The sequence below is a fragment of the Ictalurus furcatus genome, chromosome 5 (assembly GCF_023375685.1).
Source record: "Ictalurus furcatus strain D&B chromosome 5, Billie_1.0, whole genome shotgun sequence".
Classification (NCBI taxonomy): Eukaryota; Metazoa; Chordata; class Actinopteri; order Siluriformes; family Ictaluridae; genus Ictalurus; species Ictalurus furcatus.
Window position 1 is genome coordinate 23,831,171 of NC_071259.1, and position 72,089 is coordinate 23,903,259.

The following is a 72,089-nucleotide window of genomic DNA, read 5'->3' on the forward strand; positions in this document are numbered from 1 at the left end:
AATGGTGATATCCTGACCAAACAAAATATGATCGAAAATTAATACTTTATATACATTTTATATAGGCTTCTGGGTATTTGGTGAGGCCCACTGATTCCCTGGGGCCCTAAACATCCTCTTACCTTGCATATTCATTAAGTTCGGCCATGCCCACATAAATATATGGAATGGAGGAAATGGAGAACTCCATTCTTCTCCATTATTCTCTGGTTACAAAGATCTGGGCAAGATTAATTTCAACCAATCAGGAGCCACACCTGATTCCACCTGTTTAATCAGTTTATCTTAGGTCTTAGTAGACTTGACTTCTGTTTGGTTGGAATGAAAACCTGCACCCATACTGGCCCTTTGTGGATACGATTGGACACCCCTTCTATAAATGTTAGTACTAGTATATAGTACTCTGACTCTCACTCACATCCTAAACCCATTTAATTCCACTCTGCCTTTTGGTTTGCTGCGCATCTGAATTTTATATTCAGTGCATTTTATATAATCTATTAATGTGCCGACTCTAACCACTCAAAGGCATTGACCACCAATCCTGTCTCGAAATAACTTCTTCTTTCAGTTTTTAGTTCTAATCCAATGGAGCCGATCTGGCTAATCAAGTAGACTGATTATCTGGAGCAGATGTGTCGGATCAGGACTAGAATTCAATTCTGTAGGAAGGTAGATCTTCCGGAAAAGGATTGGTGATCACTGATCTAAGGATTCTTCGCAAGCTCAAAGCACTCACTGACAAGTCTAATAATAATAGTATTATCCATGTTTCCTGTATCATCCATCCATCCATTTTTTGTACCTCTCATCATACACAGGGTTGCAGGGAGCCTGAAGCCAGGATAGTGGGATTATAAATCAATATACTTCCACAATTGTATACTATCAAGTCAAACAGTACTAAGAGTGTTGAATGGATGTTCAGAATGAATAATATAGACTTTATGATTACAGCGACAGTTCAAATCAGGGGATAAAACAGAGAGTTGTGTTAATGCTTTGGGTAGAGTGTTTTCTCTATAATTGATATTCTTTTTTTTATTGTTATTGTTGCTGTATTTAAAAGATGAAAAAGATTATTTTAAGCTTAATCCACATTCTGTAAATGCAGACAGACAACACTAAACAAATGTCAATCACACTTGATTCAATTTTGAACACATACACTTGGGTTCCTTTGAAATAGCTTTATTTATTTTAGATAATACTGACACATGTACTCAATAGCAGTTACCAGGCTGGTTAAAAACATCAATATTAAAACTGTTAGAGGAATCTTTTTTTTTCTTTAATTTCTTCTGGATCTAAGAATCTGATACTTGTAATCTTTTACACTTTTACAGAATTATACCATAACATCTACTGTTTCATTTGTCTTTTGCGTCAAAAATTGTACTTATTATTTCTTTATTATAAAAGGAACAAAATAATCTACAGATGGTCAGTAAGTCCAGAACTGCAGCTCTAGTTTCTGAAGTTAAGATGCTGAGACAGAAACAAGGTTTTTGGGAAGGGAAAACAAAAATGTCACTTTTCATTTCAGGGTCAAAATGTGAGGTTACAGGAAGCATCGACAGACAGAAGAAAGAAAACCATAACACAACAGAACGTCTAAGCAGCTGGAGAAAGAAGAAACTGGACAAATAAAACAGTTCCGACGTTAGCAGTGTGTTGTCTCTGCGATTAGCGTTCTACCATAAGATATAATCCAGAAGCATGGCGAAATTCCAGCGAGCAGACAGTCTTTTATCCCTTTATTTGTGCTGACGAGATTTCCAGCAAATGCTCAGGACAACGGGTTACAAGTATGGAGGATGGAGGAGAGCTGAGTAGTGTGATGGTCTTCATTGGTATGAATGGAGTGGAACACGAGACCTTGTTGCTTCGGTTCCCGTATTATTTTAGCATCGGTGAAGTTGTATCTGCAAGTCCTTCCATTTCCAATTCATCTACTTCCAATTCCTCTGGCTGGAGCATGGCACTACCGAGTTACCTGGAAAAGGAAATACATGGTTCACAGATGTAGGAGTTTAACTCATTTAAGTCATGCCTGAGCTTCCACTCTATTCAAGTACATAAAGCACAATCCACCAACACATGCATTTAGAGCCGCGGTCACATGGTCTCAAAATGTCCTTTTGTCACATAGATTTAGGGGGTTGACAAATCCTAAATTCATTATCTAGCCTACTGATCAGAACTTGTTTGGTATGTCAGATTGTTTAATGAATGGTAGTGGTGTCTTACCAGCAACATAAGCCCATAGTGCAAAAAAAGGTTCAAAAGCAAAACAAAGCAGAATATTTGACTCAAACCGTGATGTTGGTATTTTTCAGCAACACAGAGATGACCAGTTTTGGTTTAAGAAGAGTTACACTGTCCATTCTACACTTAAACCAGCTAGGAGAAAATGGGGGGAAATGGCGTTTAGGAATCTCTTAACTGAAAGAAAAACCATATCCATCCATCCATCTTCCGTACCGCTTATCCCACACAGGGTCACGGTGGAGCCTGTACAGGGTGCTAACCCATTGTAGGGCACAATCACACACACATTCACACACTACAGACAATATGGAAATGCCAGTTGGCTTACAACGTATGTCTTTGGACTTGGGGAGGAAACCAGATTACCTGGAGGAAAACCCTGATGTACAGTATTGCACATGCAAGCTTCTTGCACACAGGGTGGATGCAGGATTCAAGCCCCCAACCCTGGATGTGTGAGGCAAACATGCTAACCACTAAGCCACCTAGCCCCCCAGAAAAAAGACATTCATTCATTCATTCATTCATTCACTCACCCTCAGTAAGTATTTTATACTAGTTAGGGTCATGGTGGATCTAGAGCCTTGCCCGGGAACACTGTGGAAGTGGTGGAAATACACCCTGGATGAGACGAGTCACACACATTCATTCTCACCTAGGAGCACTTTAGAATAGTCAGTCAATAGGTGTTTGGAAATAGGAGGAAACAAAAAAAAAAATCTGGAGGAAACCCATATGATCATGGGAAATATGCAAAACTCAAATCAGTAACCTGAGCTCAGGATCAAACTGTGGACCCTGGAGTTATGAGACTGCAACACTAACTGCTGCACCACCATACCACCCGTAAGCTACATTTGACAGCTAATAATTAGCAGCTAACTGTGAAACTAAGTTGACAGGGTTTTTAAGATAATTACATAATGACAGTTTTATTAGCTTGAAAAATGCCTAATGCCAACAAAAACCTACACTGAGAACTCAAGCAGCACATTATTGAATATCAGTGACCAAAAGAATTAATGCCAGCAGATTAAAAGTAAGCAGGAAGCTCAAGGCTGCTAGTGGACCCCCCCTCCCCCTCCCCTTTATCTAAACACTTATGATCCCTGTGGTAGCAGCACTTGTGCTCGGGTCTGCTTGTGCCCGCCCCTCTGTCATGGTAGCATCTGATGCAGTTGGCACTCAGCAGATTCATTCACTTAGAATATGGCATTTTGCCCAGGCTGCTGGCATGAGAAAAGGTGGCAGACATAAGAGGAGGGTGTAATGGCATGATGCCCAGTGCTCACACTAGCAGGGTGCTGGGTGTGAGGTTGTGATATTTGAGTACATTGTTAATGAGAAGGCATGGTGCGTTTCCACTCCACTGTGTAATCAATGCCTCAAACACACACACACACACACACACACACACACACACACACACACACATACATATATATATATATATATATAAAATATTTATTATTATTATTATTTTTAACTAATGCCAAATACACAGGATTATGTTTTAGTTTATGAGTTTTCATGTTTACTATTTACCTCTTGACTTAAAAAACTTTAAAGCACAGTGTCTCTGAGTTTCTGATGCCATGAAATTGTCATAGACATGCCAATTATTACAGAATGATGTTGAACTACAGACCCCGTGTTTTAACTTCACTAACTATACAGTAACTAAGATAATGTAATTAAGAAAATATTTTGGCATGTTATGTTAGATTTGGAGAATTTTGGCTACTGGTAAATAAATCACTGAGTATGTGACAAAGCAAACTGATATTCAGATACTGAAAAAATACGGACTAGTTGACTTATCCGGTGTTATAGATGAGCAAAGCCTAGATCATTTCACATATTTGGATGGATTTGACTAAATAAATATCTGAGATTATGTAAATTAATACTGACATCCCTCTTGCATCTGCAACAAACAATAGTTTTTCTATATACATAGTTTAAAAGGTTACTAGCAGTAACAAATCACTCAACTAACTAGTGCTGTGCAAAATTTGGGTGTTATGGTAGTACTATATTTACTACTGTTAAAAAATTTCTGAAAATCTGAAAATGCAAATCAATATTTAGATGTTGAAATCCCACGTGTCTACCTCTGACAAAAGTGACTTTAATGAAGGGTCAGTGGAGTGAGGATCCATTTGCAGCTTTACTATATGAAACAATATAAACAGACATAACGGCACAGGTCAATCACAGGCAAACCTTGGGACCAAGGGTGCTGAGGTATGGGTGGCGGGTGTAGTAACCCGGCCGGGAGTTGTTTACATGATTTATTGATGTTACAGATGGGACAGTTCTGCACATATGAGATAGTGCCTGCCTGCATGGTGGGCCATGAGTGGGACATAAGTGCTGTTAGGAGGGTTAGGGTGGGTCATGAGATTGAGCGTGGGTTATTTCTGTCATGATGTCCCATTATATAGGCACAACGATTATTGTGGGAGATATGATGGGTTCCTCGGTCTGAGCTTGTTGGGAATGTTCGTGTTGGCAGAAGAGACCATTGGAATTGGTGTTCTTTGACCAAGGGTGGTAAGTGACAGTGAAGTGAAAGTGGGTGCAGAACAGAGCCCACCTAGCCTGCCTGGCTCTTTTTGCGGTGCAAAGATACTCTAGGTTTTGGTGGTCCGTGAGCACTAAGAATGGGTGTTTAGCTCCCTCCAGCAAGTGGCGCCACTCCTCAAATATGGCTTTCATAGCTAGTAATTCTCTATTCCCGATGTCATAGTTCTGTTCAGTGGCGCAGGGTTTGTGGGAGAAGTAGGTGCAGGGGAAGAGCTTGAGAGGAGTGCCATGACGCTGGGAGAGTATGGCTCTGATGCCCGTATTGGAAGTGTCCACTTCAACAACAAATGGCTTGTCTGGGTCAGGATGGTGGAGGATGGGTGCAGTGGTAAAGCAAGCTTTGAAGTCCTTGAAGGCTTGGATGGCTGTCGGGGAACAGACGAGCCGAGAGCCACCTTTCTTCAGCATGGACGTCAGAGGTGCAGCTACGGTACTGAAACCTCTGATAAAAATGTCTGTAGAAGTTGGCAAATCCTAGGAAACGTTACAGCTCCTTTAACGTAGTGGGTTGTGGCCACTGTAGTGAACCCCTATGGGCGTCCATCTAGTGCTGCCACTGCCAAAAGAGAGTTACAGGATTTTAGAGGTATGTCGTGGGCCATGGCGAATCCCTCATCAATAAAGTTACCCGTGGCCCCAGAGTCAAGCATGGCTGTGGTATTTATCGGTTTCCCAGAGAATTTTAATATAACAGGTAAGTTCAGACACGAGGCAGAGCGGAGTAATGAACTGCATGCACTCACCATGGCGGTTCATTGTTGAGGGCAAACCAGGCAGGAGTATCTTAGATGTCCTGCTTGACCACAATACAGGCAGAGGTGTTGTCTGATGTGACTATTTCTTTCAGCAGAAAGATGAGTGTATCCGAATTGCATGGATTCTTGTTCACTCATGTGGATGCAACTGTGCTGGATACTTCCACGTTGAGGGGTTTTCAGACTCGAAGGAGGTTCTCAATGCCAATGGCTAGTTCAATTAACTGGTTTAGGGTTTTCCCTTCATCACAGCAGGCCAGTTCTGAGCTCCAAGTGCAACCCTTAAGCAAAGTTATTGAACTTATGCTATCTCCTCTCTCTTATATAATCATGGCCTGTTTAAACTTGGTGACAGAATTTCAATGTCATGTTAGCATATTATCTTCAATCACAAGATTGTTTATTCTCACAAATGAGGGTATACAATATATGGCCAAAACTTTGTAGATACCTGGCCATGAAACCAATATGTGGTTCTTCCCCAAACTGTTGCCACAAAGTTGGGAAAACACAATTGCATAAGGTGTCTTTGTATGTAGTCCTTTCACTGGAACTAAGGGGTTCAAACATGTTCCAGAATGACAATGCCCCTGTGCACAAAGCAAGGTCCTTGAAGACATGGTTTGACAAGATTGGAGCAGAAGAACTTGAGTGGCCTGCACATAGCCTTGACCTCAACCCCAATGATCACTTTTGGGATCAACTGGAAGGCAGACCTGCCTGGCCTCGTAATGCTTTTGCTACAGAATGGACAAGTCCGCATAGCCATGCTCCAGAATCTAGTGGAAAGCCTAGTGGAGGTTATTATAACAGCAAAGCATGGACTAAATCTTGAATCACATACAGTATGAGTGTTATGGTGAGGTGTTCACAAACCTTTCACCATATACTCTACTAGGAGAAGAAGATTTCTGCAAATGGGGAAGTACCCAAAGTCCACCCCATCTCCAAACAGTATTACATTTCAAATAAAGCTTAAATGTTCCTCTTGATCACATCCATCTGTTCCTTCAGCCATCTCAGTCTCCTTCTGTTTCAGTAGTGCTGCTGCCTCTCTAAAAACATCTACATGTTGAGGACATTAGACAAGCTATGCTGATATGATTGTCAAACTACTGAAAAGATAAGCAAAGAATATTAATAGCTGTTAATAGTTGTTTCTTTCTCTTATTCACATTTTGAGTTGAGTTTCTAAGCAATTTTATTGTTATATAGCCTATAGCTATGTAGACAAATTTCTATGTAGCTGGATATCTTCTTATTTTACTCTGTATATGAAGAAATTTAAATGTGTCCTAATGTTTATCTTAAAAGAGATCAGGCCAGAAGGTTAAAGGTCAGAAGGGTAAATTGGATGTTATACTGCCTGTGTCTCATTCTCTTCCATCCATCAGCTTCAGGAACAGAGAGACAGAGAGACAGATAGTGAGAGAGAGTTGTATTGTGTGGACATCAGCTAATCTTTGTCTCTCAGGATTTATTTGATTTGAGCCACTGCATTACTCCTATCTCTGGCCTCACCTTTGAATGTATTCTCTACAAGAGCACTGAAATATCTCTCCTGTTCTCATTCTTTCTCTCTCTGCCCTTGGCCCTTTCCTTCTCCTTCTCCGTGCTGTCTGTTATAATGAACAGCCTGTCTGTATTGGGCCCATAAGAGCCTGCTCAATATTATTGATCAATATGATTGATTGAGCATACAGTCCAGCTTTCATCATGCTCTGTGTTCTGTGACATACAAAATACAATTCATCATTAAAAGCAACGGTTTGCTCATCTGTAGTGCTAATCAGATTTCAGAAATGACATCAAGGATAGTGACATGCCGATACTATTTGGATGTGTTTCAGTCCATCAAAACAACAGTGTAATGTAAAGGAATTTGATTAGGTTTGTTGATTGATTTATCTACAGCAATCTAGGTCTCATGCATTTTCTGTAATTTGGTGCTGAACATTTCCTTAGATAGCAAGCTGTTTGCTAATAACCTACTCAAGACTATGGAGCTGGCTTCAGCAGTTATTACTCAGGTGTACAAAGTCATCAAAACTCATTAGTCCATGTCACACCTGCTATGCTTTAAAGAACTACAATATATGCTAAGTAAGTAAGTCAAGATATATACTGTACACTTTTTTTTGTTCTTCTGAAAATGCTTAATTCTTGATAATGAAATGTTCTAAGCTGGTTTGGACAAACCTAATCCACAATATAAACTCACCATCCACTTTATTAGGAACACCTGTACCCCTGCATATTTGCTACAGCAGCAGATGATCACATTGGGTTCCGGTTCTGTCAGCCAAGAACAGAAATCTGAGGCTATCATGGGCACAGACTCACCCAAACTGGAGAGTTCAAGACTGGAAATAGACCAGATGATTTTTTTCCCCCTAATCTTCAACTGTCCAGTTTGGGTGAGTCTATGCCCATGATAGCCTCAGATTCCTGTTCTTGGCTGACATAACTGGAACCCAATGTGGTCTCCTGCTGCTGTAGCCCACCCACCTCTAGGTTTGATATGACATGCTGAGATGCTTTTCTACTCACCACGGTTATAAAGAGTGCTTACTTGAGTTGTTATAGACTTCCTGTCAGTTCAAACTAGTCTGGTCATTCTCCTCTGATCTCTCTCATCAACAAGGTGTTTCAGCGTGCAGACCCTCCACATGATGTTTTTTTTTGGTTTTTGCACCATTTTCTGCAAACTCTGGAGACTGTTGTCTGTGAAAATCCCAGGAGATCAGCAGTTTCTTAAGTACTCAAACCAGCCCATCTTGTGGCAACAACCATGCCATGGTGAAAGTCATAGAGCTATTTTTTTTTCTTCATTCTGATGTTCGATATGAACATTAAGTGAAGCTCTTGACCTGTATCAGCATAATTTTATGCATTGTGCTGCTGCCACATGACTGACTGATTGGATAACTGCATAAATGGGCAGGTGTACAGGTGTTCCTAATAAAATGGACATTGACTGTATTCCATATTCCATATAGTAATTGAACGTTCATAGAACAATTTAGTTCCTGTCATAACTTCGATAGAAATAGCTATAAACCTCACCAGCCTCTATGTTTTCTACTCTAACAGGTAAATAATACAAAATAATGTAGCTTGTAGCTTGTTACCAAGAAAGAAGAACTATTGGGTTTCGCCATTCTGTTATAGAAAATTAATCAATACCTCCTGATGAATCAGAATCAAGCATTCGACAGCGCTGTGGTATAAAATCCACTAACCAATCGTGTAGCTTGTAACATTTGACGGACAGATCACCCAACCACAGCAGAGTACCGTGGGTCAGAAGCTGTCTGGATGGGTTTTGAGGTTTATGTGCTAGTATGCAGTGGTTCTGCCTGTCTGATCTGATGTCCAGCTCATGACTACTTTGGCAAACCGGGCTTGTTGTGTTTTTGTTTTCGCACTTGTTTTCTCCTGTCGCCTTTTCTTTTGCATGGTGTCCTCTTTGATTCTAGCCTGCACTGTATTTAATGTCACATCCAACACTCTTCAAATCCTGCCACAGCTGATTCCTCTAGTCTGCCCTGAGCACACGGAGGAGGAGAGGATGCAGGTCACAAAGCAGGAGGTATAGGAATAGGAAATGGGAATAGGAAATATCCTTTTCCCACATTGCCTATGCTTCCAATAGAGGAAGTTACAGATCCATGATAGGATCAGGATAATCAGCAAGTATGGGGATAAAAAAAATGAGATAAGAAGGCAGGGAGACCTCTAAAATAACAAACTGATTGAAATGTAAGAAATTGAGCTAAAGAAAATCATGCAGTCACTAGAAGATTGAAGAGGATAAGACTTGGTGCACTTGCTACTTCGCTGTAAAGGAAAATCTTGCTTAATCCATTTAGAAATCAATCAGATTTAACCCCCAGGTGCCTGAGGATGAGAAATTATAAATTTCCTTTGAAGAGTTGAGTGTTGTTGAAAAATTCATGTGTTATTATAGCCTGAATGATAGTTCACACTCAAAGTAGTCTGTATATTTACAGCCATGTGAAAAAATAAGTACACCACATGATTTTTTTTTTATTACATATTTACAATTTGCCAATTTGTCCAGGACTGTCTGTCCCAGCAAATTTAGCCCAAGAGCAGACCATCTGATGCAAAAAGAAGTCTCCAAGAACCCCAGAATTTAATCACAGAATCTGCTTGTAAGTCTTGCAACTGTTGGTGTCGAAGTGTATGCTTCTACAATCAGAAAAAGATTGTACAAATTTGACCTGCATGGGAGGCATACCAGTCTTTGGGAGACTACAGTTTGTCAGTGAACATACAGGCACAGACCAGGCCTTTTGGAATAATGTGCTCTGGACAAACGAATCAAAGATAGAGTTGTTTGGCCACAGTAACAGTTTGGCACACACCCAAGACAGCTTTTCAGGAATAGCACCTCATACTAACTGTGAAGCACAGTGGTGGAAATGTTATGGTTTGGGGTTGTTCACTGCCTGGACTGGACAGCTTGCATTCATTGATTCAACTATGAATTATGCATTATATCAAAGAGTGCTTGGAAATAATGTGAGGCCATCTGTCTGAAAGTTGAAGTTGAACCAAAAGTGGAACTTTCAACAGGCTAATAATCCTAAGCACACTAGCAAATCCACCAAGGAATGGCACAAAAAGAAGAAATGGAGGGTTATTCAATGGCCTAGACAAAGCTGGATTTGAATCCCATTGAAATGTTGTGGAGAGATTTGAAATGGGCAGTACATCGTGCAACTGAAAGAATATTGCATGGAAGAGTGGTCAAAAATTCCAGCAAGCCTGGTGGACAATTATGCATAAAACGCCTACAAGAAGTTATTTCTGCTAAAGGGGGGCAATACTAGCTTGTGAGGCTAGTAAGAGTGTACCTACTTTTTCCACAGAAGAATATCACATGTTGATTAAATGATTGAAAAAGCTAATGTCCTTGTGGTTTGGTTTAAGTATATCAACTTAATTAAAAAGTGCTGTTTCAAAGATGATCAAATGTTTTCTTGTTCAAATATTTCAAACAAGCCAACAATTTCCATGGGGCGCACTTATTTGCTCACATGACTGTATACTCTATATTTGTGTAAGCGTTTAAAGTGCATCCAGAAAGTATTCACAGCGCTTCACTTTTCCACATTTTACATTTTCCACATGTTACAGCCTTATTCCAAAATGGATTAAATTCATTATTTTCCTCAAAATTCTACAAACAATACCCCATAATGACAACGTGAAAGAAGTTTGTTTGAAAATGTTAATAAATTTGCAAAGATTTCAAACAAACTTCTTTCACGTTGTCATTATGGGTTATTGTTTGTAGAATTTTGAGGAAAATAATGAATTTAATCCATTTTGGAATAAGACTGTTACATAACAAAATGTGGGAAAAAGTGAAGCGCTGTGAATACTTTCCGGAGGCACTGTATGTATGCAGGGGTCCTTGTTTCAATCAGTCTTTATATGACCAATTTTGCGATAATACAGCATGATGTTTATTGTTATTGTACATATTAATGTCTGTTTTGTTGCAAATGAATAATTGGTTTGTATCTACAGTATGTTTAATATTTCGTACACTGTAATTTCTTTGGTAATACTCAAACGGGAAGCTGCTATGCCTTTAAACAGAGAGAGAACTGAAAATTCAGTGTGTGTGTTACTGTTTAACATAGAGTACGGTTTGCCTCTGTAAGAGAAGAATTACTATAATTATGCACTATCTAATGAACCGGCAGCACAAATTGATGGCCAGTGCTGTAGGTGGACACACTTCTAAAGCACACATGCTCCAGATTAAAGCTTAGTGTGTTTGCACATGAAGTGTGTTTTGGGAAATGTAGTTTGCTGACTGAGTTGACCTGACAGGGTGGATGCATTCCTTAATTAGAATTGAAACATACGATGCTGACATAAGTGTGATTTGACATACAGTATGTAGAATTAATTCATATTATTGTTTCTGTTACTAATAATTAAAATAATATTCATGTACTGTAATAAGTATTTTTATACCACAGCAGGGTCGAGTGCTTGAATCTGATTGGTCAGAAGGTGCATATTATTTTCATATAACTGCACAGATAGTTCTGGCTGTAACATGAATGATAAGGAAATATTCATGCACTGTTTATCGCAACTACAACCTAGGTGAAAACAGAAAGTAACTTGTCTGTTGGATGTTCAACAATATTAAATTGAACTATAAAATATTCAACTGTTAAAATGCATGACGTTTCATACATTAATAAAATAAACATTTTAACCATTGCCATTGGCATAATTGTAATCACTGTGGTACTGTATAAGCAGAATAACACACTCCAGACCGCGCTGTTATGTGAAAAATCGGGGGGTAGTGGCTATCCGCTTGCGCGTCAGTGATGCAGTCACTTCCCTCGGGCATGCATTACTTCCTTGTAACACCACCGTCTGTTGTGTGTTATTCCTTGCATATCTTTAATGTTGAAACCAACACATTTTGGAATGTAATGATAGCACAAATTGATGGGCAATGCTGTAGGCGGACAAACTTCTCAAGCACACATGCTAAAGATTAAAGCTTAGTGTCTTTGCACATGAAGTGTGTACTTGAATTTGTATGTTTGTGTGTGTGTCTCTGTGTGTGTGTGTGAATGTGTGTGAGCGTGCACCCACTAACCTTTGTCGTTTTAACCTTGTTGCCAGTACTGCAGCTCCAGCCTGTGAGATCTGGTAGAACTTTACACTCCTCTCCATCCAGACATGGCTGCATCTGACACCACCACTTCTGGGCTACTATAGATGCTACATGCATGCAAATAAGATAAAGAAATGAATTCACATTACAAACAATAATAATAATAATAATAATAATAATAATAATAATAATAATATACATCCATTTTTGTACCACTTATCCTACCCAGGAGCTTATCCCAGGGGACTCAAGGGACAAGGTGGGGGACACCCCTGATAGGGTGCAAACTCATCGCACACATGGTCACACACACTCAGATGCCCATTCATACACCACGGACAATTTAGAGATGCCAATCAACCTACAACACATGTATTTAGACTGTGGGAGGAGCCCAGAGTACCTGGAGGAAAGCCCCAAAGCACATCGAGAGCATGCAAACTGCACACACACACAGCGGAAGCGGGAATCGAGGCCCCAACCCTGGAGGTGTGAGGCAAATGTGCTAACTACTAAGCCACATCCTAATAATAATAATAATAATAATAATAATAATAATAGTTATTGGTGTTGCTGTTATTATTTTTGTGATTAATAAAACTATCCATATATTATGTTACTCATACAGAATGAGCTGAATAACCATTCAGAAATAAGTGCATATAAACCTTAGCAAGAAAGCATCAGCTTTGGTAGAAAGTAGTGCTGAGAAAGCAGAGCGGGGAGATAGCTGAAGTGAGAGATGGAAAGAGGGAGGAGAAGAAGCAGGATGGGGAGAGGGGTTTATTTGACATTTCCTCTCAGGCAGGGTGCAGAGAGAGCACACAGACAATGCTTTTATGGTAAAGAAAACAAGATCAAAATCGATTGCGCCGTCAAGTGCCCAGTGTTGACACAGTATTAAATGAATCAGCCAGACAGAGATAGAGAGAGGCAAGTGCAAGAAATCGGTCAAAGAAAGAAAGTGGTCTTAGTCTTTGTAAAATGAGTGCAGCATTAGACACTGCCGACAGAGCATTAAATTAATCACACAGCGGAAGGGAGAGGACAGGAGAGGGGGGGGGGAGCATCACTAATATTATTTCCACATTGGTTTCAGAAAACAAATATAGAAGGTGCTTTTTTTCCCGTCTTCAGTGTTGCAGAATGCCCTGCGGCTCGCAAGAGGCATTTCTAATATCAACACTTCCTTCACAACAGCACCTATTCATGAGGGCGAACAGGGTGTTTGCTACACTTTCTTGCAAACGTTTTGTATAACACATTTATAGGCTGACCTTTTTCAAAAGGTCAGGATGACAGAGCGAGGAAAAGCGAGAGGGAGAGAGATGGAGGGAGATGGAGACAGAGAGGAAGTGATCTTACCATCGACACAGGATGGAGCGGCTCTGGTCGTCCCAGCGACCTGCCCGGGTAGGCAGGAGCATTTGACAGTCTGAGATCTCTCTTCAATCTTGTTCTTATTACAGCAGCGATGGGCCGCAATTACTTCACATGTCCCAGCCTTCACATGCACTGTGGCAGTATTGAACACACACACACACACACACACAGAGCATAAATACAAATTTAGCCATAATGAATATACTTACAGATATAGCATATAGATTAGATTTACACTCACTGACCACTTTAATAGGAACACCTTGTAAACCTACAATTATCCAATGCTGGATTGGATTTGGATCGTATTAGATATGTTTTGTCAATTACATAATATTTCAGCAAGTATTAGTAATGATACTTTGTTTATGGCTGTAGTAATATTAGACATTTATCAAGAACCCCAGTGAAAAACATAATAAAACAGTAACTTTTAGAAAGACAAAATATAATAATAGACTTTGACAGAAGTACAAATATTTCAAAATCTACAGACACATATTAAGCTGTTGCAGCAAAGATAAAGAGAACCATGTGACTGAGTTGGCATTTTGAGATGAGTGGAATTGTAACCTAGCCTCAGGACCTTCAGGACCCATGCAAACACAGTTCGCAACACTCTACCTGGTGTAAAGAGTCAAAAAAAAAAACATCATCTAATAAGAAAGAGAGAGTTACAGCAGTTGTGATGGGAAGGAAAATGAGCATGCAAATCCAAGTGATGACAAATGTGACAAATGTGAGTCAGACATTTAGCCCCAATCACCAAAAGACAAAAAAAAAATTGACAGAACCCAAGGCAGGGAAAGAAAGTTATAGTCATGTCTGAACCTCTTTTAGAAAAAAGAAAAAAAACAAAACAAAAAAACCCCAAAAATATTGGATTACTCATCGGAAGGTCGTGACTTCAAACCTCAGCACTGCCAAGTGGCCACTGCTTGGCCCCTGAACAAGGCACAGCTGTATAAATGATATAAATGTAGGTCACTCTATATAAGGGCGTCTGCCAAATGTCATAAAGGTAAAAAATGTACATGTACAAACCTTACAAAGCGTAGAAAGTGCTGACAGGTTAAGACACATACATCACCTACATTCACAACATGTATCTGTCAATCTGAGGAGTCAGGACTGCTTTGATCTGGAAACTACAAGGGTGGTGGTGTTGATTGTGAGGCAAAATGTGCAATGCCAAGGAAAGCTATCCAGCTAGAGGCAACAGTGGCAGACTCAAAAGGGAACCCTTCCTCTTTTGTGATGAAATGATGTTCACTATGAGTATAATGTCAATAGAGTCCTGGGATAAGTAGGATAAGCTCATGACCGTCTTGACCGTCGGTACAAATCTTAGGTACAAATCAGCAGTATCCAGGTGACATTATCCAATTATCCACAGAAGCATGGGTGAGTCTTGGGCAAGAACTGTTTGGGGGAAATCTGGGGTTATCCACAGCAGCAGAGCTCCAAGTATCAGCATGAGTATGTATGCTATCATTACATTCCAAAATGTGTTGGTTTCAACATTAAAGATACATATGCAAGGAATAATACACAACAGACTGTGCTGTTACAAGAAAGTAATGCATGCCCGAGGGAAGTGATGCAGCATGACGCACAAGCGGAGAGCCTCTACCCCCCGATTTTTCACATAACAGCGCAGTCTGGAGTGTGTTATTCTGCTTATACAGTACCACAGTGATTACAATGATGCCAATGGCAATGGTTAAAATGTTTATTTTATTAATGTCTGAAGCATCATGCATTTTAACAGTTTAATATTTTATAGTTCGATTTAATATTGTTGAACATCCAACAGACAAGTTACTTTCTGTTTTCACCTATGTTGTAGTTGCGATAAACAATCATTCCCTCACCAAGGAACCACCACTCTCTCTTTTCTCTATCTCTCTCACTTGATTGGATCTCTCTCTCTCTCTCTCAAAAAAAAAACCCAGCTTGCAGCTTGCCATTTTACTGGAAAAACATAAAGCGTAAACTCCTCTATCCTGAATAGAATTTCCTATGCTGATAAACTTCACAAAGTACCATAACTGTTACAAAGCACTTACAACCGAGACGTTAAATAAATGTCTCCTAACAAAAAAACATCAACAATTATACATTTTACTTTGATTAACATGTTTTTTTTAAATGTCTAGCATCTGTCATACAAGTCACTATGTAATAACTGTTAATATAGAAACAATAACGTATAGTTAAGCCTGTATATTGATCGCTGGCCTAAGCCTGTTTCTGACTTTGATCTTGTCTGTCATTTTGGATTTGTCTGCCTCTCTCTCATTAAAAGATGCTTCTCAGCCTCCTCATAATGATAAATTCCATATCAATTAATGAACGTAGAAAAAAACCTGAAGTAGGGGGAAATTCGGTAATTATTTTATGACATAGTCAAGATCTAAGTATGCTAAACCCTTAGCGTGGTGACAGGAAAATAAATACAGGAATTAACTTATCTAATAACCTAAACCTGGGTGCATGGTGGCTTAGTGGTTAGCACGTTCACCTCACACCTCTGGAGTTGGGGGTTTGATTCCTACCATGACCCTGTGTGTGCGGAGTTTGCATGTTCTCTCCATGCTGCAGTGGTTTCCTCCCCAGTCCAAAGACATGCATGGTAGGCTGATTGGCATGTCCCAAGTGTCCATAGTGTGTGAATGTGTGTGCATGGAAGGAGCCTCCCCTGTTTCTCCCATTATTTCTCCAAAGTTTGCATACTTTTTGTACGTACTACAATTTCTAATAAAACTTGTGCACTACATAAAATGTCAGATTGCAAGTGAGCTGAATAGCATCACAGACTCAAAGCAGCTGTGGTGACTTCCTGTTCGTTCACTATTGTGAATTATCTTGTGTGAATTAAATTCTACTGGTGTAAAAGTGAGCACGGAGTGCAGGCTGAGACCCTAACACATCTAAGAGAGCATTATAAATGGCGAGAGATAGAGTTAAATAACAGTCTGAGAATTCTCGGCCATGCACGTATTCGTCGTGCCTAGATAATGCAGCCATGGTAATACAAAGCTGAGTGAGATTTCATTGGATTTTGTTGGAGGGGAATCATGTGAGGAATCTACAAGGACATTTCCTGCAAACACGAGCAATTGCTTTGTAACACTAATTAACTACAAGATTACTCTGTCATTAAATTTGTATTTTAAATTATTAATTCCATTTCATTGAATTGGATCTCTTAACTGTCATAACTAAGAAAAGAGAACTCTTAATTTAATTTTGCTCTTTGTTCATAAACAGTCTGATTAAAAATTAGTCAGTCAGTTCCTTTGGAAAAGTTTACTTTACCATGAACTCTGTTCTGGATCTTGTATTTATGAGTTGTTAGATCACTGATCATGCAAATGCATGATTGACCATATAAATGTAATCAGAATAGAGGTATCTTGCACAGTTTTACAGTGCAGATCATGAAGTCTGTGTCTTGGGTCATTATAAATGTTACATAATGTTGTTATATTACTAATGTGAAATTACTCTCCTCTAAAATGGGCCTGAACATTGCACTTCTATAGACCATATTAGTGAGCTGTCTAGAGAAATTGAGATTCAAGCTAACATATTAACAAATCAGCAAAATTTTTGCCTTTATAAATTCAGAATAAAGCAGCATTATACTCTACAATAATATGAATAATTTTAGTTACTGGTCCTGAGTGCTGTTCATGTATTGATTACAAGGAACATCTGAAACATGTTTGTGCCTAACATCTCACAATTCTAACAAAGCAGCACTTGGTTTTTTTTCCATTTGGCTTTTTACACTAGCTTTTATTGCTTTCATAGATTTTCAATTTTGCACTTCGTTTTCCACCTACATGCCATTAGCTTGTTAAGAGGCAATCCAGAGTTCTCGTCTGATGCATTAAAAAACAGTTTGATTCAGATCAATAAAACACTAGTAAGGCCTTCATCCTAAAATTCTCTATCCTATATTTCCCAAGAGTCAGAGAGCATCATACCACTCTTTAACGAGAGCAAAATAATGACAGAGCACAGCACAGAGAGGATGGAGAGTGCTGTATACACTCAGCACCAGACACTCAGAGAGAACAGCAGAACCATGAAAAGAACAGCACAAAATACAGCGCTATGAGTGAACCTGAATATCCTGAATATGACAGACTATATGTCAATATACTGTATAAGGCACTACGGGACAAGACATCTTCCTTCTCTCATGGTATCCAAAAAGCATGGTTCTCCAACAGACGTTTTCACATCGATAATCAATTTTCATTATTGTGCTGAATTACTTAGTCAAATTCCTGTGTATGTTATAACTGAAAAAAAAAATAGCTTCTGACTGTTATAGATCCCTTTGCCACCAGAATTACTGGCACTTTTTAAAAGAAATGGCAAAATTGTGGTCCAAGATCTCTCTAGAAGTATCTCCATCCTTGGACATTATAAGAAGCAGCTCAGAACTGTTATTCTTTCCTGACAAAGCTAAATTCTTATCATTGTAAAATCAGTGATTTGTAATCAGTGCAAAAAAATACCACTCATTGCATGGCATGCCAATAATTTCAGATTTGAATGTATCATCTCATGTCAGTTGCATGTCAATTACACAATGAGAGCATCATGCACCAAACAATATTACCATCAAATCTTTGTTATCATTTTAAGTAGAACTGTCAAATCAACATCAAATAGCGAAGATGTGAAAACTGGTTTGATTGTATTTTAGAGTAGACACACAAAAATATATTAAACTGTATAGTAAGGATAAGTAGCCAGGATACATAGGTCATTAGGAAAAGTTTAAGAAACTGAACATTGTGTCTCAAAATATTGATTGTCTTTAGAAATCCCAAGTGTATAACAGTAGTCCTCCTGTATAACATGTGTATCATGTGTGGAATGTTAGATAACAAGTTAGGAAATTATTATTGCCCTGGAGTTACAGAAAGTGACAAAGGGAAAGGAAAAAATTAAAAAGAAATCACCTCTGAGAGTCTGAAAGCTTCAGAGACTAACAGGGTTAAATACCTTACCCAATCTTTCACAAAGTTCCCTCTAGAATGATAGGGGAAAAAAGATTCACCTTGTGAACAAGACCATTCATCACTGTCTCGCATCCTGCTCTGCTGCCCTCTGGTTCAGGTTCAGCAGCAGGGTTGTCTCAGTGTTTTTCACTGTGTGTGTGTGTGTGTGTGTGTGTGTGTGATTGCAAAGCTGTAAACCTTTAGGATCAGGGAGTGTTGATTTCTCCACGCAATAAATGTCATTTATTACAGCAAGAAATCCCACAAAGCCTGAAACCCACTAACATGGTTAACTACAGGGACCCAAATCAACCCTAAATGCCAAATGCAAATATATCTGTTTCTGTGAGAAACAGGTTTATTTTTGCTGCAGATGAAAAGGAGGTGCAGTCTGATGCTTCTGACGGACGTTTCGGAACGAACCCGCTTGCAGGCCACAAGGGACTCGGTTAATTGCTCTGAGTGCAAATTAAAAATTTATTAGCGAGTCCTTGCGATGCAGTAATAATGACATCTCACTTACTGCTCAGACTTTAGCAATGTGTCATTGCGACTGCTCAGCCAAGCCAGGAGAACTGTTGTGACCTTGAAACATCTGAGTCATGGTTGACTTTTCTGCATGGTCACCGATAAATAATAATAAATTCCAATCCTACAAGTACGCAACTTTCAATGACTTTTTAACTAGTCACTGTTCAACTCTAATGCTCTGTGCTTTAATCAATGACCTGTTTACTGTATATGTTAAGGTCACTTCAGTTTTATATGTATACACTAGCACTATTAACATTAATATACACTGTGACTAAGCAGCGTTACAGAAAATCCCTCAAGAGCAAGCCAAAGGCATGAGACAAGAGGAGGAAATCTTGAGACTCAAAAGGGAACCCATTCACTTTTGATGTGTTATTTGATGTGTTATTGGCTTAGTGGTTAGCACTGCTGCCTCGCACTTGGGGGTTTGAATCTTGCCTCTGACCTGTGTGCGCAGAGTTTGCGTGTTCTCCCCTTGATTCGGGCAGGAATACATCCGAAATGGGATACCGGTCCATTGCAAGGCACCAAACCGCAGACATTTACACACTTATTCACACCTAGGGGCAGTTTAGAGTTGCCAATCCACCTACTGGCATGCCTCAGACATGGGAAGAACATGGAAAACTCCATGCAGACAGTAATCCGAGCTCAGGATCGAACCGGGGACCCTGGAGCTGTAAGGCAACACCATGCCGCCCAGATTAGTATATCTAATCCTTTGATTTTTACTAATCCTATTACTGTTAACATTTGCACTATCAGAGAAAGAGTGCATAATTAGTGTAATTAGAAAGCTTACACAATGTTCCCAGTTAGATCTATGGAAATGTACACTGTGTGAACCTTGTTGGTAATGCTCCTACAAGTAAAATGTTGCAGCAACATTTTAAAAACAATGTCAGAAAACTTGATATGACGTTCCTACAGCCAAAAAGTTGAGAAAAGTTTATTGACTACAGCTGGCTACAGTCATCAAAAAACAACTAATTTCTCCCTTTCTAAAATAAGTTTTATAACTGGCCTGCTGGATTTTGAGTTTGGACACGTTCACAATGCAATCGATGCACATGATAAAGATCTGTCAGGCAGCCGTCTGTGCAGAAATAGCATTCTGTTGTCAGAAAGATTCACATCTCATCACATCACTACTTGGCGATGTTAAAGGCCTCGCTTGCAAAACCCAAAGTTCTTGTTATGGCGAAGTGATAAAGGCTCTTGTTTTTGACCTTTGAAATGTGTGAAGATTTTTGATGTAGACATTTTCTAGTGCAAAAATCGTGGATTGTAAACAGAGCGGAAACATTCCAGGAACTATTGGCATGAGAATAACTCCTCCAGTGCCTGCAAAACAATATCATCTATTTTTAACGAGAAGCTGCAGTGTGTGGTTTATGGCTATGCACCATCCCCTCTAATGCCAGGTTTTATAGGAGCATTGTGGCTCTCCTCCACCCCTGCCCTCTTCCTCTAAATGAAGCCATTACTGCAGACAATGCTGAGGCATCGCCCCTTAACTATTCATGGAGGGCTACAACCTGATTATAAACCATTCTGCTGCAGCTTACGCTCAATCTAATTTGACAGGCCACAGCTGTCTCACTACAGGAGACCAGGGCCAACTCCCGATGGTGCTTATGAAAAGCTCACTGAATGACAACTGTCCCTCTGAGACGACTAGTCAGAAGCTCACCCACACACTGCCCGCAAGAACTTCTCTCCTCCTACTCCTGCTTTGATACAGCACAGAAATGTCTGAGGAGAAGAGAAATCTTGTCATATCTCTGCAGGAGGAAAATAAAGGCTGGAGATGAATAGCAGCATGCTCTGTAGTTAACCCTAATAAAGAAAGCTTTTCTGAGTGCTCAGTCTGCTATGTACTATACAGCTCGCTTCTAAAAGATCATTTTGAAGGAACTGTTCCTATTTCGATGCTGTCATGCTCCAAATCGCTTCACTCTGCCCATCACACCAGCTCTGTGATGGACCGAGTCTTGAAAAATGACCGTTATGATGGCTGCTGGAGAGTGATTTAGCCAATCAGTGCTAAAAAAGCATTTCGCAATCAGTGGGGTCTCTGCCGTCCCACAGCTCTTACACTGATAGCTGCGTCTGTATGATGTGATGAGTCCTGACATCCAGACCAAATTGCAGCCTTGTTCACCACTAACACACTTCAATTGCCTGCATGCTGTCGATAATTTCAACCGTGACTTATAGGGCTATATCTGCTAGTGGGTTGTAGCATTGCAAACCACATATTGGCATTAAAAGCTGTGACAATTTATTAAACAGTCACAAAAGGCTTTTATGCTTACAATAAGATGGAAATACTGTTTTGTGCTTTGGGAAGCTGCATATGCATTTGTAGGCGTTTCATACTCAAAGCACAAAACACTGATTTGGTGAATAGACAGAAACAGTTTTACAAACAAAAGAAAATTTGAAAAGCGAAAATCAAAAAATATTAAGTCACGAATGAAAGACTTCTATGTGTTATAGGAAAAATAATCCCCAGCAAGCTGGGGTGCTGCCTTTTCCATCAGCATAAGTGTTTTTATTTTTCTTATAGCAAGTTCCTACACAGGGTCATGGGAAGCCTGGAGCCTATCCCAGGGAACTCAGGGCACAACTTGGGGGAAACCCTGGCTGGGGTGACAACCCACCGCAGGACACAATCACACAAACATTCACACACTATGGACAATTTGGAAATGCCAATCATGCTACAGTGCATGTCTTTGGACTGGTGGAGGAAACCGGAGGACTTCGCTGACGTCCACATCTCAGTTGGTCCACAACACTTCTAATCTTTTTGAATTTGTTAATAAGTTTGGCAACAGTGTGGTGTGTGATCTGCTCGCCATGTTTCCTGGTAACGTCCACTGCAACCTTGCAACAGCTTTCTGATCGCGGCATGAGAATGATTTCAATAAGTTCTTCTTTTGTCAAAGGCATTCTAAAAGAAAATCTGAAAAAACATTTTATATATATATATATATATATATATATATATATATATATATATATATATATATAATATAAACTAAGTATGGAAAAATTTGGAAGACATTTTGCTAAATAGCGGTTATTTAGTGTTCATTTCCCCTATGTATGGAGACTTTTGGGACACTCTGTAGTGTTACCTCATATACAGCACAAACTTGTAAAATTGTAAAATTAAGCCTCAGATTATCTGCATAAGAAAAAAGGAGAACAATTTCCAAAAAAACCCCCCAAAAACCCCAACTATATTATATACACACACACGTGCATGCACACACACAAACACACATGCACGCCTGCACAAATACACACACACGCACACACACACACACACACACACACACACACACAAACACACTGTCTCAAGAATACAAATACTTGTTTTTAGCATAAAAAGATGCTTCAAAAGTGTTGCTGAGAGCAAGAATGTGAAAAAGAGATGGAGACAGAGAAAATAACACAAACTCACAGAGACAGCGACCATTTCACTAGCAGAGCTACAGCTTTTATTGATCTGCTCAATGACTTCTATAAATCAGACAAACACATCCATTCTAAATACAATGGCTATTATAGTGAAGGAAAACACATAGAGACATGCATTAGTGGATGTGCACGTGCTACACACACATACACGCACACACACGCACGCACAAGCACACACACACACACACACACACACACACACACACACACACACATTTCCTTTGCTTCAGCAGAGGCCCACCGACCGCAGACAATGGTGAGAACACCTGCAGGGTTTTTTTATTTAAAGGGCTTTAACCTACAGTATATCAGCAGCACCTCATCACCTCGAAGCTGAAAATGCCACGATTGCCAGCAAGACTGCTGAACAAACAAAGGAGCACGAGCTCAAAAGAAAAGTGCAAAGAGAATGAAGTAATGGAGATCCTGCATCATCCAGAGAGGAGCTTTATCAGAATATACTAGTCAGCAAAACTGACTCATCTGCGTCCTATACAGAGAAGAAGTGCACAGCTTTATTTTTATTTATAACACTAGAGAGAGACAGAGTGTGTTGAGGGAGAAGGAGAGAAAGAAACAGACTATGAGAGAGATACAGATACAGTAGTCTCAGAGAGAGAGAAAGACAAAGAGAGAGACTCTGAAAGAGAGAGAGAGACTGTTGACATGTGAAAAACTATTGACACCATTGTTGACAATGGAATTGATTGGCAAGAAAAAAAAAAAAAAATGTATTCCAGTATCAGAAAAGGGAAAAATGTCTTAGTAAATTAAAGAATAAAGAATAAACACAATTTCCAATTCAATATTAAGCTACCATTTTTATGGAAATAAATCTGTGCCAAAAACATTGAATGTAACTTTTCAAGAAACAAACCAAAATATACATTAAGAAAGAAAAAAAAAACACTCTGAAAGTGTAAACAGTGAACTCAGTGGCAAAAATTGAACACGGTCTTCAAATAAACAGTGTTCTTTGTTAACAATTTTCTAAGCTATGTTTTAGATAATCACGGTTTCTGTTAGAGTTTTTGTTTATGCTTTCAAGCTTTGTGTTTACGCTCCTCAAGTTTACGTTCCCCATTCTGTTACAAATCTCATGTGTGGGCGGGGCTTAAGAGAGATTTATTCCCATTGGCTAGTGAGATTTGGATCAACAGCTCGGGTGTCCAGCTGAACAGGAGGAGGATGACGTTGATGATACGAATGACATCGCTCTCTCAGAAGTTTGTGCCAGAATGGTGAACGTAAATTTGCGGAGTGTAAAGGAAAACATTGAAGGCGTAAAATTAAAATTCTTGTAGCGCGTGTTCATAAACCATGATTAGTGAAAACTGTTAACAAAGAACGCTGTTTATTTGAAGACTGTGTAAAATTTTTGCCACTTTCAGCCACAGTTTTTTTCAGTTTCAAGTGTTTTTCTTCTTTCTCATATATTTTTGTTTGTTTCTTGCAAAGTTACGTTCAATACTTTTGGAACAAATTTAATTCCATTCTATTTTTTCTCATCAACCCATAAACACTGGCAGATGGTTTTCCAGCATATTTATATTTTTAAGCGAACAATAAAAAAGACATTCATTCACACAAAGGAATTCCGACTCCTAATAGCCATCTCTCACATGCTCTCTCTCTCTCTCACACTCTCACACACACACACACTTGCACCTCACAGCCTGTATCTGATCACCTCTGTGATAAACACAGACATCATGGTGAGATCTCGTAATGGCAGTAAATTACCATCAGCGTTGTTGGAGCGGTGCTGTAATTTGTAGTATGATTTAGAGCAGCTGCTGTCAGAGATCCTGTATCTGACTCTCCATTGCTGCAAGTGTAAGTGCGAGTGTGAGTGTGTCCAGAGGAAGTCACTCATCACACACACACACACACACACACACACACACACACACACACACACACACACAGTGTCTGGAGTGGTGATACAATACTGCCTTCAGCAGCCTAATCGATTAGTGCGATAATGCTCTAATGAATACTGCATGTGAGAGTAAGAGGTAACAGTGCTAACCACTAAGCCACCGTGCCCACCTACATACATGAGTAATACATGAGTTTACATTCAGTATGTTTACATGGACAACAATAATCTTTATTGATATTGATAATTATTGACCTTATTCTGAATAAGACAATATTGTGATTAAGGTGTTTACATGAGTTGCTTTTAGAATATTCCTTTCATGTTCATGTTTTACATGTTATAGAACATACATCGATTAAACATACATCTGAAACCGAGTACTTACCTATTATATAGTATCTGAAATACATGTATTTCGCCTACTATATAGGAGGTAAGTACGCGGTTTTGGACGCAGCCATGCTCTCTTGTTTGTCGTCAAACAGTTGAGCACTGCCGTGTGTGAACATGTCCTGTCGCAAAATGCGGTGAAAACTCCCACACGACGTTAATAATGTGATTAAGGTGTGTACATGTCTGTAATGCACTTCAATAAATAGGAATACTCCACACAACTTCATTCGATTTGTGTTTACTTCGAGTATGACTTTAGTCAGATTAAGGTAATTAAAAATTGCTGTTTACATGGTAGTTTCTTAATCAGAGTATTGTCTTAATCGGGTTAATATTGGATTATTGTTGTCCATGTAAATGTACTGAATATTTCATCTCCATTTTCTGTATTGACATTGCATCATTCTTTTCATTTGATCATCATGATGGAACATGCTTGTTCTGAAATGTAAATGTATAACACGCAATTAGCTACTGAAGTACTTCTTTCACTTGATACTTTGTCACTTTCACTCACGTATCTGTGTGAATATTTTCATTCATCTAGGTCATTGTCTCTTATAGTAGGGAAGTCATGGCGATGTGTACTCTAATCTTGAAGATATTTTGCCATTGGTAAACCACATAAAACACATAAAAATGGTATTCATTTCCAACTGGCCATGCTGTCATTGTTCCCTTTGTTCAGTTGCATGAATGTGTGGCAATGAATGCATGTGTGTGTGAGTGTATGTGGTTGGGTGAGTGTGGGTGTATATGTGTGTGAGTAGATATGTGCATGAGTGGGTATAGATGTGTGGATGAGTGTGTGTATGTGTGTGTGTGAGTGTTTATGTGGGTGGGTGGGTGGCTGTGGATGTAACAAATGGTTCAGTCCTGCCAGCGTGTGACTGAGTGGAACAGCAAAGTGGATGGAGCTTTCTATCAGCGCTATACATCTGTGTGTGTGTGTGTGTGTGTGTGTGTGTGTGTGTGTGTGTATGTGTGAGACAGATTAATCACAGTCCCTTGAGGAGCCCAGCAACCCTTATACATTAATACTCTCCAAAGTTATTAACTCCCCAGGCAGAACGAAAGAGAGAGAGAGAGGGAGGGGGAGAGAGAGAGAGAGAGAGAAGGGGAGAGCGATATGGATAAAACCTCCTGCTGTCATGACGGTTAAAGGCTCTCTGTCATCATTTGCAGCCATTCCCGTGGCCGCTCATCAGGGAGGGATTGTGGCAAAGGTGTAAAGAGAATCTTGATCACAGCTGAACCGAGCGCCGGGCCGCACCTCATATATCACAAACGCAGCGGTCAAGCATGGAGGAGATATCGCTAACCTCCTGCTAAGTGCTCTCTAAATCTAAATCTTATTTTCTAACTCACAGAAATGTTCAAATAAGCAAGAAATGCCCACTAGGCCTGTCACAGTTTGTAGCTGTGCCAAAAATACCATGATATCTTGCCTGCTATTGATGACATCTACACATTCTCATGCTAGAACAAGGCCAAAGCAATAATAAAGGCCCCAAACCACCCAAGTCACAAAATACCCCTCCCTTTCAGGGTCTGAAAGAAATTGAAGGACAGTTTCTATCCTCAAGCAATCTGTACCCTGCACTACAGTTCGTTTCCCTTCCAATATTTGCACACTGTGAAAACATAACTTGTCCATTATGCAGCTCTTTTGCACAATATCACAACGTGCTAATAGACAACAAACTTGGGGAATATAGTATTTTTATGTATTTCTTCCTTATACAGGAAGAAATATTCTTATATTCTTCCACTTTGCATGTTATTGCAACTCACTGTTCATATGTTGTTTACTGTGTTTGTGTCATCCGAGTTTTAAATATATATATATATATATATATATATATATATATATATATATATATATATACATATATAGTACTATATAGTTTTGTGTTGTACTGTATTACTGCACTTTTTGTAAAGTCTCTGGCATTGTATGTTAGCCCTGTTATGCTTTTTATAGTCCATAACAGGCTGAGCTAGAACAAGAATAAAAATTCCAGTGCACTTGTACACTGGATGTACACATCCAGTACCTCCGTTAACACTTTACAATAACAGTACATGAATAATTATGCACTAATACCTGAATGAATACTTACTTAAATATGAACTAATGATGAGTTAAGGCTTGTACTAATCATGAACTAACGAAGAGCTAACCTTAAATACGATGTGAGTCTTATGAATTCATGCGTGAGTAATGACCACCTTAAGTACATGTATGTTAGTTAATGCACTAATTAACATGTAGGGGTAAACTAAATCAAACATGATGTATAAGAAAGAATATGAATTAAACGTGCATAATTTTAAATTGTTTATATAACTTGCCATATGCAGCTGCGTACATAAATATCATAGGATGGTGTTGGATGGTGATGAGTTAAGGCATGAACTCATCATTAGTTCGTGATTAGTACATGCCTAAACTCATTATTGGCTCATATTTAAGTAAGTAATAATTCAGGTATTAGTGCATGATTACTCATATACTGTTATTGTAAATTGTTACCATACCTTCTTGATGTTTTATCAAGCAGATTTGCATTTTCACTAGTTTGTTACTGATATTTACATGATGCTATACATTACTGTGCAAAATAATGATGGGACAATGTACAGTACATTAAATACATTTTCAGACAAACAGCCATGCAGTACCTTTTCATGCAGGTCAGTATTAAAGTTCCATATTACAAAGAAAATAATTACAGATTTCACATTATTTTTAGTGTTGGCGACCTTTGAGTGAATTTTCTGTTAAATAAATAAATGTTCCCACCATTATTGTTCAGCATTCTTATTGTTCATAAATCACACAAAGGTAAAAACATAGAATAGTTTAATTGTAATAGTGAACTTTAATAACGACCTGTGTAAATAAGTACTGCATGGCTGTTAGACTGAAAATGGAATGAATGTACTGTACATTTTGCCATCATTATTGTTTGCCACCAAATAATTAACAGTAAGTACAGAATGGCAATTTGATTGAAAATAAAAGAGTGGTCTCTGACTTTTGCACAGTTCTGTATATGGAATAAAAAAAAAATGCTTGAAAGTGCCAAGTGGCGAAACACAAGGTTATAAACCTCAGATTCCCTTGAGCACACCCCAGTGAACATTTCCTCTTCAAAACTACATTAAAGCACATCGAGGAGTGAAAAATAAAAATGATGGATGTTGAGATCCATCAGCTGAGATTCAGGAAATGTGCAAAGTTGGTCTAATTATTCAAAATAAGCACATTTTTACGGTGGCTGAGACGTGCAAAACAAAACAGAAATATGAAAACAAAATAACAAATCCAAAAACAAAACAACAAATTATAAACACAGTGACAAATCTGAAAACACATTAACAAGTCAGAGACAACGGAAAAGGTAGGTATATTTTGTAAATGAATTACTTACCGCTGATTGGACGACACATCTGTCAATCAAGATATACAGGAAGTACAGCAGGTTGGGGTGCTGCGCCAGTACTGGAAAGTCGATTCGTGTGTGCATGTATTAATGTGTTTTGTCCGTACTGCAGTTTAAATTAAAAAAAAAAATTAACAAAACTACGGCGTGTCCTGTGATCTGTCCCCTGTGGATTAAGCTCTTTCAGCAGCTGCGTAACATCATCACGTTTTACACGAAACACATGTTTCTGCGGAAGCGCTAACCGCATGAACCAGCCGAATAACTGTCCTGGTCCACACAGCTTTGCTCTTATAGCATTCCTTACATCATTTAATGGGGAATAATTTTTTCCTCTAAACAGACCTGTGTCCTTTAGGTGGGTTTTTAGAGAGCGCAAGCTAATCTTTATGTGATGGTATATTAACAACATATCCAAAAATCACGGCATATGAATGACCTTCCTCAAAGTAACGCTTAATATATTCCATTTTCTCACTTCTTGCCATATAAACTTTTATTTTCTAACATTTAAAGTTTCGCTATGGACAAAAAAAAACATATATGATATATAAAATAAACACAGAAGTCCACTAATGTACAAGAAACAAAGCTGTTTCTTACTTCCTATATATCTTGATTGACAGATGTGTCGTCCAATCAGCGGTAAGTAATACATTCGCAAAATATACCTACCTTTTCTGTTTCATCTGATTAGTTCATGTGTTTTCGGATTTATTAATGTGTTTGCAATTTGTTTTGTTTTCAGAATTGTTATTTGGCTTTCGGAATTGTTATTTTGTTTTCATATTTGTGTTTTGTTTTGCACTTCTCAGCCACCGTAGGCTCATACAAGACCATCTTAGAATGTCTTTCATCTGCAGACCTCTGCAGATCAACCACTTACCATATATTTATTATTTTACAGAAAATTTCAGGGGTGTCCATTTGTTTCATAAGTTGCATTGTTAGCTCACTGGCCTTTTTTTTCTGTAAAATAATAAATATACGGTAAGTGGTTGGTCTGCAGATGAAAGACATTCTAAGATGGCCTTGTATGAGCAACGGCCATATATAGAATTCACAGAAAATGCTTTGAAAACATCTGGAGAAAAGGTCCTCAGAACTGATTTCCTAAATAGAGCAGGAAAACTGCTTACTGATATTTATGATATGGAGCACCCTACACTGTAGAGATCTGTAACCTTCAAACATGTTTAAAATAATTTCAGCCATTACAAAGGTTTAATGCATATTAATTAAAATTTCCTATTTATTATACAGCAGATCACCACCTAAAACTCCGCAATTGCAGACACACACACACACACACACACACACACACACACATATGAACTGGAAATGTAAAAATGTTCACGTCATTCAGGTAGTTGAGAATACTATTATGTTGTAATGTTGTAAACATGGTACAATTTTAATCACAAAATATTTCTGTGGCAGAGAGACATGGTTTTCAATTCCTTAGGAATTCTTGCCCAGTGAACGAACTCTTCCAAGGACATATGCGACGTTCATTTAAATGTATCCTAAATCATTTGTCCGTGCACTATACTGCCTTCTAAATTGGATTTTATCTCGGTAACCAAAAGTGCTTCCTTCATAATGAATGCACAACGACAATATTGTGAAATGACCACCATAACATTATTGTGTATGTTGAATTTAATGGTATATCATGTCGATTATCGGAACAGATTCAGAGAATAATGACATATTTTACAACCCTCCATGTTCAGTCAGAAAGGTAACCTATTATTAGGGCTAAAAAGTTAATAAGCTCTGTGATATATTAACAATAGCTTAACCCCTACAGCAAGGGCAGTCCTCATATTGAAAGGCATCACTCTGTGTGTGTGTGAGAGAGAGAGAGAGAGAGAGAGAGAGAGCACGCTATAAGTCAGTGCTCCTTGAACATATATAAGATGTCCTTCATACTTGCCATAAGCACACAATTGCATACACACTTTCGTCATCTGATTCTATTGTATATTCAGCTTTTTCACTTAAAGCACCTTCTTATTTCATCCTTCGTACATGGGCTATTCATCATCTTGTCTCGAGTAACAAGGAGATGTAGACCTTGCCCAGTCAGCCTTTCAGAGTGGACAAGAAATCAGAAAGGAGAATCTTACAAGAACTTGTAAGACATGGTTATCGACCCAGATTGAAGGGAACTACTGTTACTAACATGAAGTTGATTATTTTCTTATAACAGTAGATCTGGAAGTGTTTAGATCATACGTTCTAACCATTTATAGTTAATGGTCATAACGTGTAAGACACCGGAAATACAATTGCAAGGAACTTTGCGTTTCCATTTGAAATGTACGTTCATATAAATGAAAATGCAAACGGTAACACTCGATTGTATAATGTCTCACAATACAGTATGTATATGTTTTCTTTTCACCTATTTTTAGTCGTACAGTATATGAACCTTAAGCCTTAATGCTGTCTGACTTCAGAGCAGGGCAACAAAACATCTTTCTCTGATACATCTTAGCTTCCCTTGTCCATGTTACCTTGTCAACACATAGCACATGCACATGTAAATTATATAATAATTTTATTAGAATTTTATAATGAGTTTAGTTACAGCTAATAACTCAGGTATATTTGCAGTCCCAACCTCAGTTTTGCAAGCATTCCTGACTTTCTTGATAGGTTATTAATCCAAAAAACCTGACTAAATGCTAGCGACTAGCATCATAACCAGCTTCTGGTATTTTCCCTACTGTAATGACGTAATGTGTACATGACATGCATTATAAACGATATTGTTTATAATTGTCAAAGAACAGTATTGTCATTGTTGTTCTTGTTGTTGATGTCATTAATGTACTATGAATGTACTACAATGTATATACTGTGTACAGTTCCTTTTATGTGAATGAATAAAACTAGAAACTTGAATCAAGCGAGTCCCTGTGCACACTGTTAATATAGAAACAATAACATATTAGAAAGAGTACATTAATATACAGAATACCTGTGGTTTGTATTATTGCTGGAACTATTGTCAGAGCTGCTGTCCTAGACAATTAATACATTATACTTACCAGATTACCCTGCGCTGTGGGATATGCAGAAATAGAGCATACATTATTGCCAATGTGACTGATTATAGCAATCAACCCATTATATGATTAGTTATTTCTTCTAATCCAGGAGAGTGGTTTTGCATGCTGTAAATATCTAAGTATAAACAGTTTGAATCCACACACTGCGCTCTGACTGCACTCTGATAATAATCTGTGTATATGTTGGTCTATATGCTGAACCTGAGCTTGTGAAAAATTCAAAATAATTTAATTTTAGTTTATGAAGTTTTAAAGAAAAGGTACAAATTTGACCTTTTTAACTTTTCATATGAATTGCATCATGTGACTGGTTATGAATACTGCTTTTTTGTTCAGTATTGCTCATTGAAACTATACTGAGAATTTCTCCCCCGTGTGTTTCGTGGCTATATTCAGCTCTTCCTGCAATATTACTCTCTGTCTGGCACTGACAGGAAACATGGAGGCATCTCTTCTAAAAGACACCGACCTGGAAAAGGGTGCAGGCATCGATCCTGAATCATTTCTGCGGCGTTTGGTATTTTGGTTCATCTATTCCCATTGGTCCATGATATGGGATTGACTTTGTAGACCACTCAGTTCAATAAAATCACCCTCGAGATCCTGCAGATTAAAGCTATAGCAACCTTTTTAGCAACATTTATTTCTCCGTACTATAAAACCAATCAGCAATTACAGCATAGCACCTTTCATCAGTGTTCACTCATCTCTATCTATTTTCGGTCTAATTTGAAGAATATACAATAGGTACTAGAACAGTTTGTCCTTCATGCATGAATATGTGTGTAACTATATAAATTCTTTAAAAAAAAAAATAAAAAAAAAATAAAAACATGATCTAAGGAATTGATGTGCTTTTCTTTGGAGTCAGGTTGCTGTGTGTCAATGGGATCAGGATGTTGCCGGGAAAACCAGCACATTTTAGTTTTTTACAAGGTGCTTTTATCTTTCCCCTTGTGTGTGTGTGTGTGTGAGTGAGTGTGTGTGCGTGTGTGTGTGTGTGTGTGTGTGTGTGTGTGTGTGTGTGTGTGTGTGTGTGTGTAGGGAGAATGGACCATTACGTGAATATTCTCTTGCATAAACAGCATGGCTTAATCAAAGAAGTGAGAAAACTAGTGTGAGACACAAGGACTCATTTAATGTCTCTAAATATATTGGAATCATTGAGTTTGGGTAGTGCTCTCATTTCTGTAACTCTGCTTTTAAATGAAAGCTGCATCCTGAGTGACGTGCATATCAATATTTATAATCGATATGTAATATTCAAATGTTTATTTTATGATGAAATTCTGTGCTCACTTTTTTAGTTTCACTGTCTTTCATTTGCATTCACTTTGGCTAATGGAGTCCTACATTACCCACAAGGACATTCGACTGTCTACTGATAGTGGCACCATTTGGAATAGAGTGACACAACAGCGCTTTAGTCCTTTACTTTGTCCAGCTCTCTCACCTCCTTATCTGTACACTCTGCGCAAACAGATCCGCTTCCAAAGCTTCTGATTTTATGCTAATATGGCCGTCAAGACCATCATTCCCGCCATCGATCACAAACTAGCCGAGCTGAGTCTTTGCTGTAACTCTGCACTATACATTAGCTGCATTGCATTCTGGAACTTTGGGTCCAACATTTGCTGTCTCCACTACTTCTACATTGGATTTTTCATTAATACAACATTGCTGAAATTGAAAATCGTCCTAAAATAAAATCCCTTATATTTGAGTGTGAAAATCTTTCTTCTATTAAGAATCATTGTAACTGCACTAGCAATGTCCCCTTGTGACATCATCATGACACATAAGTACTCACAGGAATAATGAAAATACAGCACCAAGCAAAAAATTCGCATCAGTAAACACAGCACAAATATTTCAATATACAGTAGATATACTTAATGTTGCAAGGTGGAGGTTTCCTTTAATGCCATGTTGTCATTCCAAATCAGGAGTCTCCAGTGTTATCTTTCATTTTTGGTGTCTTTGGTGTACACTCGTACAGACAGAAAGGTCTGCTGCAAGGATGCCATTTTACATTTCTCTTTGAGTGTGTGTGTGTGTGTGTGTGTGTGTGTGTGTGTGTGTGTGTTGCGCATCTGTGCCCAACCTCAACCTGTCAACCAGTGGCCCAGTTTTTTCCATTCCTGCTTTTTATGAAGAAAGATGGCAGAAATGAGAGTGCAGCAGAGAAAATGTCACGGCCCAAAATCCCCCCGGCAGTCTAGGGCAGCTCTTTTTTACATCCACAGTTTACCATCTTTCACATACATGCAAAAAACCCCGAAAACTACAAGATACAAGTTTGCCATCGCAATCGTGACAACTCTATCCAGGAAATACCATCAGTGTGTGTTGTGTGTTTCTGAGTTATAGCAGTGAGTTACTGAAGCTGATCCAAACCCTCCTCCTGCTGCTGTTCCCAGTGCATGCTGCTAATATAGCACGGCCCATTAACATGTAAACGGATGACTAATTTATAAAGCCTTTTAATTGGTGGGCTGGCCTGGCCTTTTACTAAAGTCCATTTAGGCAAGCTTGTGAGCACTAATCGTATTCATCAGCGCAGATTACTATGAGAGCCGCACATCTTAAACATTGTGAACCTGCACGACATCAAATTACTCTTGCTCTCACCTTCTCTTTCATGCCTCGCCCTCTCTCTATATGACGGAATGACTCAAACTCACTGTCTCTCTCTATCTTGCTCATATTAGAGTTATTGCTCTTTATGTTCCGCCTCTTTGATCTTTAAGGTAATAGATTCAAGAAGCCAAATGATGTCCATTTATCAGCATTATGTCCATGAATATTAAACTGATAAATGGACACACAAGCCCCCTAGTGGTGCCCCCAATTCAGTAAAACCAAATAAATGCATTTATATTGTAAAATGAACTCTTTTCCACAAGACAGCATGATCCACTATGGAAAGGTAACACATCCAAACCTAGTATTATTCTATCTTTGTGCCTGTTTTGGTTTTTCATTGTATAATGTTACACATGAACGTAGGAGGAATACTCTGGAGATTAAGAACAAAGTTTGTTTTAATGGTGGCCAACAGAGCCAAGGGTGCCATATCTTTACTCTTACTACATGCTTATTTTCAGCAAATATATACATAATATTAACTGCAAGCTTTGTCAGATGCCATTATGTTACACCCTGTGTAGTTCACAACAGTGAATAGACTTTGGGATTTGGCCCAAGATGTGAACATGGATCACAGTTAAGGAATGTAAAATAAAGCTACATATCACTGACAAGAAAATCAACTGGGGGAAAAAAAATCAAACCAGAACCATTATATTCTATTACGTTTTCCGCCACGGGAGAGTCTTCAGGACTTTGTGCTTTCTGGTTTCTCAATAACACACCAGGCTTTTTCTGTCTTATTAACTACAAGAAAGAGAAAAAAGAGAGGCTGGAGAGGGAACAAGTGTTTATGGTTGTTATAATGATTGTTATCCAGTAGTAACAGGAACTAACTTGTCTTGATGTGAACACCATTAAATGTAACCATCCATCCATTTTCTATACCGTTTATCTTCTACCACAGGGTCGCAGGGGAGCCTGGAGCCTATCCCAGGGAACTCAGGGCACAAGGTGGGGGATACCCCAGATGGGACACACCACAATTGCACACACATTCAAACACTATGACAATTGGAAATGCCAGTCAACCTACAAAGCATGTCTATCGAGTGCGGGAGGAAACTGAAGTAACCAGAGTAAACCCCTGAAGCATGGGAGAACATGCAAGCTCAGTGCACACAGGGCAGACGAGGGATTCGTAACCCCCCACCCCCCTTCCCTGCCCTACCAAATGGGTGTGACTGAGCGTAATAAAACTCTTCGGAATGTTATTGGAAAACAATCCAATTCACATTATGGATTATTTTCCTATTACATCATGGCCTATTGTGGTTTATTCCTTATATGTTGCTTCTGGGACCTACCAGGAAAGATACAGGTAGAAAAAGAAAGAGTAATACTTTGCAATACTGTTCAATAACTCATAGGTAATTATACAGGGAATAAGCAGGAACAAATTCTCAGGTGCGTGCAACACTACATTGATTGTTAAAGCTAGTCTTTTATAACCAACTTGCTTACTGAGTAATTACCTAGTATACATTACAGGGATGCACCTTAATGATACTATCCATATCTGTTTGTGTATTTAGAGTGGATGAAGCATAAACTGGATTTTTGATATGAGCCCCAACACATAGTTCCCCTGAAACACTGTAAAGCACCCAGATGTAGAAATGCCAGTACAACCCAAGCACTGTCTGTGAATTCTGGCTCTGACAGTTCCTCAACCTCAGCTACATCACTCAAGTTAATATTAATAACTGGTCTCAACTACTATTTTTGTTTGCATCTGCCTGTTGTATTCTTTAATAAATTTAGTTGGTTCAACAATGTATGTCCAAAATTATGTGAACATCTTACCATCGCACCCATATGTCCCCAAACTATTGTCACAAAGTTGGGAGCATACAATTTTCTAAACTGCCTTCGTATGCTGTAGCATTAAAATTTTCCTTCACTGGAAGTAACAGGCTCAAACCTCTTCCAGCATTACAATGCCCCTGTGCACAATGCAAACTCCACAAAGGTTGGTGTGGATCAACTTGAGTGGCCTGCACAGAGCCCTGACCTCAACCCAACTGAACACCTTTGGGATGAATGGGAATGCTGACTGCGCACCAGGCCTGCTTGCCCAACATAAGTGCCTGACATCACTAATGGTCTTGCTCCAAAATCTAGTGGAAAGGTTTGTGACTTTATTTGTATATCTACTGAATTTGTGGCTTTATTTGAATTTGTTTAGATGCTTTATCTGTATAATGCATTGATAATTATGGATTACATCACTAATTAATTGATAGTTCATAGTAGTCACTTAGGCTTTAATATAGTACTAATCAACTGTTCCTGCTTAGTCCCTGCAAACTTGTCTATGAGTTATTGAACAGTGTTTTTCCACAGATTACCAAAGAAAAAAACTTTTGCAGACAGTGTCTACACCACTACTGAGAACTGGTGTTCCAAAATGTCTGGTAGAAAACCGTCTGGATTCCAACCAGAGACATTATTAGGATGTCCTAGCTCTGTATCTTCTATGCTGCCTGGACAAGAAAGTGGTCTAAATATAACATTACTGTTCAGGCAGCAAGAAAATATGGGATTATGGTTAATTTGCCACAACATAACTCACCATCTGTTGGAAGAGCCCTTTAAGTGAAACAAAGGATCTCAATCCAGTCCTTAGGGTCATGTTTTTCTTGAGTCCCAGTTTTTCAAGAGTAAACAGACTTCTCGAGCTTTAACTGGCTCAAATGCATTTAGAATTTGATGAAAAGTTGTAGATGAAAAAGGTTGATTGGCTGGAGATCCCTGGTGACTGAATTGAGAATGCCTGTAGAATGCACTATAAACAACACACTCTCAAGATTCATATGAATTCACACAAGCTTGTTTCTGTAAACATGTATTAGAAGATAAGATTATATATAGAAGCAAAAACTAACAGTGATGGCTTTTCTCATCATTTCCCCTGAGTGCAATCCAATGATTTACAATTTCATTTCTTACAATTTTAACAGGGATGTCAATAATATAACACATATTATAGGTATAGTCAGTGATTTTGCTGGAGGTTAACTGAAGCCTGCTGTAAAATGTAGAACCCCGTCCTCCTAAATCACCCCCCAAAACACATACCTAGTCTAGGTTGTCTAAACACCAGTGGAAGAGTGAAAGCTTCTGGATTAATAAGCAACATGATTGACAGGCAAGTAGAGATGCCGCTTTTCTTGATTGGTTAGATGCTTGTGGTCCTCATTGTCTTTTCTCCTGCTTACAGAGGCTTGGGTACTACAGAAACCACAGTCTGTCCTACGAGTGGATATTTTATTAATAGTTGCTGGAATATTATTTTAGACACTTGGGTCATTAGAAATAACAGCTAAAATTAAGTGTGAACTTCCATACTCACGCTCTTGCTAGGCATTCTGAACCATTCTTGCATCAACAAACCAGTAAGTTACATGGAATGTCAGTATTTTGTGTTTTTATAGCAAAATACATAACTGGTCAAGTAGAATAAGACAATGGAAAGTTCAAGTCTAATAGAAAAAACAACAACAATAATAAAAAAAAAAAACTTCACCTGCTATTTGCACCCTATATATGGTGAACATCACAATATCTGTCACAAACACACATACATCAAGCTTTCACTACACCGCTCTGTAGGACAAATTCCATTTTGCACCAGTGTAATTGAACCATGACCACATCTCCACAAAGCTATTTGAATAAGATCAATATGTAATAAGTAATGAATAAATCACAACTTGGCATGTTGTAATACATGATTGGAAAACAATCAACAAAAGGACGGTGTGATGCAGCCCAATGCACAGCGAGTCCAGAATTCCTCTTAAACAACAGCAATTTGACAACAATTACAGTTTACTTTATTAACAAAAGACGTGACACTTTGTAATTGCTTATATACTCAGCGAAAAAGAAGCGTCCCTTTTTCAGGAGACTGTATTTTAAAGATCATTTTGTAAAATTCAAATAAGCTTTACAGATCTTTATTGAAAAGGGTTTAAACAATATTTATCATGCTTGTTCAATGAACCATAAACAATTATTGCACATGCACCTGTGGATCAGTCCTTAAGACATGAACAGTTTACAGGTGGTAGGCAATTATAAGGTCACAGTTACAATAACTTAGGACACTAAAGAGACCTTTCTACTGACTCTGAAAAACACCAGAAGAAAGATGCCTAGGCTGCCTTCTCATAAGTTAGTTCCTGTTATCACTTGTGTAAACAGTCACCGCAGTCATTACCCCACCAGAATTTCTTTCTCCTCTCACAAGAAGTTTAATAATACAACAAAATGTAGCCTGGCATGTTACTTTCCTGTGGTGGAAAACTTACTGACTGTTACAAAGTGCTAACAGCTGGGTCTCCTTCCAGAAATGTTAAATAATCATGTCCTTACAGAAAGCTTCACTGTGTCAATTATAATAATTTTTTTTCTCTGTGAATGAGATGTTACTATAGAAATGATATTGTATTAGAAGAAGCTCATTAATATAAACGTGTGATCTGAATTACAGCCTATTGTCAGCGCTGTTGTAATAGAAAATTACAAAACCTTCAACACCTTCTGATCAATCAGAATCGAGAATGTAACAGTACCATGGTATAAATAGATTTATTTCATTTTTACCCATACTGAAAATAGCCCTCTTTATTTGTAATTAAACTGGTTAGACATTGAAGGCTCATGAAATAAGGCAAATTGTTCCTGCTCCTGTTCTTGGTGTTGGTTAAAGACAATTGGGCGTCCATGTCACATGGTAACATGGCACATATTTACATTTTAGCCGCTCTTACATTTGTACCTTTTTTGCATTTTCATCGCAATCATGTTAAGATGCTTTACAAAACGGAGTAAAACAAGACACTGTAAAATACTAAGTATCAGTAATGATCGTGGACCTTTTAAAGGATTTTTTAAAACCGGCAGCCTATAATGTTTGTGCTTTGGCACCTACTTCAATTCTCAGAATCCTTCTCAATGTCCAGCCAATCAGAAATGTTGAAACCCAACTGATCATTACAGTATTCATGAATTCAGGTATATTTGGAAGCATGTACAAAATGCGGAAAGTACTAAGGTCGTGTCGCCTATCCAAGATTATGAGGAGGTTTGTGACAGAAAATTGATGTTGATCATATATGGAGTACTGAATGTTGTTTTTTTTTGGGGGGGGGGGTGAGGGGGGGGGGGTTGGGTTTAGATTGGGTTGTAGAAGTTCAATTACCTATCTATCAAACTAATGTGATTGAACTCTATCACAAAGTCTATGCAACATACCTTGAATGACTGGGTCTTAAACCCCTGTTAAACTGAACGGTGGAAACCTATAGGACTTGTGTGTCCAATGCCTGAAGAAAGCTGAAGGTGAAAAGTTTTAAGAATAAGTAGTGTGTTTGTTTGTAGGCATATGTGAGAGTGTGATTTTTGCTGAGATACTGGTTTTGCATGTGCAGCAGGCGGTGAGCAGTTATTGTTTTTGTTTGCGCTTTCCAATAAGCAGATTTTTTTTCTTCGTCTGAGGCAACGTCAGCCTTCAGGATCCATCTGGATGCGAGCAGTCACAGGACTGCTTTCAGAGAAATGGTGTTTCTAGACATCCTGCGGCCAGAACATGTCATAACACCAAGCCTACAACAGATGGACAGAACAATGCTCTTACTGACATCACTTCCTCCCCAGCTGTTCTCTCAAATATTACAGTGAAAATAATGAAAAAGGGAGGATGAAGAAAATAAAGCCGTATGTTCTCTATGATTCTGTCTCCCTCCCTATTTTTATTTGCATTTGGGTATCATTACTTTTTCATTTAAAATTACAACCTGAATATATAGTAAAAAAAAGACCCGGCTTAAGTATAATTTTGTCACACGTTACCCTTGGCATGTTTAGTTTCACTTTTCACCATTATTATCCCTTTTTTTGTGTGTCTGTTTTCCATTTCTCGTAGTTTACTTGCCAGCAGCAAAGCGGCAGAAGCTTCTTCGGTCGAGCTGTAATCTGCAGCCAGCTGGAAGTGCAGGATCCAGGTTAACAGCGTTCTGTAATCCAGTAATCTCTTACACTGTACTGAGTCAAAGCATACGTCCCCATGAAAAGTAGGGATGAGATTATAAGTCTTTTAACAGGAAAGAGATAATCATATGAATATCACTGTGCATGTGCTCACTGATCAGCACAAAATGTAAAGATTCATTCATTCAGAAAGAGGGAAATCTGCACTAATGAAAACCAGCACTTTGAATCATTGTTTTGCTAGTGCCTTCTTTCTCTAATGTCATTGCCACCATTAATTGCAAGATATTAGTCCAGTGAAGAGCAGAACATCCATTAAAGATGGAGTCACAGAGGAGCTGAGATATATATATATATAAATATATATAAATATATATATATATATATATATATATATATATATATATATATATATATATATATATATATGTATATATATAAAAGCTATAGTGCTTAAAACCCTGTTCATTAAATATTTCTAATGGAAAAAAAAACAAACGAACAAAAAAACAAACTCAGTTCGCTCTAGTTCCAAAAAACTTAAACCTCCCCCAGGGGGTCTCTATGGGGCTAAAAATACACAAATTACACAAAAAGATGGCGAAGAGTGTTTCCATGCATTAGCTAAGGGCACAGACGAGTTGGAGCTTACATGCTATGTTTTTAAATGTCAGGCTCAGACTAACAAACATCCAGAGGTGAGGAAAGAACATATGAATGTCAGAGTCTGAACGTCTGGCGAGAGGTTTCAGGCCTTTTCCAATAACGCAGAGGTCAGGATTTCACTCTCCGAAGCGTATATCTCTCCAGCTCTCTCCCAGCTTTGATTCCAAACACTCAACTCTCAAACAAATATCCCGTGGCCCTGTTTTTTTCACTCCTACAACCCAGTGCCAGAGCAGCGAATAATAGCACAGGCAGCCTGAATAAATAACTCAGGATAAAAAGTGACATTTTGATGACTATCCAATCTGGAAGATGACTGTAACTCTGATCGGAAAGAGATAGCATCTTTACTTCTCTGCCTGCTATTTTACTTCTCCTCATCTATTCCTAATTTCTCTGTTGTCATCCAACAGCTTGTCAAATGTCAGCGACTTGAGTGATCTCTCATTCCTATCTACATCTAAATTATCTGCATTGCCGGTTTCTCTCAGGTCTTGCAGCATGGGTCAACACTGAATACCACACATTGGCTTAACAGTTTTGATGGTAGTATTGATACTTATTACAACACAAGGGTATAATGATTGCAATGGCAGTCAATGGTGTTGTCCTTAATAGGAGACTTCACCATAATAGTATAATTAATAATATAATAGCAGTGACAGTGATATCAGATTTAGCACTGTATGTGTTTTTGTGTCCTCTTTCGTTCTTATATGATAGAACTGACCAGAATATTTTCCCTTAAGTGTAATCAACAACTTCCCATCTCTATTTAAGGTGCATGGAAAGTTATAAGCGAGTCAAACTCATGAACAGATGGCCATAATAAATTTCTCGGCTGTAAGCTATAAATTTCCTCTCCTTGAGCCAAAATTCTATGTCTGAAAGCTAGAATGTAAATGGTTTAGGTTTTCTGTTGTTGTTTTTTGTCTTTATAATGAAAAGCTCAGCAATGTAGACTGAAATGCTTCATTAGTCAGACGAAGAGGAAAACAGGCAACAGCAGCTGCTGCGACAGAAAGGTAAGCTATTTCAGGAGGTGACATGTGATCCCTCTGAATAAAAATTTAAATAGTGTTGATGTTGATGTACAGTAAGCTTCCATTTTGCATTTTTAATTTGTGGAAAGGGACAGTGGAAAGGGACATCATTTTATTTCAGTTACCGTCTCCAAGTTTCTGAAATACTCAAACCAACCTGTCTAGCACCAACAACCATGCAACAGTTACTGAGATCACATTTTCCGCCCACTCTGATGTTTGATCTGAACATTAACTGAAATTCGTGACCTGCTGCCACATGATTTCATGTACACGTATAATAAACGGTGAGTGTACAGTTGAAGTATCTGATATGGCCAATGGATACTATTATTCATCCTACAACACAATGCGAAACAGTTATGGCATAGGTATAACATAGTAATAACACTGTAGTAAACATTGTAGCAAATAGACCCAAAATATTAGCAAATATCAAATATTACTTTGCTTTCACTTGCTTATTTAAGCCAGTATTTACAAAGAATGCAGAACTAATTAGACTTCATGGGTTCTCCTTATTCTCTACCCTATTAGTCGAGTGAATTCTTTTGATAACCAAACATCAGTCTTTGCCATTAAAACAATTAACACTGTTAAATAGGTCTGGATAGTCAACATAATTAGTGCTTTATCTGTGTAAATGGAATTATAACTGATAAATCAATATAAGTGGGACTAATATATTTACATGTCAATTGTTAGACTATAACTAGTTAATCTGAAGTTAAACTTCTTACATGCTCACGTTGTTCAATGATATACAAAGATACACAGTGTACATGGTTATTAGACTAGTACAACACAATACACATTGATTATTGTCTATACTGATAGCTAAATGGTCCTATCAGATGTGCAGTTCATTACATTTAAAGGCTAATGTCACTGTAATGCACTATTATTTGGATATTTTCAATATGTTATCATACTATACACAGGCAAATAAATTACACATAAGAATATTAGTTAATATTAGTCAAGTCTAGTGAATATTTACTCTAAATAAGCAGTATTTAAAGTATCTGACAAAACAAAGACTAACAAAAAGTCAGTTCTCTTTAATGTAAAAACACACAATGGGTGAAAAAAATAATAATATCAATAATAAAATTAAAATAATAAAAAAAACACAAATAAAACATAATCTGGTAGTGGTTAATTTCACCTAGCACTGCTTCATTTAGGAAAATTTGTAAAATTCATAAGTATGAACCAATTAGAAATAGGAGAGCAGGCTGCAGTCATTTTATTCTGGAAAAAAATAAATAATAAAAATTGAAAAAATAAATAAATAAATATATATATTTTTAAAATGCTAATTTTTAAGCAGCAGTCACATCTGTCTTTTGCCTTGATATAAAGTACAGTAAGGCAAATTCTGTTTTCACTGACTAAACACACCTGAATCAACACATGAAATAATTTCCAAACCATATAAGAGCTGGTGCAAGCCAAGCATGTTAGATCAGGGGGAAAAAGTGCACCATATTAAGTTGACAGAATTGAGACTGAAAAATATTGGAGGATGAAAACTCTCAAACTTATTCACCTGAATAATACAACTTGAACAACAACTTTTTTTTTTTTAAGTGTCTGATTTAGCGTATGTCTGTGGGTCTGTGTGTCTGTGTTTGTACTGTGTATACTGTGTGTGTGCATGTGTGTGTGTGTGTGTGTGTAAAGAACGGTAAAGAAAAAAGCGCTGTTGAAGGTTAATAAATGGTTATGTGTGTATGTGTTTGTGTGTGTGTGTGTGTGTGTGTGTGTGTGTGTGTGTGTTATTGAAGCACGTTCTGTAATAATTGCATGCTGAATGTGACCTACATGTTTTATGCCACAGATGGAGCAGAGCAGTGTGGGATAGCAGCACACATGAAAATGTCACATTTTTAATTTCCATCCTGTCTTTCTCTCTTGGGCCATATGGAGAGACTTCACAAACCTAATGCCTAGTCACACACACACACACACACACACACACACACACACACACACACTTATATGTTCTCAATGGGTTATTTAAGGATCATTTCTTCCCATAAAGAATAAGAATTTCTCTCAATAGTATCTGTTATGGGGATGTTTAACACACACACACACACACACACCCACACACACACACACAATATGATCAGTTACATAGCTGGGCTATTTCTTTGCTCAGACACCAGTATGGCCCACCGACATTGCTGATACAGTCCCAGGTTATTATTATTGTTGTTATTATTATTATGGCAGCCAACTCATCATTTCTCCTGCTTATGCTATGCCACATTGGAGGAAAGTGCTGGAAGGTCTTCTGCATACATGAGCTGACAGATGCCCACGATTGGCTAGTGTCACTGTGACTGGCTAAATGCTAAATGACTGGCTAAATATAGGGTGTACTCACACTAGGCAAACTGTACTATGCCCAAGCACATTTGACCCCCAAAGTCAAGTTCGTTTAACTAGAGTGATCACTAAGTATGGTACGCTGAACCATGCCCATGCCTGCTTGAAGAGGTGGGCTGGGGCACGTTTCAGTTGGACTAAGGCATGGTACGCATGTAGTGTGATTGCTAACTGTGTCCAAGCACGAAACCCGAAACATGACGTCAGTGATGCGACTGTTACAATTAACAGAATATTTGGGTTTATAATGGGTCTGGTTCTCACCTTTTTGATGAACGGGAATTGTAGTCGGTGAGAGAAAGCTGTAAATTCATCCCTCAATGTCAGCTGCCTCTGTAAAAATCTTCTGATACAGTTAAGTGAAAATTGCTGTGCTACATAAGTGATAACTCTATTAGGAATGTAAGCGGGCCATGTGTCACTGCACCCCAAATGACTCCAAATAAGCCACAAAGTAAGCAAAGTTACAATGATGGACTCCATTGCATTGTGCGAGAGTGCTTTTCTTCCCGTTTTCTTCAAAACAAAAAATGACCATTGCAATGACATAAGCGTGGCCAGGCCTGAGCATTGAGTGCAATGTGTGGACGGGGGACAATCATGCTTGGGCATGGTACAAGGCAACCGGTCCTAGTGTGAGTATGCCCTTAGTCTCAGTGGCCACTGCAACTTCTGGTGCTGCATCAGAAGCGCTTTTTGATTACTGTTTCAATGAGTGCTGTCAGCATGGCTTTTTACACTCACTGCTTGCAAGCCATGCTTCCATGGCTGAATGTGAGCTATGTCAAATGCAATGTGAGGTTGAAATCTGTCATTCCTTCTTGTAAAGAAGGAGAAGGGCTTTAAATTGTATGTTTCAAGTTATATCGACAACTTTGAGGGTCTCAAGCTAACATGCTAGCTTCATTAGTGACCGTTCATACTAGAGATGCACCAATGCAAAATTTCTCAGCCGATACTGATAACCGATTATTCAGTGATATCGACCGATACTGATAGTTCTGCCTTTTATGCCTTCTTTTAAATTAATAATAATTAATTCCACAATTCTGAAGGAAATGCAAATAAAAACTTTATTCTCTCCATTTCAACAAGTTGTTTCACAGTAACTGGACTCATAAACAGAAAACACATTACTCTAATTAACATTAACACATGAACTAAATTCTGAAGATTTCTTAACTTATTGAAGATATTAATTCATATTAACATTGACTGAAATCTAAAAAGCCTCCTGTTAGTCTCACATTCACTCACCACAAACAAAAGCATTTCTACTTCATCACTCAACAACAAACTGGTAATATATAATATCAACTTTTTTATATATTAATATTAACTGGATATGAAATATACTACTCTACAAATGTATTTTTTTGTGCAATATGTACCTTTTTTGTCAACTCATATTCATTTAAATCTTTCAATGGTGTACTGGCCCTTTAATTCAGCTTGAGCAGCTTGGCAAAAAAAAATTCGACTCGACGCCGGAACTCCCGCTTCACTGCTGCAGCATCCGGGGTAAAATTTTAGCGGTGCAGAGCTTACAGAGATTACAAACTGCAGTTTTGTCATCATTCTGCACAAGAGACATCATCTTTACATACAGCATGAAATCGCTGTGTTTCCCGCCCTCTTTTGATTGACAGGATATAATCGGCCCAGATCTTCGGATGTTTCTAAACTATTGGCCAATGGCCCATAGCGGGAAAAATTGCATCTCTAGTTCACACTCATATGTTTAATTTTCAATCTGGTTAAGCTTTTTTTTATTTTTAGATATTCTGTTTTTAATAGTATGCATAATATTTAATATTTATTGTGTTTTCTAATATCAGCCTGCTATTATTTACTATACTGAGCTGCTTTGCCAAACCCTGAACATGTTCATACTCACTTAAAGCAGACAAAAAATAAACTCTTTAAAACATTATGTTACGTATAAAAGATAGTTCAGAATGTGACATTACCTTCGGGAACTTTATCTTTAGCACGGGCCCTTTTTCAGTAGTCAGTGTCCTGTGGGAGTTGATGGCTCTATCAAATCATCACACTTAAAGTGACGACTCTTGTATTAGGAGTGATGTCTCACACCGGATATTGTGAATCCACTTCTTTACGTGTTTCATTGTCCAAAGTAGTGTTCATTTTGTCAGTTATTTTTTTATTTAGTCTTAGTCCTGTGTCAAATCTTATGTGTCAAAGTTTTATCATATTTAGTCAATATTAGCCTGTTTTTGTTAGTCTAGTTTTAGTTGACTAAAGGTCTGGGAATTTTAGTCTTATATTAGTCAAAGAAAACTGAGGATTTCAGTCAACGGTGACATTTTGGTCACTGAAAAAACTGTAAAAATTTTCAGCCATAAGCTTATTACTGATTAACATTTAGTCGTTTTTGCCAGTGGTGGAAATGGCCGAGATACTGTACATTGGGGGGACCTATTTTATTTATTTTTTTTAAATATGTGTAAATATAATATAAATATATAAATACAAATAGCTCTATAATATATAATAACATTACACTCATTTTCATGTCTCCGCCAAACATTCTTGAGTATTAACACAGGAACATTCATGAATTATGTGTGGCACAAAACAAACACTGTTCATTCGACCCTTTTCCCTCTCACTCTTAGCTGTTTTACCAGGTGGTCCAAAATAATTTACTATATATATATATATATATATATATATATATATATATATATATATATTTTTTTCCATTCTGCCCAACTCTAACCTTCAAACTCTTCTCTCTCTTTCTTCCATTTTTTGACTATCAACAAAAATAAGAGTGCAATATGAAAAAAAAAAATAAGAATCTGCATAAATGACAACCAAAACATTTTACAAACATTACAGATCCCTTTTTGTAACTATTGACCAAGTTTCTATTTGCAATAAAAATGTAGGCTAACATAACTGAATAAGGGTGTTAAAAAAAAACATTTCAGGTATGTGCACGCAGCTTTATTGATATCAATGTTCTTACTATCAAATTTGTTAAAGTAATAGTTTCTATTAAGATTTTCAGCTCCAGTAAGACTCTGTTAACTTGGTCTGATTGCATGCTGATAGAGCTGATAGAGAAGGGTTCCCATAGGCACGTCAACATTGCGCTATTACACACAGAATATCCCTGCTACGCTTATAGTTTATATATATATATATATATATATATATATATATATATATATATATATATATATATATATAATTAGTTGTGAACATTAGTTAATCCAAATATGTAAGAAAGTTTACTACTACCACAGTTTGCTATCAGATAATACTATATCGGAAGTTTATGTAGCCACTGAGGTTTCAGCAGAAATACGTAGGCAGTAGGCTGTAAGCAGTAGTTCATACACAGTATGTTGTGAAATGGTACCATCTCCTATTTTAATCATGTCTTTGTTTAGACAAAAAAAAAAAAAAAAAACATGCTTTTACAAACAAACCATCTCCTTAGCAGTGTGTAACATTAGAGTTTTCACACCTAGTTCGCTAAAGTCTGTATCAGAGATTAAATTTTTTTTGTGACATTTTATCTTTTTTCTTTTATTCCGCTTGATTTCACATTGCACTTTCTTTCATGAACACTTCTTATTGGTTCTCATTCAGGGATGTTGTCACAGCTCGGTCTGATCAGAACTCAAATTCCCAGGATGCAATACTCACTTCTCAGGCACGCATGCGCTCCCCATCCCCGGAGTTCTGATCAGACACACCTGGCACCAATCACACACTAGTACTTAGAGAAGACATCCACCTAGAATCGGCGCGAAGTATACGCTCAGTAGCCTAGTTTGCTGCGTTACCAAGCCGATCTAGTTCGTTGTTTCTTGTGATCCTCGACCCTTGCTTTCTGTCTCGACTACGCTTTCTGGATATCCCCATTTGTGTTGTTCGCCCGATCGCTTGACCCTTGCCTACTCTACGACTACGCTTCTTGAACTTCCCGATCCTACGCTGTTCACCCGCCTCCCGCTCCTGCTTCCGTACCGTCTCGAGGTGGGTGACAGAATACTTCGCCTATTAATGGAGGCAGCGGGAGATCGTTGGCCGAACGCCATCGAGGGACATGGCCGGATGCTTAGCAAACATGATCACCGTCTCGCCCACCTAACTGAGCAGGTAGCTCGGTTAAATCAAGCTGCGCAGCCTCCTATGGTGCCGACCCCACGCTTACCTCCCACTCCAGCGCCGGAGAAGTATGATGGAGATCCCGCACGCTGCCGGGGTTTTTTACTCCAGTACTCCCTGTTTTTCTCCACGTACCCAGACATGACGGAGAGTCAGAAGATCATCCACTTCATGGAACTTTTAACCGGGAAAGCTCTCCTCTGGGCTACCGCGGAATGGGAACAGGAAGGGAACCGTATCAGCACGTTTGAGCAGCTGACATCACGCTTCCGCACGGTATTTGATCACTCTCCAGACAGCCGGGAGACTGGGGAGGACTTATTGTCCATGGCGCAGGGATCACGGAGTGTGGCGGATTACGCCCTCGAATTTCGCACAGTCGCCGCCCGGAGCGGATGGAATGACCCCGCTCTAAAAGCCATGTTTCGCCGGGGATTAAATGCTGACATCTTAACGGAGCTGGTGTGCCGCGATGATCTTTTGACCCTCGACTCACTCATCAACGTAGCTATCCGCCTGGATCGTCTACTACGTAGCCGCCGCCCCGGACGCGGTGAGGCGGAAGCACTGACACCTGAGCACTCTAGTGAACCCATGCAGCTGGGACAGACTCGGGTGAGCATGCAGGAAAGAGAACGACGGCACCGTGAACACTGTTGTTTCTACTGCGGTGAGAAAGGCCACTTCATGCAACAATGCCCTCTCAAACAGGGCTCTACCCGAGTGGAAGCCAAAACTGCCAGACCATCTCAGGCAGGGGTGAGTTTCGAACCCATTACCCAGCACTCTGTTCAGTCTGCCTTCGTATTGCCCGTTATAGTGGGTTACTCAAGTGTTTCCTGTGTTTTAGAAGCGCTGATCGACTCGGGAGCGGCGGGGAATTTCATTAACCAAGAGACCGTACGCCAATATAACATCCCCGTTCGTCCTCTCTGCACCCCCCGCCGTGTCCAAGCCATTGATGGGGGCCCCCATAGGAGATGGCTTAATCACCTACTGCACCAAACCTGTTAACCTCCGAACCAGTGCCCTTCATCAGGAGAAGATCACGTTCCATGTCATAGTGACGGCTCGGCACCCAGTGGTTCTCGGTCTCCCTTGGCTCGAACATCACAATCCCCAAATTTCATGGAACCAAAGGGAAATCACGCGCTGGTCAGCTCACTGTATTAATCACTGTCTTCAAGTCCCTGTGATCTCCGTAGCATCTACCTCCATTGAAAGCCCAGATAAGGCAGATAACGTTCAGATCCCCAGTGTTTACCACGACCTCATAGAGGTATTCAGTAGGAAGAAGGCGAGCGGACTACCTCCCCACCGTGATTACGACTGCGCTATTGATTTGCTCCCAGGCACTACACCACCACGAGGGAGGGTCTACCCATTAACGATCACTGAGCAAAAAGCCATGGAAGAGTACATTCAGGAGGCGTTGCACCAAGGGTATATACGACCATCCACTTCTCCAGCATCCGCGGGATTTTTCTTCGTGGAGAAGAAGGGAGGAGGTTTACGACCGTGCATCGACTACCGAGGACTAAATCAATGTTGTGTCAAGTACCGCTACCCACTCCCTCTAGTACCAGCCGCTCTGGAACAATTACGCACGGCCACCATCTTCACGAAACTGGACTTACGCAGTGCATACAACCTGGTCCGGATCCGAGAGGGAGATGAATGGAAAACTGGGTTCAGCACAACTTCAGGCCACTACGAGTATCTGGTCATGCCGTATGGGCTTTCTAACGCCCCCTCGGTCTTCCAATGTTTAATTAACGATGTGTTACGTGACATACTGGGACGCCATGTGATCGCCTACATCGACAACATACTGATATACTCTGACTCCCGGGAAGAACATGTTCACCACGTTCGCCGAGTGCTACAGCGACTGCTCCGTCACCAGTTATATGTTAAAGCCGAGAAGTGTGAATTCCATAGAACCACCATCACGTTTCTGGGATACGTCATCAGCCCCGAGGGGATCTCCATGGACCAAGAAAAGGTCCAGGTGGTAGTAAGCTGGCCCACACCCACGACGATCAAGGAACTACAGAGGTTCCTGGGGTTTGCGAACTTCTACAGGAGATTTATCAGGAATTTCAGTGCCATCGCCAACCCCCTCACATCCCTGCTAAAGGGGAAACCCAAACGTCTGGCATGGAATTCAACTGCCCAATCCGCCTTCGACAAGCTCAAGAAAGCCTTCACTACTGCACCCCTCATCAAACATCCAGACCCATCCAGACCGTTTATAGTGGAGGTGGACGCATCAGAGACCGGGGTAGGAGCCATTCTGTCCCAACGATTTGGAGAGAAGCCAAAACTTCACCCGGTGGCCTTCTTCTCGCGAAAGCTTTCCCCAGCCGAGAGAAACTATGATGTGGGAAATCAGGAACTCTTGGCAGTGAAGTTAGCGCTGGAGGAGTGGAGACACTGGTTAGAGGGGGCTACACATCCATTTGTCATCTTCACGGACCATAAGAACCTGGAGTACCTTCGCACTGCAAAGCGACTCACACCCCGCCAGGCCCGATGGGCCCTATTCTTCACTAGATTTCAATTCACGTTATCCTACAGACCCAGGTCCAAGAACACAAAAGCGGATGCTCTGTCTCGTCTCGATCAGAGGGAACGGGTCAACGAGCAGGAGGAGTACATCATTCGTCCTTCATGTGTTATCAGTGCGCTAGAGTGGGAGCTGGACGCGGAACTAGAACAGATTCCCCAGTCCCAAGTACCTGTAAAGTGTCCTCCTAACAAACTCTTCGTACCCGAAGAGTACCGCCAAGAACTCATCATCTGGGCACACACGGTACTCGGTACGGGACATCCAGGTACACAACGCACACACCATCTCCTGGAAGAGAAATACTGGTGGCCCAATATGATAGGAGACATACACAAGGTGGTGAAGTCCTGTTCATCATGCGCACAGAATAAAGTACCTCGGACCCTCCCCGCTGGGAGGCTCAAGCCCTTACCTATCCCAGAACGCCCATGGTCACACATATCTGTAGATTTCGTAACAGACCTGCCTAGATCCCAAGGAGATACCACAATTCTAGTCGCAGTGGACCGGTTCTCCAAGTCCGTACGTTTCATTCCCTTACCCGCGCTCCCCACTGCATTCAGGACAGCCGAACTTCTATTCCAGCATGTGTTCAGGTATTACGGCATTCCTGAGGAGATTGTCAGTGACAGGGGCCCGCAGTTTACCTCCAGAGTGTGGTCCAGCTTCATGACGAAGATGGGAGTGACAGTGAATCTCACCTCGGGTTATCACCCACAAGCCAATGGGCAAGCCGAACGAGTCAATCAGGAACTGGGGCGATTTCTCCGTACATTTTGTGCCAATAACCCAGAGGATTGGAGCAAGTTCTTGTCATGGGCCGAGTACGCCCAGAACTCACTACGTCATTCGGCCACCAATCTCACCCCCTTCCAGTGCGTGCTCGGTTACCAACCCCCACTGTTCCCGTGGAACGCAACTCCCACCGCAGCTCCGGCCGTTGACCACTGGTTCAAACGTAGTGAGCGTGTCTGGGCGGACACCCACCGACGCCTGAGGGAGACCTCAGACATGTACAAACACAAAGCAGATCGACGCCGCAAGGAACACCCTGATTACCAACCCGGCGATCGGGTGTGGTTGTCCACAAAAGATTTGAGACAAGCGCATGGCTGTAAAAAACTAGCACCGAGGTACACGGGACCATTCAAGATCCTCAAGCGAGTCAATGACGTCACCTACCGTCTGGAACTGCCACGACACAGTCACATCTCCCCTTCATTCCACGTATCACGTCTCAAACCCGTTGTCAACGGTCCTCTAGCCACCGAAGTACCAGCTGAAACTCCCCCGACCCCTCTGGAAATTGATGGACAACCGGCTTACCGCGTCAGGAACATCCTCAACTCGAGACACAGGAGGGGCAAGCTGGAGTATTTGGTCGAGTGGGAGGGTTACGGACCTGAGGAACAGTGCTGGGTTCCCAGGCAGGATATACTTGATCCACAGCTTACCAAGGACTTTCACACAACTCATCCTCATCTCCCAGGTCCACGACCCCGGGGGAGGCCAGGAAAGAACTCTGCTCCCGGAGTGAGCCCTTTGGGGGGGGGTTCTGTCACAGCTCATTCTGATCAGAACTCAAATTCCCAGGATGCAATACTCACTTCTCAGGCACGCATGCGCTCCCCATCCCCGGAGTTCTGATCAGACACACCTGGCACCAATCACACACTAGTACTTAGAGAAGACATCCACCTAGAATCGGCGCGAAGTATACGCTCAGTAGCCTAGTTTGCTGCGTTACCAAGCCGATCTAGTTCGTTGTTTCTTGTGATCCTCGACCCTTGCTTTCTGTCTCGACTACGCTTTCTGGATATCCCCATTTGTATTGTTCGCCCGATCGCTTGACCCTTGCCTACTCTACGACTACGCTTCTTGAACTTCCCGATCCTACGCTGTTCACCCACCTCCTGCTCCTGCTTCCGTACCGTCTCGAGGTTGGTGACAGATGTTTTTCCTCTAGGTCATATGAGTGCATTTTTTATTATTGAAAAAGATTGAATAATATCCTTGTTAATGACCCGTTAATTCAAATAATCATTGATATCAGTTCAATGCTTTCTAGGCATATTTCTACACCCACTTATGGAGCTATTTCTATTGTTCATTAAGATGGAATAGTCCGCCAAATGTATTTAATCCATGTAAAATATAACAAATGCATATGCATGGAGGTACATGTGCTCAAAATATAAATAGTCTACATTTTGGTCTACAGGGAGAGGTGGTCTTATTTCTCCATGTTAATTCAGAGTCTTGTAAATCATTCTCTGTGCAATTACTGTTGCAAATGGAACAAACCATGCAAGGGGGTAGTGACAGATTCCACAGTCTGTGTAAAACCAAATGTTATTAGAGACACAAGCGCATAGTCGCTTTCACATAAGTTTTGGTGCCTTTGTAAAATAAAAATAAAAAAGCATTGTGTTCTCATCAGTAATGAACTGAAGCAGGGTCCATAGCCATAAACTAATGTAGGTGCCCATTTCATTTGATTGACAGCTGAAAGAAATATAGCACTATTTGCATTTTGCAACAATAAAATCTCCTGTTATTAATACCTTAAACACACATTTAAACTATATTTATATGTGTGTAATTGATCGGAAATATATTTTCCATGTCAAGGTGATTTGTTTTCATGTGTAAAATTATCAAAAAAAATTTTGTTTGTTTTGTTTTTTAATGATATCATGCATTGGGATTTTGTTTCTGGTTCAATCAAGAGTTCAGGTTATTGGCAGTGTGGAATTTCATATGTTCTACCCATGTTTGTGTGGGTCTCCTCACGCCTCTTAAAAACATGCAAGTAGGTGGACTAACTATGTCATGAGGTGAACCCTCGCCTTTTCTCAACCCTCTACTGTATAAATTTTTATTTTTGCATTTAAAAAAATGGTTTTTACTTGAATTAGTTCAAATAATAAAAATATATTTGTAAAAAACATTTGAAGTTTTTTTTAGAGAGGGTAGTTGGTAAATTGTTGCGGTGTGGCAACAATGTACAATGGTGGAAAGTATCATATAGTCAAAAATAATACAAAATGTACAAGATTTCAATTCCAATTACTGCATTTTGCAGACTATAAGTTGCAGAATGTTTTTTGCCACCTAGTAAAAGTTATACCTTTTAGAAAGGAATTACAGTTGTTAAAAGTATGTGGATTGGATTTACTCACTCAAAATACATACAAACATTAGATCCAAACATGTTTTAGGTGAAGTGTCTTTTTAATACTTTCTCTTGAGACTTTTGAATATTTTGAAAATAAGGTGCGATTGGAAAGTGTCTGAAATTATAACAGTTCTTCTTACCTCGGATGTGAAAAATATAAACATACTACTGGAGAAACCCAGTTTCTTTTTTTGCTATGTTTCAATTCATGAATGCACGTACCACTTGCCTGCATCTGCATGTTGTTGCCATATGGCAACAATTTCATTTTACCATTTAACAGAATGCTCAAAATATATACACCTGTTTAAATGACAAAAAATTAATTAATTAACATCTCAGATAGTGTTTAAATTTTTCCCTTAAGTAGTTTTGCGTAAACATTGAACAATCAAATTTTGAGAGCCCTCGATTGATGACCTTCACCATGCCATGTGATTCCAGAAAAAGAAGTGCAAACAGCACTTCTTGGTCATGTGACATGGCATTTTTTGTTATGTCAAAGTTAAAGCCCCCCTTTTCCAATTACATAGGAAAACAGTAGTTTGGTATTATTGGCTATCAAAAAATTTTATTAATTGTTGCCATATGGTAACATCACGCAGTAAAGTGTTAACTTAGGAATTCTTTACTAAAAGGTCTTCACAAAAGCTTTGTGAATAGCTTGTAAGGAGAAACTCTTAGATAAGAACTTTTAGTGCCACATAGGAGAACACTTATTGGCAAGATACGTTTTGTGTAAATAGCCTGTGGGCATGAAACTATGTTTACTTCAGTGAGTTGGAGGTAGAGAGAGTGAGTTAAAAGGGGAAGCAGGAGGATGCCTAAGGACGCAAGGACAGTGAGGTGAGAAATGGTTAAGGTCTGACACATACCATGATCTACTGGGCTTTAGACCAATGTGACCTAAGACACTTTTGTCTTACTATTGATTGTGTGCCATTGACTATATACTGAGTCTAGTATTTGGATGGGTGTATTTGGGACACGTCAAAGGAAGGCCTCATACATTACAGGACATAAGGGCACAGGACATCATCTATTCAAGACACACACACACAAACTCACAGGGCAGGGGGCTCAGGACACAATACTGGAAGTCAGCCATTACTCTTCCGTGTTCAAAACTCTTGACAGACTCATTTCTCTGCCCTCCATCCTCACCTCAGCCCAATGCTTTATATTTGCAGTTTCATCTGGATGAGATCTCCTAGTTTCATCTGGATGAGTCTTTTTTAGTCCTTCTCTCTTCCGCTGCTAGTTTTCTTTGCTTGTCTTATTCTCACCTCTCTCCCTTACCCTCTCTTTCAACACTTTGTTTCTTGAGTTCATCAGTTACATGTGAATGATTCACTCATAAACAATGACCCACACTAATTATGATGAATTTATACTGTGTAGATACATGCACATCTGTTTAGCTGATTAGCTGTTCCCTTATCTCTGATCCACTCTGATTGGCTACCTCTCGAAGCTCCTCCAATCATAATCAGTCATCTGAGAAAGGAGCCCCACACACACATAACATACACAGATGGAAATGATCTCGTGATTAATGAATGAAATAAACATCCCTCACTCTTCTTCCTTCTCCCTTGTAAATTTGCACACACACACACACACACACACACACACACACACACACACACAGAATACTGTATATACAACAATATTTACAAAAATCCAATTCCATACAGCCCACAATTGTGCCCCAGTTAAAATGTCACATTTAGCATATAATAAGATAGGCATTAACACATAGTGAAGGAGTAATTATTGAGGCACTAGCCATGTAATTGTAAAATTGACAAGGTAATGGATGATAAAGACCCCAGAACATTATCACCAAATAAGCTAATCTTTCTACAAAGGTTTGTAAAATTATTTCAAATCCTTCACTAGCTCATTACCTTCCATTTAAGAACTTACCCAAAACCAAATAATACTCTACCATGCACTGCCTTATCGAGTCCATATAGTCTGTTTACTGCAGACACATTTAAATCACCGACAGAAATGGCATTCCCAAAATACAGCATGCCTGACCATGGCATTAGTGTTCTACTAGCAAAGCAGCTAATTATCTTGCTGGGTCCAGTATTACTAGACTACATGAACAGTCAGTAAAAAAAAAAAAAGTTATGAATGCATATGCTTACAACCAGAGTTTAGACACTTTTTACACTTCATTCATGTCAAATTCTAGCATCCAGGCTTACTTGCTAAAAAAAAAAAATCTAAAATGAATGTAAATGATAGCACTGAATGAAGCTAGTACCCAAACTGAACTTTAACTCACCTATATGGTTGCGGTGTGAGGAAGCCAGAGCCAGACGCCCCCAGAGAGACAGCAGGGCCAGGGTGAGCAGCAGCAGCCACACACACACACTCTGTACATCCCGCTCCCGCATTCTGGAACACATGCACACACACACACACACACACACACACACACACACACACACACACAGTAAGTTTTCTTCACATTGAGACTAACTTCTTCCACAAACAGGCAGAAATGAGAAAAACAATAAAACTCCCCAACAGGAATAGCTGACATCCCAACTCAATTGGACTCCACACTGCATTTAAGGGAATATATATTTGGACAAATGTCTGTCTGTCTGTCTGTCTGTCTTTCTGTCTGTGTCTGTGAATGTATATATGTATGTTTGGATATAAATCATTGTATTTAAATAGAAATGGGGCAGTAGTGGCTTAGCGGTTAAGGCTCCCTTGTTACTGATCGGAAGGTCGGGGGTTTAAGCCCCAGCACTGCCAGGCTGCCACTGTTGGGCCCTTGAGCAAGGCCCTTAACCCTCTCTGCTCCAGTGGCACTGTATCATGGCTGACCCTGCGCTCTGACCCCAGTTTCCTAACATGCTGGGGTATGCAAAGAAAGGGTTGGGGGTACAAATCCCACCTCTGCCCTGTGTGAGTGGAGTTTGCGTGTTCTTTCCGTGCTTCGGGGGTTTCCTTGAGGTACGGTGTTGATTGTCCTTGGGGCCTGTTTGGGTGAGTCACCCCCCTTTTCCCCAAGTTATCAGCTGAGGGACAGGACTTTCATCTTGTACCAGTTTCCTACCCCATTCCAAAGACATGCATTGTAGGCTGTTGGACCTCAGCGCACAAGATCATAAGCATAAGATAAGCATAAGCATAAGATCACCATTCACATAAGCCATAAATCATGAGCCCATGTGTGCAGACTTTAGGGCACCAAGCCAATTACAGCTCATGGCAGATTGCTGGGTTCTCACTGTCCTGTGAACAATGGATGATCCCTCACAGATTAGCAAACCTCTCTTAAAACTCATTGATCTAGACCACTGGCAGAGACATGGTGGCTGGCCTACAAGATGAAAGCCCTGTCCCTCAGCTGATAACTTAGGGAAAAGGGGGGTGACTCACCCAATCAGGCCCCAAGGACAATCAACACAGGCCCCTTTTGTTCTCTCAGATCACTTTCTTTATCACAGTCTTTATCACACTGGTCACACCAATCACATTAGTCACCTCATATATTCTAAGGGTACATTTATACGACAATGATGTACTAAAAATGGAGAAGTTTTTGCTTTGCATTTTTGAAAAGTTTCGCGTACAGCTGACAGCGTTGTCAAAACGATCCCCATTCACACGGATCCGCGAAAACGACTAAAAACGCTGTATTGTGCATGCCAGGCCGGTAGTTGGCGATGTCACTTTGTAGAGAAACACCATGCGCCTGCACACATAAGCATTCATGTCAACGTGTCCACCGTATTGATCTGGGCAAGACTTCCCTATAAACAAATACAAGTAAATGATGGAGCTGTGGTTTTTCTGAATAAAAGCACAATAACGTACTTACAATAACATCTCTCAAATGATTTCAATGGTTTATGATCTACGTGGAGTGAAAAAAAAAAGTTTTGTCTCCAGTTACTTAGCATCTCGACAGTTAGACTTGAAAAATTATTCATGGTCATAAGGAATTGTGAAAACTCACGCTTGTCAAGCATGGATTTGGTTTATTTTTTTGGTTAATAAATGCTGAGACATACCTAATATAATATAATTTAATGTACATGAAATGTGTATAAAGATTTTTTCATTGTGGAAATGAATTTTTCTGTCTTCAACCCCATCTTTTAAGTTTTGCTTGTGCTCTAGGTCAGAATTATTTTATCAAAGTTTGTTCATTTGTAAATACTGAAAAATAGTGCATCTTTAAGTACTAATAATTGACCATCATTGTACCAAAATGGAACAAAATCGGTAAATACAAATCAAATAGCGAGGCAATGGCAGTCAGTCTGCTTTCTATATTGTATTAGTAATAAAAGGATACAAATATACTCCAAAACAGACAATTACAAAGATAATTATAACATTTTGAATACCCTTTGTCGGCGTAGATGTGGGTTAATAATTTGGCATATGTAACAAATGCGTCTCCGCTGGTCGTAGTAGTGATGCAGTAAATCTACACTTTGCTGAAGAAGTGTCAATAAACTCAAAATCTTGAGGAGCACCAGCACAGTCTTGTAGTCCTCCATTGTAGTTTTGAATGTCTCACGTGTTGTTTTGAAGTACTCGTGCGCATACCTATAGACTGAACGCATAATACGCATGCTTATGATGTCATCATTTTCACAGATTCTCGTTTTTGTATATTTATAAGGAGACAAAAACTTGCACTTTGAAACCTGTTTTCAAAGGTTTGCGTTATCAGGCTCCAAAACGCCACTGTCATGTAAATGAACAGCCAAAACGCATAAAAAGTGTTCCATTTTTAGGTGAAAATGTTGTCGTATAAATGGCCTTAAAAGACCAAGGACTGCAAGAATAATACAATAACAATAACTGAAGTTGCCTATTTTCTTCTATGTGTTACCCTAATTATCATGATTGTAATCACAAAGTTGCATTTAGACATTTGATTGTTTAACATCCTTAATATAATTGATTATGGATATAGGTGTGTGATTAATTATTAGTAATGTGTTAACACCTACCAACATATGTCTTATTTGGTATGAGTGTGTTCCTTGAGTGATTTCCTTAATAAGGAAAGTTGAGTAGAATGTTGTTAGGTATAAGTACCAACAGTTGGGACTAAAAGTTTGATCCAGCCTCTATAAAACGAAGAAAAGAAAAGGTATGAAATTATGTGACCACAAATACAATGGACTGAGTAAAGTCATGGGCGGAGAATGTAGCTACACCCTGCCCCAACTTCATGCTGATTGGAGCAAAACTTTTTGGGTTCTGTCCAGCTTGGAAAAGTTAAAATCCTTGGACACCATGGAAACAATGAGTTCTCTTAAACCAACACTTTCAGAGAGTTCTCCTCAATCAACATCTTCGGGGAGTCCTCATCAACTAACAACAGCCGCAAAGTCGTCTTCAACCAACATCTGCAGAAGTACTCCAATCAACATCTTAAGGAATTCTCTTTTCAACTAACATCTGTAAGAGTACACAACATCTGTGTGAGCCAGTTCCTGCCAAGCTTCCTAAGTCTAGTCGGGAAAGAACCAGAAGGGCCGCTACCAAGCTCCTCAGGCAGGCTGCCTACGAGACTCTACTCCGTTTACCATTCCGATTGGTCTTTCTAGACGCCGCTCAAAAGCAACCAGACCTCTGAAGAATCCCCACCAACTGGAATCCCTTCTGCACAACAACGTACAGAGGGAATTCCCCATCTAGAAATCAAGTAAGCACCTCCAGGTCTCAGTCGAAGCTGGTGTATTTAATAGAGCCCTTCCAAAACAGAGCAAAAATAAAATTAATTGTTGATGGTTCGTTCAGGTCGAGGTCTAAGAACAGCATACAGTGTTAAAACTAGGGAGCCATTCATTTTCTGTCAAAGCTACTTTCACCCCCTTTGTTTGTATAGGTGCGTGTGTGTGAGTGTGTGTGTGTGCACGTTCGCCTCACACCTCCAGGGTTGGGGGTTTGATTCCCACCGTGGCCCTGTGTGTGCGCGGAGTTTGCATGTTCTCCCCATGCTGCGGGGGTTTCCTCCAGGTACTCCGGTTTCCTCCATGCATGGTAGGTGGATTGGCGTTTCCAAAGTGTCCGTAGTGTATGAATGGGTGTATGAATGGGTGTATGAATCACTGCACCCGGGGGCCATCTTCAGTCGTCTTGACTCAGAACTGAATCATGGTGGTCACTGGGAAGTGAGAATGAGGCCGATGCTGCGCAAGTCTTTCTATAATCCAATTCACAAGTCGAGTCCCAGTTTGTGTTCTCCATAATGGAGGTGGAAATGGAAACTTCAGTCGTCGTCGAAATCGACGGACGAACTCCTGTGTGTGTATGTGATTTGGTGTTAGTTTAGTTTCTGTGTATTAGAATAGTTTAATAAAGTCTCGTCTGATTTTAATAGCAAGTGTCTCTTATCTATATTTAGGATTTATTGCCTTAAGTTGTCCGATCTTGTTACTGTGCTCATAATTCGTGTTTAACATCAGGATATTATTACCGGTGGCCACAGGATTAATATCCTAGCCAGACTTAATAAGATACATTAAGTTCAACTCATCAGTGGACGAATAGTTGATCAGCTGTTGAAATAATAAGTTTGCACATTTCCCCCGTTTTGAGCTCAATCTAACAAAAGGAAAAGCTCATTTTTCCCTACAAGGCCAATTGGCATTTCCAAATTGCCTGTAGTGAGTGAATGTGTGCGATTGTGCCCTGTGGTATTAGTATAAATATGACACATAGCTGTTTGCTTTGACTTGAATGGAGTCAAAAGTTTGACATGTAACAGAAATGGTAATGTTTTAAATGTCAGTTTGGAGGACAACACACAGCTCCGGTTCAGAAAAAAATCAATACTGCAATTCAATGAGAGATTATTTTACTCTTCAGCATGAGAATGGTGCAAGTGTACTTTTGTTTCCTAATAAAAAATTAATCTGGAATTTAATTCTATAGGAATGTGAACAGAGATGAGCCATCACGTTCAGTGAATGTCATCTAAAGAGAAGGCGACTGGAATGAGAACACACGTGACTTTTTAGGTAAGCTGATCATATAGGAAGGCAGGTCGTTTGTCAGACCTAACCAACTGACTGCTTTAGGAAGAGGTTGGGATATTTTATTCCATTTGGCAAGGAGAGCACCTACAACGAGCACACTCGATAACAGGCTCATGTCTCCTGGCTGGCTGAAGGCCCAGTGCTGTGACAGTCAGGCTCTTTTTAAAATAACGCCACAGAGGAGAACAAATTCACAGACACTCAGATTTCACAAAGATATACAAAGATATGCAATAATCCTGTAGAGCAAGAGTGACAGATGTAGAAAGATAGAAAGCAATAGGAAGACAGTGAAAGAGAGTCAGATGGATATAGGAAAGAAAAGGGAGAGAGAGAAGGCATATTAGAAAGACACAAAAAAATGAAACAGGAGACAGAAAAGATAACAAGAAAGCAAGATGGAAATTCTCAGAGAGATAGAGAAGGTGATAAAAAGACAGAAGAACAAGAGACATGTGAGTTTGCACAATTTGAATAGGCTGTTGTGAGAATGTATAAAATTATGTAGATTTATTGTCCTAATTATCTCAGTATATAACGTCCCTGTGGGGACAGTAAGAGATTTCACACAGAGACGGCTGAAAATTAAACAAACAAGGCGGCAGAAATTAAAGAAACGTGGATCAGAATGAATTCAATCTGATCATTTGTATATATGTCCAACCAATATATTTCATGGCGACTTCAGAAAATGACTTTTAATTCTGCTGTGTGACTGCCCCAAAAAGTGAGACACAGAGAGAATGTCTACTGCTAAAACTCCCCATTTCACTGTGCTAGGAGAGGATATACCAAGACTAAGCTTTTCTGCTTTTAAGAAAAAGAAAATTTATGGTATATATGTGTCTTTTGCAACTATGATGTAACCGGGAGGGAGTGGGGGAGGGAGGGAGGGAGGGAGGGGGGGGGGGTTCAGGGTGGATACAGCGAGTCAAGAAGAAGGGTGAAAGAAAAAGAGAGAAAGAAAGAGACAGGGAGAACTACCATATACACACCTCTACACATGACCCTATCCATCACCTCTATAATCAACCTCTCCTTCACACTGTCTGTATTTGTTAAACTACAGGACATCATCACCTTCCACACACTCAGTGATCAATACACTCTATGATCAATAGCTGGTCCAAAAGCCAAAATGCCACTCAGGACAGTGAAATAAAGCACGGTGCCTAAGTGTAATGAGTGAATCATCATGCCCAGTCCACATGTGATATGGTAGGACTAAATTATATCACAATGAAATATTCACAGAGATTCACAGGTACTATAACTAGTTTTATAACAATGAACAACACTAAGCAAAGCTGAGCTCCGATGTTATGACATACAATTCTGTACTTAGTTAGCTAGCTAGCCCAGTTTGCATGGCCAGAGGGAACTTGCCATGTAGCTTGCTAGATAAATCAAACATGTTTTCTAACAGTAAGGTTTGCTTAACTTAATGGGAATAGATTTGAAAATGTTTTCACTTTTGTAGTTAAATTAAGGCCCTGAGACAGAAACAGATAAGCAGATTATCAATATTGAAAACTCATTATTATAACTTGAATCAAACTTAAATTCAACAAGAGTTATATTCAACAAGAGCTTTTGTTTGTTTGTTTGTTTGTTTGTTTCTGTGATTGTTGCAGCCAAAAATGCTTGATGTTGCTGCTGCTTTTTTCAAAATTGATGGTGTCTTTTCATGCTTTTTGAATTGGACTACTTGACTTGGCGAAATTGCAGTTGCACAAAATTGTCTTTCACAGTGATGTTTCTTGGTAAACGAGACCTTTTAGCTGTACTCTTATTCGACACAAGTGAATCAAAGAGCTCTTTGGCTGAATGCAAATTGTGATGGCTCCACATGACATGTCTTGGCCCAAATCTGCGGACAATCTGCAGTAATTTTGAACAATTGCAAGCTCCTCTGATTATTTGCTTAATTTTGTATCAATTTCTGTGCAAAATCCTGGAGGGACTGTATAGTGCATAGTATGTCATTGTCCTGAATGTTACTGACTCACAGTGAGGTAAAAATGGTCATGAGCAAGGAAATGCAGCTGAGGTAAGGGTAAGCAGATTTTTAATTACCGTTCAGTTATTGTATTTGGTGCAAATGGCAATCTAAAAAAATCTTATATAATCATAATCAATATTTCCTGGTCCTATAAGATTTCCCTTTAAGACCAGTTCGCCATGGATGCTGACCTAAACTATGTAAGAATGTAAGACATTTATTAATAAAAGACAATACAGCGGCTGCATATACTAATTCAAGGGCAAAGCAAATACTACTTATTTATTAGCTCTATTCCAGCAGCCGTGTACAGCTGAACAGCAAACAGCCATAAATAACCAGCAGCCAGGAAAGTCAATACACTGCAGCACTTCAAGCAGCCGGACCTAATTACCGGCCACACTCCAGTTAGCTTTTAATTGCTAGTAATTCACTTGTTTTCCATGTTTCTTTGTTGTAGTTGTTTTAATGTAACTAGTTGAAAAATGGATGAATGCTTCAGGGAGAGAGAGATAGTAGGAAGGGGGGGTATCAATCTTCTTGTTAGAAGCATGTGGTCGCATCCACGCATTAGAGAATCATCTGTCACATCGATAGCAGTGGTAAAGCACTTGACTCCCACTCCTACAGAAATACACAGTCACACACACACACACACACACACACACACACATGTATTCTCTCACACGCCCTTCTTCTCTTGCCTTTAAAAGGCCAAGCCGGCAGGAACACACTTCTGATGCGCCATTCTTTCTGCCATCGCACACAGCGCAGTGCACAAACACACAGCATGGACCTTTATTACCAAGGAAACCACCAATTTTGCATCATTCCAAATCCTGTCTGGAGCAGGGCTATGCAGCGTGGCAGTGTGCCAAAATACAGCACGCTTATCAATTCTGCTTCTTCTGTAGGGGAGCGAGGAGAGGCTTTGTTTAATAAAGAAGGAAAACATGCCAGTACAAAGCATAATTTAATTCTCAGTGAGAGAGAGAGAGAGAATGTGAGGCCTGAACGCTACAGCATAGCGGCTATATTATATTCATTTACTGAAGAGACAGAAAAGGGAAGGAGAGAGTAGGAGAGCCAGGAAGAGAGAGAAACAGAGTCGGGTTCTACTTGTTTAATTAATCCCTCTGGAATCCGGTCTTCCGTCTTTGCAGATGGCGAGTTCATCACACAGAGACATTTCTGTTTCGTTTCTTCGCCGACTAAAAAACATGCCCACTCGCCCTTTCTGTCCAACGCTCTCTCCCTTAGTCCATCTCTTCTGCTCTGTGTTGCTTTTTTTCTCTCTCTTCTGTTCTCTTTCCTCTGAGACTCTCCCTTAGCACTTGGACATGCTTGGTTCCCCATATGGTTATATAAACCTATCTGAAAATATGCTCATCTGTCACCTCTGATCATACTGAACATGCACATATCAGTGCCTAAAATGGTGTACTAATTGTGTGCAAAGTGGTCTACATGTTGCTCTGTCTCCATTCTTTCTAAAATATAAATCAAACTAATGAGATTCAGGAACTCTAAGGTTATATCTTTTCTGATCCGGATTGCAATTCCTATGCAGGCAGGTGAAGGAGCTCTTAATAAAGAAGAGCAGGTTGGACGCCAGCACACAATGAGCTTTAGATAAAACCTTCAGTGACAGATCTCAGACTTATTAGCTAATGAATTCCAGGTCATATTACACACACCTTAGGTACTCAATATTAACAAATCCCAGAGTAGAACTATTAGATATTATGTTTTAGCACCCACTAACTTCTAACTCACTTATTTTAAATGGGCATTCTGGCATAATAAGTTGTCTAGAATTTATTATATTGTAGTGTATGTACCACAGTGCTGTTAAGTGTGTCCCTTGCCTTGTGCCCCGAGTTCCCTGGGATAGACTTCGGCTCCTCCATGTCCCTGTGTAGGATAAGTGGCATGGAAAATGTATGGATGGATGTTATGATATGTTAGCATTTTCGATAGTAACAGCTCACTCACAGGGACATGCATGGTGAATGCTACACATAATCTTAGCCTATTAATAAACAGATTTTTTTAATGCGTTGTTATTGAAGTAAAGACATTTAATTGTTTATATGGTGAAGCCTTCCATAAGAAGACATTGATTTAACATTTATGGAAGGAGTCTTGCATGTCAATAAGTTTTCCTTATTGGACAGAAGACTTTGTGCTTTCCGGTTCCTCAGTAAGATGGCAAGCTGTGATTGTTAATTGCATTACTCACTTCAGAGACAGAGAGAGAGAGCGAGAGAGAGAGAGAGAGAGTTTTTTTTTTTACTTTTAAGATGCCTTTAATGCATCAGTGCATTCATAAAATATTTTCATATTTAATTTTTTTTTTTTAAAGAACCCCATCAGACCCCCCACCCACATCCTCCACCCAGGAACCCCAAACCCCTTCAGTCTTACTGTAAATCCCTTATAGTCCATAGATATGTATGAAAGACCACAGGCCTGTTTATATTAAAGCCTTTCTTGCAGCTGATGTCCATTTATTTAAACTGAACCATCTCCGTGGTGAGAGCACATTCATGTTTTCATTTTTTGTTGCATGTTGTGCAGATTTGCACAATTTTTCTTTGTACAGCAAATGGTTTGTCAGTGAGATGTTACGTTTTCCTTTGGTCAGTTCTAAAAACCGGTTAATCTGTTCTGTGGTGTATAGTAGTTCAGGCTGTTCTAAAATGTCGAAATTATTTGGCTGATCTGGTTGACCTCTGCCTCCTCCATGTCTGTGAGCGGTTCCCTTCCTGTATCTCCTGTTCTGCACTCTGGGCCCGCATTCTCCTGTTGTGGCTATTTGGACGATTCCATCACCTTGTCCATCTTCTTTTCCCCTGTTTCCAGCTCAGCTGTATTGTTCTGTAACTCAGCAGTGTATTTCTTCTCTAAGTGTGTTCTGTATGGGCTCTGTGGTTTTTTCTTTGGCTGCTGCTTTACAGGTTTGCTGCAGTCATTGAGGCCAAGATCGTCATTAATGCTAACACTATCCCCAGTGTCTGTCATGTTGTTTACAGTAACATCCGCATCTGCACTTTTGTTAACGTTAGTCGAGGAGACAGAGTTGGTGATAGGGAGACTGTTGCGTTTTCTATTGACCTTTTTTATTACTGGTTCCAGTGTGTCACCATCCCCGGTGCTCTCCTGTTGACTGTCCCCACGCTGCTGCTGCTGCTGTAACCCAGCTGAGCTGCTCTCTGAGCTCCTCGGCTGAGCAGCTCTGTGTGGACAGACAAAGTTCTTGTGTCCGACATCCCCACACCTGAAACATCTCAGACGTTCTGTGGTAGCAAACATGATGTATTTGCTATGCCCATGTTTGCATTTAAAATCCACATTGGGCGTATTGCCTTGGCTATTCAGAGTCATAAAAACTTGTCTACGAAAAAACAAGACATGCTTCACTGTGGAGTTTTTGGAGCCGAGGCTAATGAAGCTGGAGAACTTCTCGAAACGGGCCAGCTCCTTCATTAACACCTCGTCTTGGATGAATGGGGGCAAATTATGATGACGCGTGTTGCAGGGGAAAACAGAGGGGAAACTTATACTGGGACTCGTTTCACCCATATTCCAGTTTGGATCAGTTTATTGACTAGCTTTTGTTGTCTCAGGAACACCATCACTGCTTTGTTCATCTGGGAGGCAGAGTAGATGTTCTCACACCTGACCTGCTCTCCCACTGCTAACAGAACCTCCTCCACCTGTGCTCCACTCTCCGGCACACACCTAAGGCATGCTGGAGAGACAGCGTCTCCCCCTGGCCTCAGAGGACATGGTGTCGTGCTCACTCTCTCCCACTTTCAGCTATTTATAGCTTGTGTACTTTACCTAATACATTCATGCTTTCACTATTTAGTCCAGTAGGAAAAGAAACAAATGAAAAAAAAGCAACAAAAAAAAAATTGGTAAAATGCGAGTTTGGTGAGGGAACTACTGCTTATAGCTGTCACAAGTTAGGGTGACTACAGGAACTGGCTTAGTGTCATATAACTATGATTCCCAAAATGCACTACTCATACAGTGACATATTGGGAATCCACAACAAGCACAGACAATTGTTAGTGGTGTAGCCCTTGTAGACTTAAACTGACATTTAAGTGTAGCATAGCATAATCAAGTCAGAACACACTGAATCGAAATGCTTTAAACACAATAAAATCATAATTCATTGAATATAAAAAAATTAGAATATCATGGAAAAGTAATTTTTTTTCCGTAATTTAATTCAAAAAGTGGAACTTTCATATATATTCTAGATTCATTACGCATAAAGTGAAATATTTGTTTTAATCTTGATGATTACGACTTACAGCTCATGGAAATCAAAAATCCAGTATCTCAAAATATTAGAATAAAGAATTTATAATACAGAAATGTCGACCTTCTGAAAAGTATGATAATTTATGCACTCAATCCTTGGTTGGGGCTCCTTTTGCACGAATTACTGCATCAATGCGGCGTGGCATGGAGGCAATCAGCCTGTAGCACTGCTGAGGTGTTCTGGAAGCGCAAGTTGCTTTGATAGTGGCCTTCAGCTCCTCTGTATTGTTGGCTCTGGTGTCTCTCATAGATTCTCTATGGGGTTCAGGTCAGGCGAGTTGGCTGGTCAATCAAGCACCGTAATACCATGGTCAGCAAACCAGTTAGTTAGTAGTAGTTTTGGCACTGTGGGCAGGTGCCAAGTCCTTCTGGAAAAGGAAATCAGCATCTCCATAAAGCTTGTCAGCAGATGGAAGCATGAAGTGCTCTAAAATCTCCTGGTAGACGACTGCACTGACTCTTGACTTGAGAAAACACAGTGCACCAACACCAGCAGATGACATGGCACCCCAAATCATCACTGACTGTGGAAACTTCACGCTGGACTTCAAGCAGCTTGGATTCTGTGCCTCTCCACTCTTCCTCCAGACTCTGGGACCTTGATTTCCAAATGAAATGCAACATTTATTTATCTGAAAAGAGGACTTTGGACCAATGAGCAACGGTGTTTTTAGTAAAAAGGTGTTTTGAGTTAATTAGCTGATTAGATCGACAGATCGACATTGCTGTATTTAAAATTCTTTATTCTAATACAAAATCCAATATCTAATTTCCATGAACTGTAAGCCACAATTATCAAGATTAAAAACAACAAAAAAATGGCTTGAATATTTCACTTTATGTGTAATGAATCTAGAATATATGAAAGTTCCACTTTTTGAATGATCTTCTCTATGATCTTCTATATGATATTGAGATGCACCTGTATACTTGTCCATGTCTAGACATGACTCTAACATGCAGGGGCATCTTTGGGCTCATTTCAGACATCAAAAACAGTTATTCCAGTTGGTGCCACTGTGTAAAAAAAGTGGAACAAAAGTTATAGAAAAATAGAGAAAGGTGGGATACTTTATACTCCTTCAAAAGCTAATGATGTGTGTATTTTTAGCTCAGGCTTCTGTATTCTTTCTTGTGATAGATGCCCATATTTGATACAGAGATGGAAGAGAAAAACAGGGGAGGGATGAAAAGAGGTAGAGATGGACAGAATAAGAGAGTTGAGCTTGCGTCTGCTCTGTGAGAACGAGGGTTGGCAGTTCCCCGGCTCAGCCGTCAGAGGCTCGGCAGGCTCACAGGTGCCCAACAAGACAGCTAACCTTGCCCGGCTTCCATCAGGCTTTTTTCCCCACCCACCCATACCTGAGCCCAGACACCAATCAAATGCTGGCACCAGACATGACAGCCAATTAAATCTCACTCTGACAATCCAGAGAGGAAGTAATGGAGTCCAGGGGGAAAATGAACAGCAAATGAGACACTTATCAGGCACAGTAAGACAACAAGCATGAAAAAGGGTAAGACATGGGAACACTTCTAAATGAATTCAGGCTTTGAGAAGAGCTCATTACGAGCCGATAGCTTCAATTGTCAGTTGAAAGTTTGTAAATTTAGGCTCAACATCAAAAAAATGCCAGATATCCAACGTTAGGCCTAACACATGACAGTCCAAACAATTTAGCATGTCAGAGGCTACATACACCTACTCCATAAACTGTATAAAAAATGTCATGTCAAAGCAGAGCTTATAGCTTTAGACCTTTAGAGCTTAAATTAATGCTGAGCACCATGGATAAAAAGCTAATGGCCTAAATCTGTCATAGAACTACAGTACTCAGACATCTGACAGGCCTTAATGGAAAAACCAAATGTACAATTTTTCACAAATCCCAAATGTAGTGAAGATGTGTTTCATTTACCTCTTTTGTTTTGTAATAATAGTACAAGGAAAATGTATCTAAAATGTAGTGGATGCTCACCTCATTCAATGTCTGGTCCATAAAAACACTATACTGTATGCCCACACACCATAAATACTTGTCCCAAACTGCATCCAGTTTTTCAGAAATGACATGCAAACCTGTTGTGGCTGGGTCCCTAGGTTAGCTGGCTGCAAAATAGAGTATAATGACTGAACAAAACGTTATAGTATAGCGTAAAATGTTACAGGGGCAGCATTTTGGTCACCCAAAATCAATTACAGTATTTAGCAGACAGACAGCATTATCCAAAGCAACTTGCAGAAGTATTTTGTAGACTCCATCAAAATAGGTCAGGGTCTACAGGTACTATCAAGCTAAGGCTCTATATAAGCGAAGAGTTACTACAATGATTTGGTACAGAAGCAGACAGTATAAGTCAGGGTTTTTTTTTGTTTTGTTTTGTTTTGTTTTTTAAATCAGAAGCCACTTAAGTGCTTAGTGAAGAAGTAGGCCTTCAGTCTGGTTTTTAAGACAGACAGTGAGTCAGCTGTTCAGGCAGCCAGAGGATATTCAGTGCAGAGAAAAGTCTTGATGCAAGTCTTCATTGTACTGTTTCTTGAGGGATGGTGGGTTGAATACAGTCATGCTAGAGGCTTTAAGGAATGTAGGTGGCTTTGTAGACTGGCATCAGTGTTTTAATGAAGAATGGTTTTTCAAGAATGGTTGAAGAATCTATCCATCCATCCATTTTCTTATTGTACCACTTATTCTGCACAAGGTCACGGGAAGCTTTGAGTGTATCCCAGGGGACTCGTGGCACAAGGCAGGGGACACCTTAGACAGGGTGCCAACCTATCACAAGGCACAATTGCACACACAGACACACACACATACACACACACACACACACACACACACACACACACACACATTGGGGGTCCATTCTGCCATAAAATACATTGTTATATTTCCCATTTGCTATCTTGGTCACTATACAAAAACTGGAGTACCCGGAGGAAACCCCCGGAGCAGGAGGAGAACATGCAAACACCACACATAGGGCAGAGGCAAGAATCGAACCCCCAACCCCAGAGGTGCAAGACAAACATGCTAAAACGAAGTCACCATGCCCCCGATGGTTGAAGAATGAAGTATGGTTTTCAAAGGAAATCCATTGTCACTACTCCAAATAAATGATATGGCCAGGTTTCTAGACTTGTCTTAGTAAAGGGGGCACTAAGGGGTGGCATCTCCAAATATAATTTAATTAGCCCAATGTGTAAAATATATGGCTAAGTAATGAGTATACTGTAGTGGATTCATTACTCCGTGGTTCCTAATACTGAAGGGATTTCGCAAAAAAAAAAAAAAACCTATAAAAATACAGAGTTCACAAAATGAGCTTTATATGATTTATTGCATTTGCATGAATTGCATAAGAATAATAAGTGGGTTAGAGATATCATTTGAGGTCAAAACCAGAGTGGCAATTGAGGTCATCAGGCTTAATCCACTATGTGATATCTATGAGTCCCCACACGTTTGCTGTGCAAAAAAAAAAAAAAAAAGGTAATATAATGTATTTGGTTTCATGTTTTGCCATTCGATGGTCTTAGTTAAACAGCTACACCTGCAGCTCTGATGCTTTCTCCTTCATCAATGCATAGTCATGCACACACTCTCTCTCTCCACTGAATCTGTACCACAGGATCACCTCTGAGCGCATTTGTTTAGCTTCAGCTTTATACCCTCTCAGTCTGTGTGTGTATGTGTGTGGGGGGGGGGGATGTGATCACTGCTACAGCTCCAGATTTCTTTAAAACATTATTCTGATCCTTGCAATATTAGCACAATGCTTCAGACTACATTCAGCCTGGAGGAAGCAATCAAGAGGTGAATAAAAGTTTTTATTTGTAGTGTTTATTATCTGCTGAGCTGGCTTACGGGCTGATCTTTGGAAGGGAGTCTCTGTTGGTACGCCTGACTGCTGCTGACAACACGACTCGCCAACGTGCCTCACTGAGCACGCTCAGATGTCACTCACCTTCCTGGCAAGGGCATGATTGATAAAGAAGCTGACAATACCTGTCTGCTGGCATCTTATCAAACACACACACACACACACACACACACACACATACACACACAAAAGACCCTGTCTTAAAGAATCTCATCTCACCCTGCAAAGAACAGGCACAGAGTCAGGATCACACACACTTCTGAACACACACACACACACACACACACACACACACACACTTCTCAGTTCAAAGCAAAACCATAGAGTTATATTTTAAACTTTCTCCATCTCAGGGAATGGTTTTCTCTTCATACTGATTACAGAGAAAAGCCCACATTTGGCATGCACATCTATACAGCCCAATTTGACACTTCTCTATCCACGGGGAGGCGAGGGCTTATATACTATAAATTAGGATCATAGGGATAAAATTAGATTAATATTCATCATGCAAGATGTAAAACTGAGACCACCAGTATCTGATACCACCACAGAGGCCCTAATCCGCTTTAAACCCAGAATTCGCTCACACTCAGTCCCACTGATGTAAATAGCATTGACCCGCAGCTGGTTTCAGACCTCGTG

At 39.6% G+C, this 72,089-nt stretch overlaps 1 protein-coding gene across 1 annotated transcript; it reads right to left on the reverse strand.

Moving 5' to 3' along the window:
* Window positions 1-1,522: 1,522 nt before the first annotated feature.
* Window positions 1,523-57,679, reverse strand: tafa3b (TAFA chemokine like family member 3b). The gene is made up of 4 exons (XM_053625349.1): window positions 56,485-57,679; window positions 13,663-13,812; window positions 12,280-12,404; window positions 1,523-1,996 (listed from the first exon to the last, which is right to left on the reverse strand). The coding sequence occupies exons 1-4, from the start codon at window positions 56,606-56,608 to the stop codon at window positions 1,985-1,987; spliced, it is 411 nt and encodes a 136-aa protein (XP_053481324.1). The 5' UTR covers window positions 56,609-57,679; the 3' UTR covers window positions 1,523-1,984.
* Window positions 57,680-72,089: the final 14,410 nt, after the last annotated feature.

Coding starts and splice junctions, on each gene's coding strand:
- tafa3b (XM_053625349.1), bottom strand. CDS start 56,608: ATGTGTTCCAGAATGCGGGAGCGGGATGTACAGAGTGTGTGTGTGTGG. Junction 13,813..56,484: donor CTCACACCGCAACCATATAG/GTGAGTTAAAGT, acceptor ATACTGCCACAG/TGCATGTGAAGGCTGGGACA. Junction 12,405..13,662: donor CGCTCCATCCTGTGTCGATG/GTAAGATCACTT, acceptor GCATGCATGTAG/CATCTATAGTAGCCCAGAAG.